Below are 71,931 nucleotides of genomic sequence, written 5' to 3'. Positions count from 1 at the left end.
AAGTGTTATCTTGCAGTCTTGTGCTATCTGGGTTCCCTGGCAGAATGGAAGTAGCTCTAAATACCCTGCCTTTTAGGAAATCTTGACCAAACACTTTATGTATTTCAATAGTTTTAAGAAGTCTAAATGCTTTGTTTTAACCTGAAAATGCACATACTATTTGCAGTACTATTACAGAAGGAAGTGGGGCGGGGGGGGAGGGAAGGAAGGAAGGAAGGAAGGAAGGAAGGAAGGAAGGAAGGAAGGAAGGAAGGAAGGAAGGAAGGAACAATCTTGCTATCCTGTCCATTGCAAATGCTAAATGGAATGGTCCTTCTAAAATTTCTTAATCACCTTCCATCTCTGTAATATTTTTCCCACAAAAAATAAATGAATATAGAAATAGTAACCCTCCATGTTCTCAGTAAATGAGGGAACAGCTCATTAGTTCTATTTAGTCCCCAGAAATGGAAGCCACCTCCCATTTGTAGAGTACCATGATGTTCTCCAGGTGCTTTGCGTTTCTCTCATTCATTCTCACACAAACTTCATGGAGGGGGCAGCATAAGAACAGCTAATGCTTATAGAATGTTGGCTCTGTACTAAACGGTTTCACCAAACATCTAATTCTCATAACCAGACTGTGGATCATTATCATGTAAGGAACTGAGGCTGAGACATGAGGTCATTTGCTTGAAGACGCACAATGAATGGCAGCATTGAGATCCAATGCAAATCTGTCTGACCCCAAAGCCTACATACTTCTTCCTCTTCCGGGTTATGTTACCTCCTGATAAACAGGGAAATTGGGAAGCACTTTACTGTGAATACATTCAGCTCCCCAAATGGGGCCATCAATCACTTTGTAGTTCTTGAGATCTACAGGGCGAGTGACCAGGTGTTCCCAAGAGAACCTGTCCCTGTAAAGTGAATGTTTGTTAGTACTGGTCATGCCCCATGGCTCTCAAACTTTGGTGCACACTAGAATCAAAGAAATTGTGGCTGGGTGCGGTGGTTCACGCCTGTAATCCCAGCACTTCAGGAGACCGAGGTGGACACAGGAGTTCGAAATCAGCCTGGTCAATATAGTGAAACCCTGTCTCTACTAAAAATACAAAAACTAGCCAGGTGTGGTGGCAGGCACCTGTAATCTCATCTACTCGGAGGCTGAGGCAGGAGAATCTCTTGGAGGCGAAGGTTGCAGTGAGCTGAGATCGCGCCATTGCACTCCAGCCTGGTCGGCAGAGTGAGACTCTGTCTCAAAAAAAAAACCCAGAAATTGTTTAAGATTTGTGAGCCCTACCTCTAGCTTCCTAACCAATAATAACAGCCAACCAGTACTTCTTTTTCTTTTCAAATGATCCATAAATTTACTGATTTATAATTTCATAGATTCAGACTATGACATTTCCAGTCTTAGTTTATTTTGTGAGTAACCATTGTCATCAGATGTCTTCTATTAAAAACTTGCAATCTGGTGTGATGAATGAGATCTTTATGGATATACAAATGCTGCAGGAAGGCATAGACTTATATTGAGATACAGTAGACGTAGTGTCTAATAGAGCATAGAACATAAGATAAATCATGTAATCTGGAAAATGGGGATGTTACGTAAATACACATTACTGAAGAACAGAGAGTGTTAATTACGAACTAAAGGAATTTCATGGCCTCTCATCTTTTTCTTTCATTTCTTAGCTTCAGATGGCTTCCAATTTACATGCCTCTAATTTACATCCCTCTCCTCTCCTCCCTTCTTCCCGGCCCTGCCCTGCCCTTCCTTCTTTCCTTCCTTCCAGAATAGTATTAGAAACAGCACTTGCCTTTTCAGGTTTTCTAAAAAAGCATTTAGACTTAAAACTATTGAAATACCATAAAGTGTTCCGTCAAGATTTCCTGAGGTTAGGATTATAATCTCAGGTGAAGAGTTTTGAATGAACGGAGCTTATAATATTAACCTCTGTTCACCTGCCTTTATGAGGAAGAGGAGCATATTTTGTTTTCCCAAAGCGATAATGTATTAGTGTCAGAATTCCTTTTTATTGTGTTCATATCAATGTAGTTAGTGTTTCAAATCTACTTGTAAAAAACTTGTCTTTTAACTTTACTTATTTATTTATTTATTTATTTTTGAGACAGAACCTCACTCTGTCTCCCAGGCTGGAGTTCAGCGGCGCGATCTTGGCTCACTGCAACCTCTGCCCCCCAGGTTCAAGCAATTCTCCTGCCTCAGCCTCTAGAGTAGCTGGACTAATTTTTGTACTTTTAGTAGAGACTGGATTTCACCATGTTGTCTAGGCTGGTCGCTAACTCCTGACCTTAGCTGATCTGCCCACCTCGGCCTCCCAAAGTGCTGGGAATACAGCTGTGAGCCACGGCACCTGGCCTTAACTTTTAAGTATATTTTCTTAAACATAGTCATTAAGCCCTTAAAATTGTACATCACATGGCTTGAAATCAGATTTACCATCCTGCAATGACTTCAGCATTAGAAGATTTTTGTCCTCACAGTCCGCAGTCTGTCACCATTTCCAGAGGTTCCCGCGTGCTAGTGCCTCGTTGATACTACACTTCACTGGGAAGGGAGCCGGGAAAAGTAAAAACAACAATAATGATAATATTAGGACAATTTGTCATGTGAGGTCACAGCAAATAATTAGAAGAACTAGGAAATGTTCTTCTACATTTTTATTAATACTTTAGGTCGGGGCATGGTGGGTCATGCCTGTAATTCCAGCACTTTGGGAGGCCGAGGCAAATGGATCACTTGAGGCCAGGAGTTCAAGACGAGCCTGGCTAATTATGGTGAAACCTGATCTCTACTAAAAACACAAAAATTAGCCAGACGTGGTGGCGCATGCCTGTAATCCCAGCTACTCGGGAGGCTGAGGCAGGATAATTGCGTGAACTTGGGAGGGGGAGGTTGCAGTGATCCCAGATCGCGCCACTGCACTTCAGCCTAGGCGATTTTTTTGAGACTCCGTCTCAAAAAAAAAAAAAAAAACTGTATTAATACTTTAATATATAAAATCCACCATAACCCCATATTTAGATGTGCCTACTGATAAACAGGCCCCTGGAAAATAAATAGGTAGCCCCTGACCCCAAATAAGGTAGTACTGCTTTAAAAAAGGTATTGGTTTTGTTTCTGAATAGCGTCTGTTCCAAGATGTATAAAACTATGGCTCCGGCATATGCTGTAGCTGCAGGGAAAAAAACTTGGGGTGGGTTTAATGCTACATCTGTGACCAGTTAGTTATAGCAACCTACAGGTATTTGGTGGTTTCAACAAAAGTTCTAATACACATTCCAGGCATCCAGAACTATATGGAAGACTGTAAAAAGATGCGGACAAATAATTCATACATCCACTAATTTGAGACAACTAAAAAGTGCACGTAGTTCCCTGCTGACTTGAAAGTAGTGCTCAATTCATTCTTTTACAAGGAAGTTGCTGTGGGTACCCACGCAAGAATGGAGCCTCTAGGGATGGCAAGTGCAGATGACACAGGACATCCTGCTGGATCTTATCAGCGCCTACTGGGAAAAATGCATTAAATTAGCAGGGCAGGGCGGGAGGGGGTCGGAGAAAGGAAACATTGCAACAGTTACCAGGGCCTCAGAGACACTGACCAATTGTTCCAGCTAGATAAGACACTGGCTTTGGACTTTCACAGTTATTTTTCAACTGTGGCTGATAAGCTGACTTTCATTTGATTTATTTTCTTTTCTCGGACTTGTATTTCATGTTTACGGGTGGCCTTCCTACAAACCACTAATTATCCTCTGTAGTCGCTCTTATTTGCACAGTTTGATTGATTTGCTTTAGAAGTTTTGATTTTTGTGGGATTAAACAAAACACACAAATAGCATGCCATCTGCTTGATATACATGTCATTCAGGTCCATAAGAGGCTAACCAATGAGTTTTGGGATGGTTAGCTGGGTTTAAGTTAGAACACAGAAAAAGCAGAAATAAAACTCCCAACAGATTTAAAACAAATTGACAAAGAATTCAAGAGAGCCTAGACATTTTCTAACATTTTCTGGCTATTTTCTTTTTCTTCAGACAGGGTCTCACTCTGTTGCCCAGGTTGGAGTGCATTGGTGCAATCACAGCTCACTGCAACCTTGACATCCCAGGCTCAAGCGATCCTCCTTCCTTGGCCTCTTGAGTAGCTGGGACTACAGGTGCATGCCACCATGCCTATAGGCACGTCTAAATATGGGGTTGTGGTGGATTTTATATATTAAATAATTAATACAGTGTTTTTGGGGGGTTTTTCTAGTTGTTGTTTATTTGAGACAGAGTCTCACTCTATCGCCCAGGCTGGAGTGCAGTGGTGTGATCTCAGCTCATGGCAACCTCTGACTCCCGGGTTGAAGCCATTCTCCTGCCTCAGAATTAACAGTGGCTAATTTTTTTTTTTTTTTTTTTTTTGTAAATTTTCTGTAGAGATGGGGGTTTTGCTATGTTGCCCAGACTGGTCTCGAACTCCTGGGTTCAAGCAATCCTCCTGCCTCATCCTCCCAAAGTGTTGGGATTACACGTATGAGCCACTGCGCCTGGCTGTTCTGGTCATTTTGCCTCATTCCTTTGGTCACCCCCAGTTCTCAGCTAATGCTTTGGCCCTCACTCCTATGGTGAAGAGTCCCCACTCAGGATTTCCACAATGTGAGCTGAAGGGACCATTCCACTTCAGAGGTATTCAAAAATTCTATTCAACAGACATGTTTCATCTACCTGTCCAAAGGTATGGTGCTAGGCTGTGGTCAACGGAGAAGTTGATTTGTGCCTGGGTCGTAGTTTATAAAGGTGACTAAGTGACATCTGAGAGGCCAATGCTATTGAAAGCAAAGATTAAAGTTACTCACAGTTGACCTATAAACAAGAGGCATCTCAGGCCATGCAAAGCCTGGGGTAAGCACCAGTGCTGGTCAGGAGGCAGAAAGGAGTCAGAAGTCCTTGGCCACAGCCATTACTGGGATTTTCACAGGAAAGGCAAGGAGAGACAAGGGAAAGAGCCTAGAAATGGCCGGTTGGAATAATTCCAGTGGCTTTGGGACACTGTTATCCCTAGTTGTCTGGGACCTGGCCCTGGGTTGATTCAGGGCTGGGAAAATACTGGCTTGCGTGAAAGAGTCAGATAAGGAGGTGGTTGAGAGAGCAGGCTCTGGATCACAGGGGAGGTGTGAGTAACCTTGGCTGTTAGTTTGGTCCTGTGATTAATGAAGGCCAAATAAACAAACTAAGTCTAAACTAAGAAAACACAGTTAGGGCAGGGATGAACAATGTCTTCCAACAGGTATTTGGAATCCAGTAGCTGAATCAAGAATCATGTAAGCAAATCCAAGATATACCCTGATAAATGCAGTACTGCACCAGCAGCTTCAATGTGTAATGGGAGTTTGAGGGAGGCAGGTGACTAATGAAATGGAAAGTTTTATTTCATGGGAGATTTACATCCTTTTATTTTTGAGACAGAGTTTTGCTCTTTCGCCCAGGCTGGAGTGAAGTGGCACAGTCTCGGCTCACTGCAACCTCCGCTTCCTGGTTTCAAGAGATTCTCCTGCCTCAGTCTCCCAAGTAGCTGGGATTATAGACACCCGCCACCATGCCCGGCTAATGTTTTGTATTTTTAGTAGAGATGGGGTTTTGCCATATTGGCCAGGCTGGTCTCGAACTCCTGACCTCAAGTGATCCACCTGCCTCGGCCTCCCAAAGTGCTAGGATTACAGGCCTGAGCCATCGTGCCCAGCCATACATCCTCTTTTACACTTAACTAGAAGAACCACCATCATGCACTGCATAATACTTCAGCCAACCATGGACCACATCTACGGTGGTGGTCTCATAAGATTAAAATATTGTATTTTTACTGTACCTTTTCTATGTTTACATACACAAATAACACTGTGTTACAATTGCCTGCAGTATTGAGTAGAGTCACTTGCTGCATGGTTTGCAGCCTAGGATCAATAGGCTATAGCATGTAGCCTAGGTATGTAGTAGGCTACACCACCTAGGTTTGTGTAAGTGTACTCTAGGATGTTTGCACAACAATAAAATCACCTACCACCACAATTCTCAGAATGTATTCTCATCATTAAGTGTGCATGACTGTACTTCAAAACCATACAACCCTGCTAATAAGTGCTACCCTTTTGTACATGGAAGGACGTAAGTCAAGGCCTAGCCTAGTGCCTGGTACATAAGAAACATTAAAACAAAGGTAGTTCTCAGCCAGTTGCGGTGGCTCAGGTCTGTAATCCCAGCACTTTGGGAGGCCAAATTGGGAGGATCACCTGAGGTCAGGAGTTTGAGACCAGCCTGGCCAATATGGTGAAGCCCTGTCTTACTAAAAATACAAAAAATTAGCTGGGTGTGGTGGCACACGCCTGTAAACCCAGCTACTAGGGAGGCTGAGGCAGGAGGATTGTGTGATCCTGGGAGGTGGAGGTTGCAGTAAGCCAAGATTGTGTCACTGCACTCCAGCCTGGGCAACAGAGCAAGACCTTGTCTCAAAAAAAAAAAAAAGTAGTTCTCATCTCTCCCTCCCACCTTGATGTCATTTTTGTATTGCTAGACATTACTGACTTAATAAAAGCCTGATACACCATTCTCTCCCCAAATGGAAGCATTCTTTTCACAATTAATGTAGTTCATAGTTATTTGCATAGTTCTTTTTTTTTTTTTTTTTGAGACAGAGTCTTGCTGTTTTGCCCAGGTTGGAGTGCGGTGGGATGATCATGGCTCACTGCAGCCTTGAACTCTTAGGCCTAAGCAATCCTCCCACCTCAGCCTCCTGAGTAACCGGAACTATAGGCATGTACCACTATACCTGGCTATTAATTTTTATTTTTTAGTGTTTTGGAAACGGGGTCTCACTCCATTGCCCAGGCTAGAGTGCAGTGATGCCATCTTGGCTCACTGCAACCTCTGCCCCCTGGGTTCAAGTGATTCTTGTGCCTCAACCTCCCGAGTAGCTGGGACTACAAGCATATATTTTTTAGTAGAGAAGGGATTTCACCATGTTGGCCAGGCTGGTCTCGGACTCCTGACCACAAGTGATCTGCCTGCCTCAGTCTCTCAAAGTGCTGCAATTACAGGTGTGAGCCACGGAGCCCGGCCTATTTCCCATTTTAAAAACAAAAAGTCATATGGGGTTTAAAAATGCTTGGGTTAATTTTGATTCATTCTTGATTAGCAGGTATGGAATGGTGGGAGAGGCAGCCCAGGGGGTGCCCACGTCTGGACCACTCCGGTGCTGGCCACACCCCTGTCTACTTGAAGTCACATTGGCATCCCCCCGGTACCAGTGGGATCCCTGACAGCCACTGCCATTCCTTGGAGGGCACAATGAAATCACCTAACAACACAATTCTCAGAACGTATTCTCATCATTAAGTGATGCATGACTGTGCTTCAAAACCATAAAACCCTGCTAATAAGTGCTACACTTTTGTACATGGACGGACATAAATCAAGGCCCACTTGAGGGGTTTCCTTATGAATTTGACAAAAAATTTTATAAACTGCAGGCAGGGGGAAGGTTGGAATGTCTGTCTACCACTAGTAAATAGCAGCTCTTTGCTATGGTGAGCATGACAGAGAAGTTGTTTTCCATTAATATGTGGCTTTATGTGAGAACAAGCTGACATGAGGAGAGCAATCAATTAGAAATGATTTTTCTCATGCAGTAACTATGCAGATTCAATCTCCTCACAGTGGAGGTATAGGATTGAAAAACTGTCACTCTCTTCTTGGTCCCCGGCGTTGTAGGTTTTGTTTCAGTTAGTGTCAAATCTTCTAAGCCAACAGCAAACATCTAATGCACTTGATTTGTGAAGGACGTTGTTATGTGACTCCCCATCATCATACAATGATGTCGATGGCTGCTGTCTTTGCATTGTATACTATGTGTCAATCAATCCATTCCTCTCTTGACACACATTATTTCTATTTATTGTGCTCCATCCCTGCTTCGCACACCGTACTGTATGTGAGAATCACCTGGGCATTTCCTTAAAGTACACATTCCAGGATCTCAATGGTAGAACTTAGAAATTCTGATTGCATCGGTTTGATGAGGTCCAGGAATTTGGCCTTTAGTCAACTCTCCCTCCCCCAGTTGGTCCTGGTGTAGGTGGTCCATGGAGCAGACTTTGAGAAACAGATTTCTAGTTCTTGGTTACAAATAATTATGCAGGGCTGGGCATGGTAGCTCATGCCTCTAATCCCACTACTTTGGGAGGCCAAGGTGGTAACTTTGCTTAAGCCCAGGAGTTCAAGACCAGACTGGGCAACACAGGGAGAGCCCGTCTCTACAGAAGATACAAAAATTAGCTGGGCATGGTGGTGTGTGTCTATAGTCCCAGTTACTTAGGAGGCTGAGGGAGGAAGATGGCTTGAGCCCAGGAGGTCAAGGCTGCAGTGAGCTGTGATTATACCACTGCCCTCCAGCCTCAATGACAGAGTGAGAGCTCATGTCAAAAAAATATATATATATATATATGCAGTATAGTCTGTGAATTAATATAAAGCATAGCAATAACTACAAACAAGTTTTATTAGCATTTGTTGACATAAAATCCTTTCTAGATTTTTTTCAATGTGACATCTTTTTATTTATTTATTTAATACATATTAGATGTAGATATTTTCAGGATCCATGTCATAATCTGATAAATTCATATAATCAAATCAGGGTAATAGGAACATCCATCACTTTAAATATTTATCTTTTCTTTAAGCTAAGGACATTCAAAGTATTCTCTTCCAGCTATTTTGAAATGAACAATTGCTTAATGTTAACATAGATACCTACTGATGTATCAAATGCCAGGTCTTAATTCTTCTAAGTGTGTATTTGTACCCATTAATCAGTTTCTCTTTATCCAAATCCTTCTCGGCCTCTGGTACCCACCAATCTACTCTCTATCCTCACGAGATCCTTGACAGTTTCCATGTAACCACCATTGCCCGACTTTCTAAAACAAGCCAACAAAAGAGACCTCAAGGTTTTATTGAGAATGTGGGGCTTTGGCTGGGCACGGTGGCTCACGCCTGTGATCTCAGCACCTTGGGAGGATGAGGCGGGTGGATCACGAGGTCAGGAGTTCGAGACCAGCCTGACCAATATGGTGAAACCCCGTCTCTACTAAAAATACAAAAATTATCCAGGCGCGGTGGTGCGTGCCTATAATTCCAGCTATTCAGGAGGCCGAGGCAGGAGAACTGCTTGAACCCGGGAGGTGGAGGTTGCAGTGAGCCGAAATTGTGCCACTGCACTCCAGAAGAGAATGTGGGGTTTTTTTGGTCAATGGGTACAAAGTTTCATTTAGGAGGAATAAGTTCTGGTGTTCTATCACACAGAAGGGTAACTGCAGCTAAGAAGTGTATTGTATATTTCAAAATTGCTAGAAGAGAGGATTTTGAATGTTCTCAACACAAAGAAATGGTAAATGTATAAGGTGATGGTATATTAGTCCTTCCGTTGCTTATAACAGAATACCTGCAGGTGGGTCATTTATAGAGAAAAGAAATTTCTTGCAGTTACAGAAATTTATTTCTTACAGCTGAGAAGTCCAAGGTCAAGGGGCTGCCTCAGGTAAGAGCTTTCTTGCAGTTGGGGGCTCTGCAGAGTCAACCTAACCTATAGGGCATCACATGGTGAGGGGCTGAGCGTGCTCACGTGCTAGCTCATGTCTCTCTTCTTCTTCTTATAAAGCCACCAGTTCCCCGCCATGATAACCCATTAATTCATTAACCCATTAATCTATTAATCCATGAATAGATTAATTAATCTATGAATAGATGAATAGATTAATCCAAGGCAGAACCTTCATGATCCAATGATCTCTTAAAGATTCCATTTCTTGGGCCAGGTGCAGTGGCTCATGCCTGTAATCCCAGCACTTCAGGGAGGCTGAGGCAGGCAGATCACGAGGTCAGGAGTTTGAGACCAGCCTGGCCAACATGGTGAAAACCCATCTCTACTAAAAATGCAAAACGTCTCTGGGCGCGATGGCGCTTGTCTGTAATCCCAGCTGTTCAGGAGGCTGAGGCAGGAGAATTGCTTGAACCCTGGGCACAGAGGTTGCAGTGAGCCGAGACGGCGACACTGCACTCCAGGCTGGGCGACAGAGCAAGACTCTGTCTTGAAAAAAAAAAAAAAAGATCCCATCTCTCGACACTGCCACATTGGGGATTAAGTTTCAACATGAGTTTTGGAGGAAACAAATATTCAAACTATAGCAGATGGATATGCTAAACACCCTGATTTAACTATTACACAATGTATACAAGTATCAAAACATCACAGTGTACCCCATAAATAGGTACAATTATTATATGTCAATGAAGACAACAAATTAATTTTTTTTAAAAAAAGAGCATTAATCTTTTTAAAAATGAGAACTGGTAGTGTCTTTACAGACTAAGAAAAACAAAATCAATATCTAAATCAGTTAAAGGAAACCTTATAGTCTACAGAGAAGGGCCCTAAAGCAGGGAGGGAGGAGGGTTACTCTAGGTCCTTGAACAGGCAGTAAGTTAGAGAAACAAGATCTTGGCTTTTACTTTTTTTCTTTCTTTAAGCAGGCTGTTAAGCATTATTTCTCTGGTTACTGCACATCTGCCCAATGACTCAATAATCCAAGTTCCTTCCTGAGTCTGTGAAATCCCTTCTCCAGGACTCAAGAAAGGCGGGGACATTGGGCATCCGGGGCTGGCTCTTGGCACATTCTCCCAGGACTGTGCCAGACTTCTAACAGTTTCATGTTAAATGCTGTTTTCAATCATAGTTTATATTTTACATCACATAAGCGATAGGTATTTTTTTCCTGTGTTTATATCTCCCAAGATCAAGTAGACGGAAGCAAGAGACCCAAATTGCAGGAAAGTGGGAGTGGGTAGGGATAACGGGCAGGAGGTTACGCTGGTTTCTCTCACGTCTTGCCCACCATCCCTTGTCCATGTACTGGCGAATGGTGTGGAAACTGGTCCAGTGGATTTTCCTCACTACCTTTTATCTTTATTATCTTCCTACATTTATAATTAATCACCTGTTCATACTTATGCATCTTTTCAACCTTACTCTCTGATATGGTTTGGCTCTGTGTCCCCACCCAAATCTCACCTTGGGTTGTAATAGTCCTTATGTGTTGTGGGAGCGACCCAGTGGGAGGTAATTGAATCATGGGGGCAGGTTTTTCCCATGCTGTTCTCGTGATAGTGAATAAGTCTCATGAGATCTGATGGTTTTATAAAGGGGAGTTCTCCTGCACATGCCCTCTTGCCTGCTGCCATGTAAGACGTGTGTTTGCTTCTCCTTTGCCTTCCACCATGACTGTGATGCTCCCACCATGATTGTGATGCCTCCCTAGCCATGTGAAACTGAGAGTCCATTAAACCTCTTTCCTTAATAAATTACCCAGTCTTGGGTATGTATTTATTAGCAGCATGGGAACAGACGAATACACCCTCTTTCCTGTTTGTTAATTCTATTCCCAGATCTTTAGAAAAACTTTCCACCTTTCTGCTTGCCCCTGTCCCCACATCCCCAGCCTCACTACCATCTTCTCTTCCCATCTTTTCATTCTACTTCTTCATTTGAAATGGTTTTAGTCATGCCAGGAAAACATTAGAGCAGGGCTAGGGATACATCAGTACTGAGGAAAGACGGAAGCCAAACATTTTGAAATGAGGATGTTAGGATAAAGAACAGGGTCAAGAAACCACAAGCATCTTGAAATTGTGAAGTCATCTTCTCTAGAATCTCCAGTATTTCAATCCCATTACATTCCCCTAATCGAATCTGCCTTTGCCAGCCTTTCTGCTAAAATACAATTTCTTATTAAACTTGATTTGGTTTGGTTTAGCTTAGCTCCTAGCATTGAATCAGCGTTGTTTTCTGATTTACTGCAACTCTTCTGTTTTTTTTGCAACTCTGCAGCACTTAGGTACATTATAAAACTTCCATGGGGTTGACCCAGAAACCTAACAATATGACATTGTTCTATGGGAAAACACATCCTAATATCAATTCACTGGCTGATAAATGTTCTAGCAGGAATACTTGGCTCCCTAGGTGTCTGCACCATGCTGGGCACATAGAGGTGCTCCACCCCAGCACAAAGTTATTTCATTGAGTTGGCAAATTGAGGAGAAACAGGAATTCTATAAGTCACAGAAGCAATCCATCATTGAATGATGCTTTTTTGACAAGAATATCACTGCTGTTAATAACTGTGACTTCCCAGAAAAAAAAAAGAAAAAAAAAAACTTCTGCATTTCCTTTTTTATCTTTTAAATTTTGTTGAATCCTATTTCCCCAGCCTTTGTGTCTCCCCCTAGCCACAGCCCACTTGTCCTTCAAAGTCTTCCCTGGTGGCTCCAACCCAAATAGCAATAGCAGTGCAAGTGCTAATGGTAGTAGCTACCATTTTCTCTCTTTCTTTCTTTCTTTCTCTTTCTTTCTTTCTCTTTCTTTCTCTCTCTCTCTCTCTCTCTCTCTCTCTCTCTCTCTCTCTCTCTCTCTCTCTCTCTCTCTCTCTCTCTCTCTCTCTCTCTCTCTCTTTCCTTTTTTTTTCTTGAGACAATCTCACTCTATTGCCCAGGCTGGAGTGCAGTGGCACAATCCTGGCTCACTGCAACCTCCACCTCCCGGGTTCATGTGATTCTCCTGCCTCAGCATCCCTAGTAGCTGGGATTACAGGCACCTGCCACCACTCCCGACTAATTCTGTATTTTTGGTAGAGATGGGGTTTCACCATCTTACCCAGGCTGGTCTCGAACTCCTGACCTCAGGTGATCTGCCTGCCTTGGCCTCCCAAAGTGCTGGGATTACAGGCGTGAGCCACCATGCCTGGCCACCATTTTCTTCACTGTTACATGTACCTGAACTAAGTGATAAGAAGGCATCATCTCATTGAATTATCATGACTCTCCTATGAGATGCAAACCATCATTACCCCACTTTGTTAGAGAGGAAAGTGAGGCTAACAGAAGTAAAGTATCACATCTAGAAAGTAGTAGAGAAGCCAAGCCCAGGACCCGAGCTACCTGGCTCTCGAGTCCCTGATCACGCTGCCTGCTCCCATCACCGCCATCTGGTTTCCTCCCATGCACTCCTGATAATGCACAATACAACACTCAATTACATTGTTCGTTATTTTCCAGCAATAGTGTGTTTAGCTTTTATGCTCTGTTAGATTATATGTTGCTACTAACCATGAGGAACATACAATTCAAGAGAACAAAGAAACGACCTTGCTCTGGTGGTTCAGAGCAAGGGTCTTGGGCTAGATTCTGCAGCTTGCCATCTGTGCCCTTCCCTGAGCCTGTTCCTCATCTGTAAAGTGGTGCCCACATCATCAAACTGTGATGAGGATTAAAAGAAATAATGCATAGGAAGGGCTGAGACATGGTGATAGAGCAAAAAACGTTAGTTATTGGTGTTTTGACAGCAAATACGGTCCTAAAATCATGATGTGGCTAAGTAGTTTTCTGAAAACTCATTTGGCAAGGTCACCAGTCCGCTGTGCCATCCATGTTTTGTCTAGGTGGACTTAACTAATATTCCCTGTCTCTCCCCAATGCATCAGCAATATTTCACATTTTTGTCTTCTGTCTGCCTTCCAAAATTATGAAAACGTTTGCCCTGAGCACACCCAGGCAGCAGTCTAATCTTTCTGCCCCTTCCCGCTGTAACAGAAACATGGAGTGGGTTTGGTGTCAGGAAACGTTCATTCTGGTCTGAACTCTCCCACTGCCCTCCTATCTCCCCTCCTACCCCTGCCCTGTAGGCAAATCCTACTCCTGGCATCGGTTTCCTCCTCTGCCACAGGAGAGGATGGGCCAGCTGATCTGAAGGTGGCTTCCAGCGCATTAGTTGACTCGAAGACTTTTTTTTTTTAAGAAGTATATCTCAAGCTGTTGTCACCATCACTGTTTCCTTCTCTTCATAATATCAATGTGTTATGTGGGTGCGTTTGTGTGTGTGTGTGTATAGCTGTACTGTGTTCCTGCGTATGTATGTATATGTGCCAGTGTGTTTGGCTGCATCTGTGTGTGACTGTGTATGGGTGTTTTTGTGTGCACCTGCGTCTGACTGTATATGAGTGTGTGTGCACTTGTCTGTGACTGTGTGTTTGTGTGCATCTGTGTGTCCTGTATCTGTGTGTGTGCCTGTTTCCTGTGAGTGTGTTTGTGTGCATCTGTGTGTGGGTGTATATGAGTGTGTTTGTATACATCTTTGTGTGTTTGTGTGTAACTGTGAGTGTATATGAATATGTTTGCTTTGTGTGTATCTGTGAGAGTGTGTGTGTCTTTGGACATTTCCACAGGGTTGACGTGGCCCAAACCCAAGTGACAAGAAAAGAGGGAAGGGTGGTCAGCCTACTTGTGCCTTCCGCGGGACCCACGCGGGCAGACCCCCGAAAGCCTAGGAAGATCCTGGCCTGGATACCGCCCTCAGCGCAAAGGAGGCAGCCCCGGGCGGTGGGCGGGGCGGACCCGGACGGTGGGCGGGGCGGGCTCGGGCGGTGGGCGGGGCGGACGGCGGTGCTCCGGGCATGCTCGGCCTCGGCGGCTGCAGGCGGGGCGGGTCGCGCTGGTCCCCGGCCGGCCGGAGCGGCGGCGGCGGCGCGAGGCGGCATGAGGGAGCCGCTCGGTAAGTCCCAGCGTCTAACCCTCCTGGCTCCCACCGTCCATTAGGGCCGCTCCCACGGCGCTTCGCTGGCCTCACCCACAGCCTCCCGCACTCCCCCCAACTTCTCAAGCTGGGACGTCGCTCCGGTCCCAGCCACCCCGGCGGTGGGGGGTGTCCGCACACCCAGTCGCAGCCCCGCCTGGGCCCCCTGCACGGTGCCTGGCCCCGCAGCCTCGGGGTGGAGGGCGCCTGCCAGCCCGGGAGGGGTGTCCCCTCCCCTCAGGTGCCCTGCTCTGGGCGCGGGGGTCCCGGGGCGGGCACTGCGGGCCGCGGCTGGCGTTAGCGCTCGCGTCGCCCCTCGGCGCGCGGAAGGCCTGGGGGGCCGGGGTCACTCACTTCCCTCTCGAAGTCGCCCTCCCCAGCCTGTGTCCAACCCCTCCCGCGCCCTCGCGCCCTCGCGCCCCGACCTCGCGGACCTCACCCCGGAGCTGACAGCCGCTGCGCTGGGTCCCCGAGGTCCCAGTTCCCACGCTGCCCGGGCAGTCTGGACTGCCCCGGACGGTGGGGGCTCCTGCGGCGGCCCCGCTCCCGCTCCTGCTCCCGCTCCGGTCTCTGCGCGGTCTGCGCTGGGGATTAGGGCGCTAATCGCGGCTGCCTCCCAGCGAGTGCGGCTCCAGGCTGCGCGTGGGGTGGGAGAAGGGCAGGAGCCCTGCCTAGGAGTGCTGTAAATCCCCTTAATCAGCTCATTTATGGGATCTGGAGCCCGCCCACCCAGGGTCTCTGCGCTCAGATCTCCGCGGGCACCCTCTGCTTCCCCCATCTCCAGTCGGGGTCCGTTCACCCCCAAAACGCCAGGGTTTACCTCGATGCCCTGGCCACAGTGGGGCCCAGCACTAGCAGCTAAACGGGCCCCTCTCGCTTCCTATCAAGAAGCGGAGCGCCTGGGATTCTTCTGGGCGTTTGTAAAGAAGCTGTGATTTCACTACTGAAGAAAAAAATAAAAATGAGAACTTCAGGCCAGCACTACCTGGGCATGCCCTGGTGTTTGGTCATCCACGCGCTTCAGGAGTAGAGGCCTTGGTGGAATTAGCTTGGGCACATCACCTCCCCACACCCACACCCACTGTACCACCCCCGCACCCACTCCACCCGCCTCACGTGTCCTCATTCCCTCCCCAAATCCAGTAGCTTGGTCTTAGTCTTGGGGAGAGGGGTGGGGCAGTGCAGACCACAACTCCCAGGGTTTCCTGTCCTGACAGTTTAATGTGATGTTTCTCCCACAACTTGTTTTCCTTCTCCAGCCTTTTGTCTTTTCAGATTTACAAGGAATAGACATCCCAGAGATTGAGGGCTAGGGTTGCAAAATACAGAGATTTGGGGGAAGGGGCCTGACGGGTAGGATTCAGGCAGCCAGAAATGCTCTGGCAAAAAAAGGCAGTCTGCATGGTGTAAACTGAGGGTCATGGGCTGTACAGGTAAAACTTTGGGAATGTCAGTTCATTTTAGAATTTTAAGACCACCCAGCAAAGCAAGAATGCCTACAGGCTTTTTTGGAAATCATATGCAGATTCTATTTCATGGGACTTGTGTTGGTTTTCGTGTGAAATTGGGAGTTTGGTAAAGTCGTTTGGTTTTCCATAAGGTTCTGTGGATTGGGACTTAATTATTTACCTTGACATTAGGCGTCTGATTCTTAGTCACCAGCTTAACAAGCTTCCTAAAGTCTCTAAGTGTCACTCTGGGCATGCAGCATGTAGCAAACTGTTAGTCCGCCTGGAGTGGGCGAGCAAATATTTGTTGAACAGAGGCCTTTAATCTGCTGGGCCTTCCTCCTGTAAAACTGCACCCTTTGCTGCAGAGACTGGAAGGCCAGGCCCTTGGCAGGCCCAGGAGAATTAGGGGATTTGGGTGGGTGGAGAAAGCCTGTTTCAGGAAAAAAGAAGTTTGGCCTGAGTGTCCACATGCTCTGGACGACTTGACAAAGTCATCAGGGTTATCTAATAACTCATCTGAGTGGTCACAGATTCCAGGAGCCTGTGGTCTATTGTTCGGCAGCTATAAAATGTAACAGGGTTGGAGGTATACAAGGAAAATAAATAAGGACCAGTTTTTTCACTTAAAAAAAGTAAATATGAAAAGATTCTTGTAGTCTAATTTTTAACATGCAATTTAAAAATAAATCCTAGAAATGTTATCAGTACAGAAAGCCCAGAAGTCTGTGGCTCCCCCAGGTTCTCACTGGCCAGTTTGGGAGGACAGTAAACACCAGTCATCCTTAGGAGTCCGGAGTTTTTCTTTTAATGAGCTTGGCGAAACTCCATGCTAATTAATCTGGAGAGAGTTTAGAACACAGAGCGTTGGAGTGAAACAATTGTTCTATTGTGGTTTTTATTTTGATAAGCAAAGACTGTCTCTGAAGTCCTCTGGGCCTATGGCTGAACCCATTACTGCAGTTTACTTGGGTTTTTAACAGATGTTGTTTTTACCCCTTTGGATGAGAAGGGTTATCTCTCTCATTAAAACCTTGCTCTTGTGCTTTGTTTCAAGGGCCTGCTGATTGAAGGAATGTTGAGGTCCACTGACTTACAAATGCCAGCAGCCCAGGGAGGGGAGAGGTTGGGCTTTGATATATTCTTTAAACACTAAATGGTGTTTAGAAAAATACAGGAACCCCTCCCCCAGATACTAAAACCTCAATTATCTTGATTTGAATTGAAGGTGTCTTGTTAAAAATTTGGATTATCTGGAACTAAGTATCTTTCCCAACAACTTTCTATACATACGCTTGGGAATAGCCTGGCTAAATAGCCTGGCAGATTTATTATCAGATCGTGAAGTATCCTTAGAGTTTTGTGCTTGTTGGTTATCTTTATAGTTGACCTGTAAAGCTTGTTTTTTCTGTATGTAAATGAAAGAATTTAGATACTGTTAGGAAGAAGCACCAAGATATATTCCAAAGAAGGAAAGGAAAAAAAAAAAAAAAAAAAAAAAAAGCAAGCAACTTGTCTGTGTAGGAAGAATAGTTGGAGAAACAGAAACCAGATTGTTGCTACTGGTTATCTCTTGGCACAGTGGGATTACTAGGAACTTTTGCTTTTTACTTAAGCACTGAATTTTGCAGTGTTTACTTTTGAAATCACTTTACATGGCTTTTGTACATAGAAAATAAATAAAAATGTAAAGATTATATGAAATAATTTAAGTCGAACATTTTGATAAAGACTTGCCTTTTTTTTTTTATTCTGAAGATATTTAAAAACAAAACCAAAAGTAGGGTAAGTTTAATGGAATATTTAAGGTATCTTTACATATGGAGCTTGACATCTATTATGATAAGGGAATAAAATTCTATCCTATGATAATGTTTTACAGCTATTTTTGCAAACAGCCAAAAATTCCAAAAGATTTAAAAATCTTATCCAGTTTGAGTCCTTTCTTAATGACTTCTAATCTTTCAGAAATATTCATGAGGTACTTAGGGTCTCATAAAAGATATTGCTAGCCAAATCAATAATTGTGTGACACAGAATTTAGAGATGAAAGAGAAGACAGGAGAAAGAGTGTATGTGTGTAAGTGCATGTGTGTGTGTATTCACATTAGTTGTGGAAAGAAAAGAGGAGTCAGAAGAGATAATAGGAAAAAAATTCAGTGCATAATGTTGGGGACTTTTTTCTTTTTCTTTCTCTTTTTCTGAACAAATGCCTTAATACCAATCCACCCCAGCGAGATTAACGTTCTGAGATCCTTTTGATCTTAAACCCAAGTTTTCCAACTCATTTGTTTTTTTGTCACCTTAAAGAAAGCTAAGGTTGTCCTCCTAAAATGATTACTTCACAGATTAAATATGACTTTTTACATCTTGTGAGATTTTGACAACTTGAGTGCCTTGGCAGAGTTGGTCATCACACGTGTGGCATGGTAACAGCAGTCTGTGAGAACTTGGTGTCCCAGGACTTCAACTGGAACTGTTGCGTTATTTAATAATTAAGACTGGAAAGGGAAATAGCAATTCTATTGTTCATAGGAAAATACACAATTCTACCCTTAGGAAAAAATCTGTGGAAAGCATTAAAAACCTACGTGTCAGTTAGCAACATACTCCATTCTGGTTTGTTTTATGTCTTGGTGATTTACCTCTTGTTTAAAGAAAGTACTTTGTTATATATTAATCATAGCATTAGACCTAAATGTTGTCAGTTGAAAAGATATTTACACTGAACTGCCAACAATTTGAAGGACCAATTACATCTTAAGCATGGAATGTCAGTGAATACAACTGAAAAGCTTTAGGTCTTTTAGAGGAGTAACAGTGTCTAATTAAGACCTTTTTACAATGCTGGTTGTAACCTTGTATTAGATTTCTTCAGCAGCACATGTGATTTTGGCTCCCTGAAAACAGGTTAAGAGTCTCTCTGGCAGATAAGGCACATGTACCATATACTAGAGCCTTATGTAATTTACTATTCATTTATTCTTTTCTTTTCTTCAATGTTTCTTTTATTGTCATTGAGTCTTCCAATTACATATTTTTAAAGATGCATTTTCCTAATCTAACCTAAGCAGCATTTCATTTATGAAAGTGTTTTTCTGATGATGAAATAGTTATATATAACTTAATTAAGTTATGTAATATGTTGGTAATATATTAAGTTATGAATAATGATGATTGGTGATGAAACAATATTGTTATATTAACATTATATAATAATGTGTATATTATGTATGTTGTTATATATACTTAAGCTAACATTAAGTATATGAAGTTAATATTAAGTATAGTAAGTATATGAAATTGTCAATATTTGACTATTTTTGACATGCAAAATGACAGTTTCATATGATTGGACCTAATACATTTCATGACAGAATATCATAAGATTCAGTAAAGTATAAATCAAGAAATTTTTTAAAAACTCAGAGTCCAGCCGAGCGTGGTGGCTCACGCCTGTAATCCCAGCACTTTGGGAGGCCGAGGTGGGCAGGTCACGAGGTCAGGAGATTGAGACCATCCTGGCTAACACGGTAAAACCCTGTCTCTAATAAAAATACAAAAAAATTAGCTGGGCATGGTGGCGGGCACCTGTAGTCCCAGCTACTAGGGAGGCTGAGGTAGGAGAATGGCATGAACCCAGGAGGTGGAGCTTGCAGTGAGCTGAGATCGCGTCACTGCACTCCAGCCTGGGCGACAAAGCAAGACTCCATCTCAAAACAAACAAACAAACAAATAAACTCAGAGTCCAATACCTCTGCTGATATTTTGGTATGTTTCCTTTCAGTGTTTTTTCCCCTTTCAAGTACATATGTATATAAACAAATTTGGTATGACATTGAATATAGGGTTCTGTATCCTGTCTTTATTATTTAGTATGATATCATAAGCATTTCCCTGTGCTGTTGTATACCTGAAAACAGAATTTTATGCGTGTGTATACATATTATAGTCCACCATGTGGATGCACCAGAATTTTTTTTTTTTTTTTTTTCCTGAGATGGAGTCTGATTGTCGCCCAGGGTGAGGTGCAATGGCACGATCTCTGCTCACTGCAAGCTCCGCCTCCCAAGTTCAAGCAATTCTCCCACCTCAGCCTCCCGAGTAGCTTGGACTACAGGTGCATGCCACCACACCTGACTAAGTTTTCTTGTCTTTCTGGTAGAGACGGAGTTTAACTGCATTGACCAGGCTGGTCTCGAACTCCTGACCTTGGGTGATCTGCCCACCTCAGCCTCCCAAAGTGGTGGGATTACAAGTATGAGCCACTGCACCTGGCCCAGAAGTTTTTTTTTCTTTTCTTTTCTTTTTTTTTTTTTTTACTAAATTAGACATTTAGTCTAATTTTGTTATTATAATTAAAACTTGGATAAACATCCTTATATAAAACTATGTGTATCTCTGATTATTTCATTGGGATGAATCATAAGAAGTGAGATTATTTCATAGGGTTTCAGATGTTTAAAGATTTTGTTACATATTAATAATTTTTTTTCTTTTTTTGAGACAGAGTATCTGCTCTGTCACCCAGGCTGGAGTGTGGTGGCACAATCTCCGCTCACTGCAATTTCTGCCTCGGGTTCAAAGGATCCTGCCTCCTCAGCCTGCTAGGTACCTAGGACCACAGGGGAGCGCCACCATGCATGGCTAATTTTTTGTATTTTTAGTAGAGATGGGGTTTCACCATGTTGGCCAGGCTGGTCTCGAACTCCTGACCTCAAGTGATACGCCTGCCTCGGCCTCCCAAAGTGCTGAGATCAAAGGTGTGAGCCAGCAAATCTAGCTAATCACTTTTAAGAAGGGAAATACTCATTTTCATTTACATATAGCCTGCACCCCCCACCCCCCCCATTTATACACACACAAACAGGAGAACCCTTGTAGCTCCTCATGCCCTTACCAACAACAAGCATTGCTTTTTAAAAGCTTTAATCTCATAAGTGAATAATGGCATTTTGGTTTAATTTGCATTTCTTTGATTACAGGTGAGGATGACCATGCTTTTCATCTTTTTAATAGTATGTTTGTCTCTCTTTTTAAAGTTAATTTTTAGTTTGTGTTCTAGGCCAATTTTAAAAAGGAAAAAAAGCTCTGGTTGATTTAATGAGTTCCTTAATGTTTTGTTTCCTTTCACTGTCTTGAGCGTTGTAACTGTAAATATGAGAATTAAAATGTTTATTTTTATAAATGGAAAGGGAGAAGATGGTACCTGTTAAATGGCATTCATTCGCCAGTCTCAACCTTTAGTGATGAGAGAATCCATAATTGAAATAATACCATGTAGACCATAGCATTGCAAGGGAGGGTGCTGATGGGGTCTTATTTGTCTTTATATTCTTCAGCCCAGTGCCTGGCACTTCCAATGTAAAACAAGTGCCCTGATGAATTTACATTGGCGTAAGTGTGAAGCACCTGCACTCTGGGATGGAGAATTGCTGGATGTTTCGCTTCTGGCCTGCCTACCCCAACCCACTCCTTTCCTCAGTGGGTGGCCATTTATCTCTGCTCTTTTGGGTGGCCTCTGCATAGGTGCTAATAAGGCCAAGGTCAGAGGTTCTGTCTTCAGATGACCTATTTAGCCCTGCCTGTGTCATGGCCACAAGCTGTACTCTTTTTTCCTGGGGCAGCTGACTTCGATGCCTGCTGCTCCTCACAGGCGAGAATAGGCTAGAGAAAGGGGGCTGCTCCCTAGAGCTAGAAGGACTCTAAAGAACCTCTAGTTCAGCCTTCTCATTTTACTCTTTCAGGAGAAGACTGAGACCCAAAGGGTTCTCTCCTTTCCTCCTGTGCAGTGACTCAGGCTTGATTCAGCTCACAGATAAATACCTTGCACCATTGAGAAACAGACACTCATCCCAACAGCAAAGCGGGAGGTAACCCAGCCCTATGCTCAATGTCAGTGGATGGTTAACAGCAACTTCCTAATTTTATAATCCCTTCCATTTGAATAGACACCATAGAGCTAATATTTAAAGAACTTTGAAAAGGTGCCATGCAATAAGATCGCTGCACAAGTGGTCTTATTCAGGTTCTTTGGAAGGACACATAATTAATCTTTGATGAAAATCCATTTGATGATGATTTGGGGAAAAGAGAATTTTGTGAGACTAGGTTGGTTAAATCAAAATCAAATGAGCTGTCATCTTCTCAAACCAACAATTATTTCCAGTTTCTATATTTCTATTAATGGAATGATCATTATCCTCGTCACTGAGGCTAAAATCCATTGTACTTCTTCTCCTGAAAATTACTCTTATTATTCCTTTTTTTTCTTATCCCCTTTGCCAGCCCCCTGTGCATGTTACAATAGAAAGGACTTGTAACTACAGGTCCCCCATCTGTTCTCGCTCTATCCACTTTAGTCCTCTGCTTTCCTGCCAGATTTCCCTTGCCCAAACCCATTTGTGGTTTGCTGTTGTCTACTCAAATTAAGTCCAAATTCTATTAATGTTGCAGATAAGAATGGCTATTTCTATATAGGACTTTTTTTTCTTTAAGAATTTATTTTTTTAAAGTTACTCATCTCCCACTTATTATATATGCATTTCAGTTTCATACAGCATGCTTTATGATAGCCCCATGTTATTTATGAAAAGCTCAAAACCCCAAATGATGAAAGAGGTCTGTTAAGGTCACAAGGCAATTGCATGGTGTATTCGAGAACGAATCACATTACTGAGCATTTAAACATTAACACCAGCATTGCCATCAAGACGTTATAGTCAAGTGAGGCATCAATTCGTGTGTGTGTGTGCGTGCGCGCGTGTATGTGCATGCGTGTGTGGTGTGTGAGAAGAGTCATCTAGAAGAGTCATCCTGCTCCTAGAGAATAAAGGAGAATTTTTTTCCTTTTAAATACATGGTTTTTAATTTTAATGCCACTATGCCTTGTATCTTTCCTTATTTATGTTCATGGATTATTTGGTAAATTAGGAAACTTTTTTGATGTTAAGGAAGAAAATATAGATGGGTGAACCTAAATTAGTAGCCTGAACTTTGAAGCTAGACAGATCTAGTTCAAACCTTGGATCTAACACAAGCTGTGTAACCTTGGACTGTCAGCCTCAGTTTTCTTGTGAAAATGGAGAAGTTTCTGTCTACATCGAGAAGTTTGCTGGAAGCATAGAATGAATGAAAGTGTGCCAGTACAGAATCTAGCACATTACAGATGGTCATTAATAGTTGATGTTATTAGATTTCATGTGTGCTGCAATCCTGGGTTAATAGTTCAGGTTTTTCCTTGGAGTTTGTAGAGGAAGAGTTTATTGGGCTGCGGGGGAGGGAAGAATCCATTAACTACGATTGAAAGATATTCTTACTAAATATAATTACCATGCAAACACATAGCCATATTGGACCAACCTATCCAGCCCCAGGAAGAAAATGCCCCACATCTGTGTTTTGTGAGGGTTATGTCTTCTCTGCCATTCTGACAAATGGACTGTAGCACAACCAGCTGTGTGCTGCACATGCCTGCTCCTCAGTGTGTTTGGTGGCCACTTGGAGTACAGTGCAATTTGCTTTTATTTTAAAGAGCCCAGCATAGTAAGAGAGAGAAACTGAGTGTCGTGAGACCTAATGCTAACTTTAACTGTGATGCTGACCCTGTGTGTGATGTTGAACCAGTGAGCCTGGGGACTTTGTTCTAGGCTGCCAGGATTCTGTTACTAAGCCATTTCTTTTCCTTCCTTCCTTCCTTCCTTCCTTCCTTCCTTCCTTCCTTCCTTCCTTCCTTCCTTCCTTTCTTTTTTCTTTCTCTCTCTCTCTCTTTCTTCTTTTCTTTCTTTCTTTCTGACAGCATCTTGCTTCGTCACTCAAGCTGGAGTACAGTGGCATGATCTCGGCTCATGGCCACCTCTGCCTTCTGGGTTCAAGCGATTGTCCTCCTTCAGGCTCTTGAGTAGCTGGGATTAACGGTGTTTGCCATCATGCCTGGCTAATTTTTGTATTTTTAGTAGAGACAGGGTCTCACCATGTTGTCCAGGCTTGTCTCAAACTCCTGGCCTCAAGTGATTCACCCACCTAGCCTCCTAAAGTGCTGGGATTACAGGCGTGAACCACTGTGCCCAGCCTCATTTCTTTACCCTTGGGATAATTCTACTCATAATCTATTTTAAATGCCAGTTCCCCTTCTCATACACATACACATGCTCTTTGCCTAATGAACTCCTAACCATTCTTCAAAACCTAGCTCAAACAGTTCTGTCTCTCATTTGTGCATTTTCTCAGCAAGTATTTATTGAGTGCATACTGTGTGCAAGTTGCTGGGGATAAAGTGTCAAACAAACCAAAGACCCTGCCCTAAAGCCTGACTCTGTGTTCCTGAAGCCCTTTGCTTGTGATGGGATCTCATTCCTCTATAATCCCTCACATGGTGGAACTTCCTCTGTTGAGTCGAAGAACAAACTCTTGCTTCTCTGGACCTTCCTTGTCTGTTGAAGCAAATGACCCAAGTTGTACAACTCCCCGAAAGACATGCAGTAGGAGTGTCAGGAGTGGCAGAGTTGCTATGGAGATTTTTCTACTAGTACAGTAGCTGCCAGAGCTTGTCAGCTTCCATAAAATATAGGGACATAATGGAAAATTATCAACTTCCAAAGTTTGGTACTCTCCATGCTGACAGGCGAGACTTTCCCTACTGTAATCTAGCAGGTGATGAAGAGTGAGGACAGGCACAGCAGAATTGTGCAACGGACCCAAGTAAGAGCTCCCAGTGACAGGAAGCACATGCTGCAGGCATCTTCCTTTCACCTGCGCATGGACCAGCAGGCATTTCCTGGCCATTGTTCGCCATGGCTGCAGCAACTCTATTTCCGTCCACCAGCAAAGTGGGGCTGGAGCTGGCTGAGCTTTTCTGGTGGGGCTGGCTTTTGTGGCTTTTGTGTGCCTCTCACCCAGGCCAGCATTACCATCAGCCCTCGTGGAAGCAGTGGTGGGTGGATCCGGCTGACCAATCTGTCTTACGCCTTATCATCAAAGGGAAGACTTAGGAAGAAGGATGTCCTCATGTAGGAATAAACAGGGCGGCTCTGCCTCTTTTGCTTTCAGGTAGGTTTCTGCCCATTTTCATTCTTTGTGGGCACTCTCGTTTTGTGCAGCTTACACTGGAGGAAGTTGCTGCTGTTGATTCAGGTACTATAGCAGGATTTGGGTGTGGACATCCTTGGCTGAGAGATGCAAAAACTTTTCCCCAAGATCTACTAGAAAGAAATTTGATTCATAAAAGTTTAATAAGGAGGCCGGGTGTGGTGGCTCATGCCTGTAATCCCAGCACTTTGGAAGGCAGAGGTGGGTGGATTACCTAAGTTCAGGAGTTCGAGACCAGCCTGGCCAACAGGGTGAAACCCTGTCTCTATGAAAAATACAAAAAATTAGCCAGGCGTGGTGGCGCATGCCTGTATTCCCAGCTACTCGAGAGGCTGAGGCAGGAGAATCGCCTGAACCCAGGAGACGGAAGTTGCAGGGTCGAGATCATGCCACTGCACTCCAGCCTGGGCAACAAGAGTGAAACTCTATCTCAAAAAAAAAAAAAAAAAAAAAAAAAAACTTTCATAAGGAAAAGAGAACTTTGGTATTGTATAGTGAGTTGGGTGTGTATGATTGATCAGTGTGTTGTTTGTTTTCTCATCATGAACCCAAAGAATTAAAATCTATTTTTGGTTGCTAGTTAACTGCCATGGAGGGGCTGCCCTGGCAGTTGCTGCTTCAGTCGCTTCCGCTGAAGCGTATCATGACTGTGTTGATTAAAGATCTCACTCTCTCGTAGAGCAAAGGTATGTCTACAGGATGAAAGCAGGGGCATGTCCTGAGATTAAGCTGGATATTGGTAGTTTCTCTTTTTAGAAACATGAAGGAGTCATTGCAGCTCCCAGATCTGTATTTTTTTTGTCCACACTCCTTCCGCCTGCTCTTTGTGAGTGGGACAAGGGGAAGGTGGACAGTGTTGATGTCACTGCTTAAGCGCCGTGCCACATGCTCTTCTACCAGAGGCAGCCATCGAAGGGTGAGGTCCTCAGGGTTCCACGACGTCCTCTAGAGCCAGAGCCACACCCACTTTCTACATGAATAGAATGGAGAGCAGTTTCAGGCAGAGCCATCCCTGTGTCTCCTCTTTCTGTGCAGGTTCTGTGTTGTGTCCATCACCGTGGTCTGGTTTGGTGGGGGGACCACGGGACGAGGAGGTGTAAGACTGACCCCCAGGGAGACCTGGTCACAAATAGAGCTCTCTGTTGTTCCGCAGTGCTGGGTCCTGCCACCACCATGGTTCCAGCGGTTGAGCTCTGCTGAAGCCTGGGCATCATGTACAGTGTAGAAGACCTCCTGATCTCTCATGGATACAAACCGTCGAGAGACCTCCCGGCACCGCGCGAGGATAACCCCAAGGGGCGCCAGGCAGCGAGGACTGGGACACGAGCAGGCCAGGGCCTGCAGAATGGGCATGAGGATGGCCCTGCGGCCCTCACACATCGTAAGATGTCCGCGGGGAAAGGACACGTGAGTGACTCCGAAAGCCGCCGCAGCACACCGAGAGGCCCTGGGGAGGCCCAGAGCACTTCTGCTTCCAGAACCTCAGAGGCGGGGTAAGTTTCCCTGTGAACCCACCATTCTCTTTTGACTCAGGAGTTAGCAGTGGGTGATGTGCAGGCAAACTCTTTCAACTCTGTGTTTGGCCGGGGCCAATGAGGGATAAATGGTATTAGACACAAGAACACTTTTTTTTTGTTTTTTGTTTTGTTTTGTTTTGTTTTTGAGACGGAGTCTTGCTCTGTTGCCCAGGTTGGAGTGCAGTGGCACAATCTCAGCTCACTGCAACCACCTCCAGGGTTCGAGTGATTCTCCTGCCTCAGCCTTCTGAGTAGCTGGGATTATAGGCATGCGCCACAACGCCTGGCTAATTTTTCTATTTTTAGTAGAGACAGGGTTTCACCATGTTAGTCAGGCTGGTCTCGAACTCCTGACCTCATGATCTGCCCGCCTCGGCCTCCCAAAGTGCTGGGATTAGTAAGCCACCGTGCCTGGCCACTTTTTGTTTTTTTTAGAGACAAGGTCTCACTGTGTTGCCCAGGCTGGCCTCCTGGGCTCAAGTGATTCTCCCACCTCAGCCTCTCGAATAGCTGGGCCAGGTGCACACAACCACACCTGGCTAATTTTTATTTTTTGTAGAGACAGAGTCTCACTGTGTTGCCCAGGCTGATCTCTAACTCCTGGCCTCATGCAATCCTCCCACCTCAGTCTCCCAGAGCACTGGGATTAGAGGCATGAGCCACCACGCCCAGCCCAAGATCACTTGTTTCCACTGAGATATTCAGGGTGTTCCAGCAGTACTTAGCACAGGGCTTTGCCATAATGGGCCTTCAATAAATAGCAGTGAGTAAACACGTTCTATCATGCTAAATGCCATGTGTTAGGACTCTGCTGCTTGGATCCCTTGTAATCTCTTCATCTTGCCTCAGTTAGGAGTCATTTTAGAACTTCATAAAAGCTAGTTCACAACCACGCACCCATTCACAGTGTATTTGGCTTTCTTATTGACATAATTCAACATTTTGCAGGTTACAGAGAGTTGAAAAGGGGTCTGTATTCCCCTCAGTTTGTAAGACAAAACCTTTCTTCTGGTATATTCATATCATTCCATTGGCTTCTGACCTATCTTTTCCTTGCACACACTCTGGCCCTAATGTGGGATCCCATCTGAATACAGCTGCATCTGTGGGTGTTTCCTTACAACAAAAAGAGAGGGCGGGTTGGCTAGGGGAACAGGATGGTAAAAAAAAAAAAAAAAAAAAAGAATTTCGGCAGCTTGCCACAGAGCCAGGCTGGGACAGGAGCCCTGAAGCCCTCTCCCAGGCAGTTTCCACCTGGAGGAAACCTTTGTCATCCCTTCCTGACATTGCATTTGCCTTTAGTGCTGCACTGGGACCAGGCACAGATTGGGGAGGAAGAGCTGTGAGTCTACAGAGTGTGTTATGTAACTGCATGTCAGCAGTTAGATATGGACGAAGGACATAGACAGAATCAAGGACCTTTCTTTAAGAGAAACAAACACACCAAATGGGCAAGTCTGATGGGAATGAACTCGCCTCCCATGGTTAAAGGTCACCCTTGCAGAGAAAGGACCTTCCTTGTCGGTTGACAGTTTTCAGGCAAAAATCGGAAGGATTTTGTTTTTAGAGTCAGAGCACTTAACACATTATTGGAGAAAAGCAAAGGTGAGAGCCCTCATTTTTGCCCAGCGTAGTGAAAGCAGGTTTAAGTTGCCAAGTCAGATTGCTTCTCCAGCGAGGGGCCAGAGGAGTTAGCACTGATGGAGCCAGGCTCAGGGGGAAAAGTCACAATGAAGAAGGAGCTGGAAGCTGTTTCTGTTTCGCCTTGCGCTTTAGAACTCACACTTCAGTTGACTACTGTCAAGGCCTTCACTTTCTTGACCACCATTTTCCAGCATGGAGCTGGAAGAGGGAGCTTATGGGTGAGTTGGCTGAGGGTTCAGATAACCTTAATGACTACCACACAAACTGGTGCTTGTTTTTTTTTTGTTTGTTTGTTTTTCATTTAGTTTTGTGCTGAGTATATCCGTATCTTCCAACCTGGATTTCAAGGTACTGAGATTGTACCTTGTCTCCTATCTCTTTTGTTTCTTGTACAGAGTCTTACAGTACTGGGCATATATGGTTATTTAATACATGCTCATGAGTTCAATTTATTCTTTCCCCCATTGTAGCAACTGTTGAAAAGCAGAACGGTCGGTTTCTAATGAAGTAAAGACAGGGCTGTGGAATCCCCGCAGATGGACCATGTAGGTTATGTGGGGTCTCCCTCAAATTTGAGGGGCTGGATCAGAGTTGAGTCCCACGGTGGGAGGCAGGAGAACCCCTTTAGAATTCTGTGTGGGCAGTGTGGCTGCCAACCTCATCCACAACTCGCTTAGGACTTTCTAGCCCCTCGTGTGGTAACAGGTTCCTGAGGACTGTGGCATAATCAGATCTGCAAGCTGCCTTTCTTTCCGTCCTGAGTGAAGGGCTCAGATAAGTGGCTTTGTGTAGCCCTGGGATGTTTTCATACAGATGACAGAGTTCTTGACAGATCTGGCCTCTTGTCCATGTTGCTGAGACTGGCCGATTCACTTAGGTGATGTAGAGTAGCTTTTGGATTGAAGGTTGGTCCTAGGGTGGAAACAGCAAATGCATACATGTTTGCAAACATCCCTCCCAGTGCCCCAAGCCTCAGAGACTGGCTGCGAGGTTCCCTGGGTTGAAATGAAAGACTTTATTTTTTAGGTGCCCAATAGAGAACTGAAAATTGGAGGGAAACAGAAAGGTAGGCATGAAGGAGAATTGTTTTTCCCCATCAGAAACAAAGTGCTTTGGGAAGAAGTAAATAGGTGTCAATAGTAAACAGCTTAAATTAAAAAAATAATAATAATAAGAGAAGCCGATACTACTATGGCTTATGTGAATTCTAAATCTGATGGATAAATGGTGCTGTCAGATCCCAGTCTTTGGTTACTCAAAAGCACAGCTGTGGTCTTGCTGCCTCCTCCATCCCACACAGTGACCTCTGCTGGGCTGGCCTCCCGGTCTAGGGGGTGCCTAGAGCCCAGGATAGCCCTGTCCAACTTGAAACCATCAGTGTGGTTGAGAAGGGTCACGAGGGTTCCTCTTCTGCAGTTTCTTGGTTGAGGGCTGCCTTAAAGTGTGTCCCCACACTTTGGGCCAGTCCTCAGCACCCCACTGATGTCCTGGGAAAGATGGAGGTCAAGGTCGTTTGGAAGGCCACAGGGGCTGATTGAAAATTTGTTTTATTCTGACAGGATAGTGGCGACCTAGGCATTTTGGCAAGGTTATTGTCTTATAACTGAAGAACATTGCGTTCATCCAATGTGTGCTGCTGTTAACAGGCCAGGTAATTTATGACGAATGGAAATTTATCAGTTCACTGTTCTAGAGGCTGGGAAGTCCAAGGTCAAGGTGCTGGTATCTCATGAGGACCTTCTTGCTGTGTCATCTCATGGTGGAAGGTGAGAGAGTGAGAGTGAGATCAAACAAGAGAGGGCTGAACTCATCCTTTTATAAGGGCACCAGTCCCATCCAGGAGGGTGGAACTCTCATGACCTCATCTCCTCTTAAAGGCCCCGCCTCTTAATACTGTTACAATGGCAATTAAATTTCAACAGGAGTTTTAGATGGAATAAACATTTAAACCATAGCAAACACAAAGTCCAGAGGATGTCACTGGCCATCAATGGCCACTCAGTGCAGCAGTGGAGGGAGCCCAGCTTGGGCCATGACTCCCCCACCCACCCCGGGCTGCCAGAAGCCTTGGGGCTGCCTCCCTGCAGCAGCGCTGGGCCTGGCTGAGCTCTCCCCAGGTAAGGCCTGTTTTTGTTTGAAAGGAGCACTTGATTCTGTGAGCTCCTGGGGTTACCATCACTGGATGGTCTTTTCTCAGTCCCTTGTCCTCCACCCTCTCCCTGGCATGCATGGACGTGTGACAGCTCCCAGAGCCCAGCTGTGTCCCTTTCCTGTCTGGAGAGGCCTATAAAGACTGCATCCTGACCTGTCTACACGAGATAATGCACATAACACTGCTTTTCTGTGGACGTTGTAAAGGGAGCATACATGGAAGGCAGGATTATCCATCATCTGGGGCTTAGCTGGAATATCAGCATTGTCTGGTGAGAATGGTCAGGACTGTTCCTTACCCTCTAATGATTAGTATTAGTTTAGAACAGAGTTTCTGATTTAAGGACCAGCTCTATCTAGTAAAACTTTTTTTTGTCTTTTTCCCTTTCTACTCGAGGGACATCTAGTAAAACTTAAAAAAAAAAAAAAAGAAAAAGAAAAAAAAACACAAATATGAAGCTTTGATGAGATTTTCGAGCATTCAGGATACTTGTTTCCTAATGTGCTGAGGTGGCTGTTGCTTTGAGCTTTCACTATTAGCAGATCAAGTAGTAGTGAGCATCTAGGACAGGAGAAGAATGACAATTCTGTTGTGAAGGAAGGCAAAGGAGCGTGTGAACTTGCTAAAAATCTCTTAGGTGTAAGTAGTGGAGAAGGACCAAGAGTTGGTTCTCCTTGTACATAGTTTATCTAAATTGATGAGTAGACAGTAATTGTTTTTGGAAGCTACATGTTAATGTGTTGGGCCATTGTTCGTATGACTGGTAACTTTACCAGCGTTTAAAGCACAGCAGATGGACTGTGAAGCCTGACTGTGGGACTCCTGGCTCAGGGGCCTTCCTTGCCCCTGGGCTGAAGACTTCCTAGCAGTAGAGTTTCCCTCCTTGGTAGATCCTTTGGAAGGTAGGAAGTGGAACCTACCTGAAAGGAAAGGGAGGGGTCGTTGTAAGGATTCATGGAGAGATTCAGGACCATTCATAGGAAATGGAGAAAGACTGGCTGGCGTCCCCCTGGACTGTGGGTTGTTCCCCTGGGGACTCATTCATCTCTGTCCCCCATTGCCACCCATCTCTGCGTCTCCAGGTACTTGTTTATGCTCCTCTTCCCTTCCCTGACAGCTTCTGCTTCCCCCTACCTCTGGCTGGCGGAGACTTAGACTCCACCCTTGCTCCTCTTGACGGCTTAGCTTCAGAACCCACTGGTGACAACTGCCCACATCTCTTAGTTGAAACTTTTGAAAAAATTGAGTTTTAGACAGCCAGTGGATGCTTGAGTCTGGGTCAGGGTGTCTGCCCCCTCCGATCAGAGGGGAGGGGCTGGACAAGGGAGTGGGAGGTTGGATGGGGAGGAGGGAATGACCAGGCATGGATGCCTGAGCTTTCCCCACTGCAGGGGCTGCGGGTGAGGACAGTTTGCAGGCCACAGGGACTGCCTGTGAACCCCAAAACATGTTCTCTTCACAGACCATTTGACAAGTAACACTAAAGACTTGGCATTTTCCCCTTTTTAAGTCATTGACTCCGCAGAGAGCTCATCTAGATGCTAGCCCACTCCTAAATGGTCTCAGTTAACAGAGTGTAGTGATGAAACTGGCTGCAGGCTTTGCATGAAAGTCACTTACGTGGTCCAGGAAAAGACCCACAGGCCATGTCCAAAACTTGCCTGCTGACACACACACACACACACACACACACACACACACACACAGATTAAGAGGAAGTGGGCAAAGAGGAAAAACTGTGTTATCTGCACATGGAGGAAACTGCATGCTTAAAATACAAGTAGCCAAAACTAAATAATACTTAACGATCATTAAAATATGTAAAAGGCTGTTATCAGGCACTCAGGGTTTCCTTAATGTGTTTCCTTTGAAATATTATAATCAGAGGAAGCTGTAAAATACTCTTAACATAGCAGAGGTTTGAAGCTGAAAGTTATACCATAATTGGCTCTTCTCTGCATAGCCCCAGGAATTCGGGTAAGATTTTTTTGTTAGTTACCCATGAGAATAACTTGTAATTATCTCCTGTCATCAGCGGCAGTCGTAACTAATGAGAGACTTAGCAACCTAGGGAGAGTCTCTGATGTGGTGGTCTGGGGCCCTCATCTTGGGAGGTTTCTATTTGATCAGTAAACATCCATTCTAGATAGTGCTACTGGATATGGTAAACAGTTCATTTTCAGGGTCTTTTAAAGCTTCTCTTAAATCATATCCTGCTTATAAGGATTTTCCAAAAACAGAGAATGCTTCAAGTTTAACATCTGTTTATGTTCCTCTTTCTTTTACAAACTTATAAATCCACAAACACGATTTGCCTTTTCACCACTTGTTTCCCATCCTAAGCATTAGCTGTTGGTATTTTGACCTTGTTATGGGGTTTGCCTGTCTCTCTTGAGGGCTGGCATGCTCATGAACACCAGGAAGAGGCCGCCTCTTCCCCCACTGTCTTCTGTATGCCCTTCTCCTTGGTCTCGTTCGTAAGTGTGGAAACTTCCAGAAGGGCCTGGAAACTGGTCCTCTCTCCCGCGTGCGCCCCATGTGGCTTTTACCAGCACCAGTTTCCCCACTAAAAGGCAGGTTGTGGCCCTTGAACACGAGGCTTCTGGAAGTGCAGTGGTGCGGAGGCACAAGCTTCTGGAATGACAAGGAAGATCCAGCGGCAGCACCGCCGAGGGCCTCATGTGTCTTGGTGGTTATGCCATCCCCAAGAGGAGAGTTGTTCATGTGGAATTCTGCTTTCAGCTAGAGAACTGGATGAGTCCGAGAGCTAGGAAATGCCCCACGGAGAGACACTGAGGGTGGGAATGTGAGACGGGGTCCAAAAGAGACCCGAGTGGGTCTTCCAGTCCAGCCCCTTTGCCTCAAAGATGACTGTGCCTCTGCGTTCTCGATAAAGGACAGGGTGTGGACTGGGGGTGTCACTGGCGGGCTGCTGTGCACCAGCTGTGGGGCCTGGGGGCCTTTAGGCAGCCTCCCTAGGGTGTCATCACCAGAGACCCAGCTGCAGGGTCCTTCAGGCTCTCAGGAACCCACGCATAGTGACCGCCTTTTCTGCCTCTCATAGCCCTCATCTTGGCTTCTGAAGAACCGTGGGTCAGAGGCACCGCAAATACTCCATAAATATTTGTTGAATAAACGAATAAATAAATGAAAGCGAGAGTGGTGCTAGAAAAAGGCAAATGAGAAGCGAGGCTGGTCTTTCTCTGTGTCAGTGATGGCACTGTGGGGTTCACACTGGTGTACGTGTTAAAAATCTGACATGCCCTTATTAAAGAGAAAATATGAAAATACTGAAATAATCTGCCTTACCTATTAGATACGCATGAGAGAGAATGGATTAGAGCTTCTCTTCCTGCCTTGTTTTAATAAATGAAATACTGGTTTGTTCTACATCCATATTGTGGAAATGGGTGTAGCTTCTTCGTCAGAGACCAGCCATCCCGAGGGGGAACAGCGTCTCGTGATGACAGTCGGCTCTGTCACTCTTTCCTGGCATTGTGAAGGCCCGTTGATTACAACTTAGACAAAGACAATGCCGATCCGAAATAATCATCACCTTCAGACAGACACTTGGTCCTTCACCCTTTGCTGTGTGCCACCCGCACCCCCTTCCCCAGGAGATCAAGCAAACAGAGCTTCAAGATAAGCTGCTCCATTGAGAATGTATTTTAATTGAGTTAATACTAAATGAAACAAGGGCTTCTTACGTGTCAGGCACGGTGCTGACCACTCTGAATGTATCATCTCATTTAATTCCTCCCAGAATACAAAAAGGAAGGCTTAGTCCGTCCCTGCAGTACAGATGAGGCATCAGAAGCCGAGGCCAGTCCGGCTACCCAGCCATCAGGTGGGAAGGGCCTCACGTTGTGGGAGGGAACAGTGTCTGCGCTGCGTGCAGTCACCGGGACTTCTCCTGGTCACTCGGGTGGGGAACCATATCTCTAGTGCTTCCTGTCCCTGCCTGTGAAGACACCCTCAGGGGTGGCTTCCAGTAGGCCCTGGGATGCTCCCGGGGTGATCATTGCTGTGGAGGGACAGGGTCCTCTATCAGTGGGACCCTAGCATGGGAGGAGCGTCAGCGTATGGCCCTGTAGGGAGTCTGCCGCTGACTAAGGGCCGCCCAGTGTGGCTTCTTGCCTTTACATTGATTAGAAGGCGTCAGTGTGTCCTTGCCATGTTAATCAGTAAAAGGAGTGGGCTCATTTGAATAGCTGGCGTGAGTCAGAGGTTAGGGGTTTGCGACCCAGCTTTTTTCCCTCAGAAGTGCAGTTGCAGGAAGGATGTTGTTCAGAGATGCCCTGACTTACAGTGAGAGGTTCTAGCACCTTCGTCAGGGACATGTTACTGCACACAGCTGGCGGCTGCCCCAGGAACCCTCACCAGCTCCACCTACCTTTTCTCCAGGGTATTGTTTTCCTTCTTCCACGTGGACCTGTGCCCTTCTTCCTTCATTTGTATATTTGTATCCCTTTGCTCCATCCTGCTTCTCTCTTCTCTCTTTTCTTCTCTCTTTCTCTTTTCTTTTTTTTCTTTTTTTTCTTTTCTTTTTTTTTTTTTTGAGACAGGGTCTCTCTCTGTCACCCAGGCTGGAGTGCAGTGGTGCCATCTCAGCTTACTGTAGCCTTGACCTCCCAGGCTCAAGCAATGCTCCCACCTCATCTTGAGTAGCTAGGACTACAGGCACTCACCATCACATCTAGCTAATTTTTCTTTTTAAATTTTTTTGTAGAAACGGGATCTCCTTATGTTTCCCAGGCTGGTCTCTTAACTCCTGGGCTCAAGCGATCCTCCTACCTCAGCCCCTCAAAGTGCTGGGATTACAGGCGTGAACCTCCATGCCGGGTCTCTCTTTGTCTCCTCTACCTGTAGGTGGGTCAGTGGTCCACATCAACGAGGTGTCCCCTTCCATGAGCGATCTCCCAGCCCCTGATTTTGTTACGTGCATTAAAAAGATATACTACTAGAATTACCACAGTTTCCAAGCTGGCTCCATCCTTCACATCAGCACCAGCTGTGAATTTACTAATTTATGCAAAGGAAGCAACCACCCAAACCCCAGTCCCAGGGGCGGGGCCCGTGGACCGTGGTCTCCGACTTACCTTGCGTGTATAAAAGTTCTTGACTAGACCTTGCAAAATCAAAAGTCTGCTGAAGCCCTAACCCAAAGATGATTCAGAAACCTGCTGGCAACCACAGAAGAGCAATTTGTGTCCATTTCTAGCCATCAGAGTTTAAAAAATATTATGGTCTCGTGGCTGGCCAGGTTGGCACTGTAGTGGCGATGGCTTCCAACTTCTTTTTTTTTTTTTTAATTTTTCCATTCTGAGCTCATCTTTGTGGAAGCCAGACCCAAGCACAGGAGTTCAAAGCCCGTGCTGTGGAGGAACTGTGACTTCAAGGGCTTCCATCCAGGTCGCTATCAGTGGGTGCCTTTCCAAAATGCCTCCTACTTAATTTCCTCTGTGCACGTTGATAACTCAAGTGCCTTTGAATTGCTTTCCTGTGCCCCTTCTTCAAATGTCCAAATTTAGCATCACTTCTAAGTCCTCAAATTTATCATGCTTCCCTCTTCCAGACCCATTATTTGTGTATTTTTTTTTTTTTTTTTAAATAACAAAACTGTAACCTCCGGAAATAGTCTGCCAGGTACTTTATGTTTTAACTGAATCTGCACTGTCTGTCATCTGGAGTCATTCATTGTGACATCATAAAAAGCAGGCCTGACAATGCATTCGCAGTCCGACTGGGCATTTGTGGATTTTCTAGTTACAATTCTGCCAGTGCAACCTACAATTCTTGTTCAAATTGAACTTTGCTGAAGACTGATATTTATCCATTATATTTTCAGAGCAGTTTTCTCTTTTCTGACTGACCTTTAATTTTATGCTAACCTCTATACTTCAGTCTTCATCTTCTCTGGACCCCAGATTTCCCCTTTCCAAAATTAGCCCATTCGTTACCCTGTGTCAGAGGGACGTTTGCGCAGGGTGGTACTGAATAGACCAAGGCATGCCGAAAAATGAAATTGCAGGCTTCCAGACCCAGAGAGCTTTCAGAGCAAATTCTGGAATGGAACATGGCTGAGGGCCCTCACAGAAGCATGTTAGGCACCTGACACTGGGGTTGGTGAATATGAGCCACTCTAAAGAGATGCCCAAAGCCCCTTCTGCCAACCAGAAGAGAACGCTGCTCCTGGCTCTTTCAGTGAGACCTACAGCCTTGGTGCTCAGTTTCTGCATCTAGATACCAATGGCTAGATACAGATGCCTGTGGAAGGGGAGTGGGTTTTGAAGGAACAGGCTAGGCCAACATGCCATGACCATCCACTGGTCCAGAACATGACACTAGGGTTGGAAAGCAATAGAAAGCAGTAGGCATCTGCTAGACTGCAGATTTGGGGACCAGGAAGGGATCGCTGGATAAAGGCATGGCTTTAGTGGGGCCTCCCCAGCCCCACCCCAATGACCACAGCAAAGCACGGCTGACTGGACTTTGAGGGCCCCCACGGGAGGACAAGGCTCAGGATTTTGTTCATGCAGGGGGGAAGGGTAACTGTCTGTCTCACTTCCCACAGAACCCCCAGTTCATCAGGCGGGCAGCAAGCCTCTAGCTGATTTTTTAAGTTAATCCACACATCTATCCCGTGCTGCTGGGTATCAGGCCCAGTGCCAGGCTGTAGCTGCCCCAGTGATAACAAGTCAGTGCGGCTCATGAGGACCTTGGAGGCCACTGAGAAGATGGAGAATGTAAGCCAATGGTTACAGGCATTCCAAATGTTGCTATTTTTTTCTTTTCTTTTTTTTGGTTTGAGACGGAGTCTTGCTCTCTACTGCCCAGGCTGGAGTGCAGTGGCACGATCTCAGCTCACTGCAACCTCTACCTCCTGGGTTCAAGCCATTCGTCTGCCTCAGTCTCCCAAGTAGCTGGGATTAGAGGCGCCTGCTACCGCGCCTGACTAATTTTTTGTATTTTTAGTAGAGACAGGGTTTCATTCACCATGTTGGTCAGGCTGCTCTCGAACTGCTGACCTCAGGTGATCCGCCCGCCTCAGCCTCCCAGAGTGCTGGGATTACAGGTGTGAGCCACTGTGCCTGGCGCAAATGTTGCTATTCTAAGGAGACTTTCACTTTTTAAAAGAAGGGTATCATTTTCCATTGTGGTTGAGAAGGAGTCGTGTGAACGAACAGAACTGTCTCCTGATTTTTCTCATAATTAGCTGCTGCATATGCAGTGAGTAGATTTGCTCATTTTCCGTTAAACATGTTGTTTTCCGCATGCTCATATTTCAGATATTTCCCAAGCAGTTGCTAGCGGTTGTTTCGTTGGCCTCGTCTCTCCTGAGATGAGAGATGGGGCTGTTGGCAAGCATAACTTCTGTTTCACCTCCGTCCTGTTCGCCCGGGAATTCTGTGTAAAGACCCTACTTGTCCCATTGAACTCGTGGACACAATTTGTCTGGGCGATCACATTCCACTTTGCTTTCCTTATCTTTTTCCCACCCTGTGTTAATGTGTTCAGCATGTTTTCTTAAAAGTGCCATTGTTAATGTCTTTTAAAATGTAAGATAATTTCATTTTTCTAAAAAGAAAAATTTGATCTCATTTCCTTCAACGTATCAGAAAATATATTTTTGGCTTTGAAACCATATGCAGCAGTGTACATTTTAACTGGTAATGGGCGTCCTATAGCGAAGCTACTAGACGAGCCATTCTTGCTAACTTGTCTGAAGGAGAAATCTACCAGAGCAATTCCCATGGCGAGTGCGCTTGCACCTGTCAGAGCCTGGCCCTTGCTAGGTACAAAATAGATGTTTATTAATTAAATGGTTTATAGTTTTCTATGATATGTGTACTGTGTTGTAAAGTGGATAATTTAAAATTTCCCAGATGACCTGGGTTTTTATTAAATTGGAATTTTGGCACCTTGTGCAAACAGAAGGAAGTTTAACCCAAAATTCTTAGTTATTTTGGTTTGTTATATATGGCAGTTTTGACAAAAGTTAAAGTGATAATGTAACATTTTTGGGTGGAGAAGAAAACCAACCACGCTCCCTCTGTAGGAAGTGACGGGCTGTTTGTATTCTTGTCCTATTTCTGTCATTTTTTATCTGTCTTCTGATTATGCTCGTGGCGTGTACTTGCACAAGTAGCACCTCAGGATTTTAGCCCCTTCTCTAAGCACACTGTGAAACCCGAATATCAATTGAGAAAATGCATCAAAGCCACATGGTATCATTTCCTCCCTAAAGTCAGGCAATCCAGGAAAGCGCTCACAGGACTGTCAGGAATGAGAACGGTGCTTAATAAAAGCCCACTCACCATCAGCCTAAGAGCAGAGGTAAGAGGGTAGATTGTTTCTGGTGCAAAGCACCAACCACATACTTCCTAATGATTTCTTTTAGCCTTTCGAAGTGGGGTGTAACAATTGTAATGCCTTCTTACATTGTAGTTTTCAAGTCTTGACCTTGGATTTTCTATAGAGTCTGAGAGCCTAGAGACAGTAGGTGCTGAAGACTTTTCAGTGGTTCATGTTCTACAGCATTTCTCAGGCTACTGATAGGCGGTCACACGGGAGTCCCCAAGGGCGGACTCTGCGGCTTCTGGAGCTGCAAGCCTGGCTCAGCTAAAGTGGGGAGACAGGGAGGAAAGGGATGTGGAGGGGGGCCAGTGGCGATGGCTTTCAAAATGAATAATCTGCATAGAACCTGACCAGGAAGCCCCCTTCTCAGCACTCAAAACTCAAATGCTCAAAACATAATTTCGATGACAACAAAAGAAAATGACCTCCTACTACTGTGCCCGGTGTTAAGATAGCTTATACCAAGTACAGGTTGTTAACACAGAAGCATTGAGGCTGTTCAGTGGCAAATGCCTTACCTCAGATTGATTTTGGATATTTTCTGGTTTTCCAGCCCATAATTAAGCTTTGCTGTAAGTGGCTGCCTAACAAGTTATCAGGGGGTAGAAGCAGATACAGAATTATTATTATTGTTATTATTATTATTTTTGAGGTACAGTCTTGCTCTGTCGCCTAGGCTGGAGTGCAGTGGCATGGTCTCAGCTCACTGCAACCTCCGCCTCCTAGGTTCAAGCGATTCTCCCACCTCGGCCTCCTGGGTAGCTGGTAGCTAGGATTACAGGCGCCCACCACCACACCCGGCTGATTTTTATATTTTTAGTAGAGACGGGGTTTCACTGTGTTGGCCAGGCTGGTCTCGAACTTCTGACCTCAGGTGATCCACCCACCTCAGCCTCCCAGAGTGCTGGGATTACAGGCATGAGCCACTGCACCCGGCGTTGGATAGAGTTTGAGGGTCTATCTTTACCTTTTAAGGCAAAGAGGTAATTCCAAAATAAGAATAGTAGCAATAAAAATAGAAGTTTTTACCAGGGCTCCTGCCCACAGCCTTCTGCTTCTGTGATTGGAAGGGCTCTCCTGCAGCCCAGTCCCCAGCAGGGACTCTTCCCCGGCTTCATGCACTGTTGCTGCATAGAACTGGTGGCCTTGCACCTCCCGGTTTCATGTTGTGTTCACTCGCTGTGCCACCAGCTGAAAAGCAGACTGTGTCGCCGGAATCATTTGAAACCACAAAATGTATAACAACACCTAAGCACATGGGGAGAAAGAAATTGACCTCACTAGTAATCAAAGAAATGCAAATTAAAGTAGTGAGAAGTTATGGGGAAAAATAGTTGTAATAACTGGGGATGAAAAGGTTCAAGAAGACCGGCTGTCCTCTGCACGACAGGAGGGCCTATAAATTGGATAGTTTATCTAAGGTCATTTTGACAATATGTGTCACACAACACCCCATGATCTACTCACTTCTTTTCTAAGGACTTACTCTAAATGATCTGAGATCTGCATCCTGTGTTTGTGAACAATGGTGTGTCTCAAAGTGTTTTAGAATAGAATCCATATCAATGTCCAACATTGGTGAAGGGTTAAGTAAATCCCGTGTGTGTGAGGGAATACAACTCATCCACGAACATTAAGCATCTGAGGGGGTTTACATGACACTGGAAGAAGTAAAACGTGGGGTTAATTGAGCGCTTTAGGTTCCCATTTCTTGGCTTAGAACTCTTTCCCAAATCCTTGCAAGCTGTGCAACTTGGGGAAATCATTTAACCTACCTATGCCTCAGTTTTCTTATCTGTAAAAGTGGGAAATAGTGGTAATTATAACGTTGAAATGAAATAATTTACTTGGCATGCTTAGCACCATGCATTGAGTGCCCAGTAAATGTTAGGACTAAGCAAGTTACTGAACACTTGTGCCTCAGTTTCCTCCTCTGTAAAATGGTAATGACCGTAGCTCCTACCTCAGAAGGATGTTGGTGAAGCTTAAATGAGTAGGCAGAAAGCATGTGGCATGGACCTAGCACACAGCAACTGCTGTGTAAGTGGCTGCTGTTGTTTGTGCTACAAGTGTCAGGAAATGTTGAAATGTTCACATAATACCAGATACCTAGTAGAATACTCAGGCTGTTCAAAAATTCACATCCTCACACACACAGGCGAGAAGATACGTATCAAAGTAACCATCTCTGAGTAGAAAGAGTATAAGCAATTTTTGCTTTTTGTACTTTTTTATATTCTTCCAACATTCATTTTCAACAATGAATCCATTACTGTAATCATTTAAAAAGCAAACAGCTATCTTAGACTTGAAACATTTTTCAGTGTCAGCCCAGCCCATGGTTAATCAAAACTATTGAGTCCCCTGAACTTCCCTCCAGTTAATGGTTTTTCCCTATTATATGGCCCTAGTCTCTGATCATTCATGGGTAGTAGCTTAATATTTCTGCACATGATGTTCTTCAGATACTTTCCTTTGGTTGCCTTAGAACTGTGATTCTGAACTCTCCAGGCATGCTAGAGTCAGTTGGGAGATTTTGAAATATACTGGCTTCTCATTAGACCAATTAAATCCAAATATTTGGAGATGGGCCCTGAGCACTGGTATTTTTTAAAGGCTCACAAGGAAATCCTAATGTGTGGCCCGGTAGTGAACAACACCCTGCATTTGATACTACCATTTCCTGCCTTGCAGAGAGTTTCAACCCATGAACAGGGCTCCCCTCTTCCTCTAGTCAATCTCAATGTGAGCCCTAGCAGTGTTTCCCAAAATTTAGGATAAGAATCCTCTGAAGTGCTTGTTAAAAATACAGATGGGGCCGGGCGCAGTGGCTCACTCCTGTAATCCCAGCACCTTGGGAGGCCGAGGTGGGCAGAAGACTTGAGGTCAGGAGTTGGAGACCAGCCTGGCCAACATGGTGAAACCTCGTCTCTACTAAAAATACAAAAATTAGCCGGGTGTGGTGGCAGGCGCCTGTAATCCCAGCTACTCGGGAGGCTGAGGCACAAGAATTGCTTGCACCCAGGAGGTGGAGGTTGCAGTGAGCTGAGATTGTGCCACTGCACTCTAGCCTGGGCGAAAGAGCGAGACTCAGTCTCAAAAAAACAAAACAAACAAAACAAAAAACAAACAAACAGATGGACCAGGCATGGTGCTTCATGTCTGTAATCCCAACGCATGAGGAGGCTGAGGTGGGAGGATTTCTTGAGGCCAGGAGATCAAGGCCAGACTGGACAGCACAGCAAAACCCCATGTCTACAAAAACATCTTAAAAATTAGCAAGGCATGGTGAAGTACCTGTAGTCAGTCCCAGCTACTTGGGAGGCTGAAGTGGAAGGATTGCTTGAGCCCAGGAGTTTGAGGCTGCAGTGAGCCATGATTACACCACTGCACCCAGCCTGGGTGATAGAGTAAGACCCTGTCTCAAAAATAAATATATAAATAAAAATATAAATACAAATGCCTGGGCCCTAACCCAGACCTACCAAGTCTGAACTTTCAGAGGGAGAGACTTGGTAATGTGTATATTTTACAAGCCCACTGGGTGATGCTTACCATCAGAGAGATGAGGGGACTCTGCTAGAGACATATTTCTTAGTCTTAGCTGCACACTGGGAATCCGTGGGGACACTTGGAGAATCTCGGATGCCTGGTTGCCTCCCCCTGCATTTACCACCCACACGTCTTCAGATTGTAATGTAATGTGTCTAGGATACAGCCTGGCATCTGGATTTTTGAAGTCCTCCTGGATTCTAATGTGCAGTCAGAGTGAACAACCACCAGCAATGATGGTTCTCAAAGTAAGGCCCTGGGACCAGCAGCATCAGCATCACCTGGGAACTTGTAGATTATAGAGCCCCTCTCCAGCCCCTCTCCAGATGAGAAGCTGGGGATGGGACCCAGCAATCCGTGTGTTAGCAATTCCAGGACTCAGTGATTCTGATTCTCACTAAAGTTTCAGAACCCCTGCTAAAAAGCAGTGTTTTTAAAAGCAGGTTCCCAGATTCCCTCCCAGAGATTGCACAGAATGTCTGGACTGAGCCAGGAATATGCTGCAAGTGGTCCAAGACCACACCTTGAAAAATGCTGCTGTATGGTTAACCCTCATTCCCTTGGGCATTTTTTCGGTCTTCTTATGAGGCAGGGTCTCACTGTTGCCCAGGCTGGAGTGCAGTGATGCCATCACAGCTCACTACAGTCTCCAACTCCTGGGCTCAAGCAATTCTTCTACCTCATCCTCTGGAGTTGCTGAGATAGGTGGGCACTACCATACCTGGCTGATTTTTAAATTTTGTGTAGAGACAGGGTCTTACTATGTTGCACAGGCTGGTCTCGAACTCCTGGCCTCAAGAGATTCTCCCACCTTGGCCTCCCAAAATGTTGGGATTACAGGCATGCACCATGGTGCCCAGCCTCCCACTGAACATTTTAATGTTTATAAGGACCTTGACATCTCTGGAGTATGCCCAACATCCCTGTATTCTTGTGGGCTGCCCACTGCTGCCCCTTCTTGGCCCTTGATGCCAAAACATGTGGCTGTCTTCCAACCATAATTAATGGGATATGTTTTCTTTCAAGCTGGCAAGTACTGTGGCTGGGAACCAAGTTTTCCAAGTTGCTGACCTGAGTTTGACTTCGAATGCCAGTCACAGAAGCAGATGAAGACATGTTTCTTCTGTGCCTAACGTCTGTGACTCTTTGTTTTGTAGGTTTTATAATCAACCCACCTCAGCACGGTCCTCTCATCCCCTGACTGGTAATGACCAAGCCTACCGGAGAAGAGGACGGCAAGAAGCCAGGAGCCAGAAGCCGAGGGAGCATGAAAACCTAGAGGCCAGAGGAATGGCCCAAGCCCACAGCCTGCCTGTCCACATGAGGGAGGGTCCATGGGAAGTTGGAGGAAGGTCAGAGCATGTGATGAAGAAGCCAGTTTGGGAAGAAGAATTGAGAATGTCGGGTCCTGCCAAGTGGCAGAATGTCAGCCTGGAAAGCTGGAACCAACCAAGGAAATTAGGGAGGCAGATGTCTGATGGGGATGGGGAGAGACTGTTTAAAGACCTGTACCCATTCATTCAAGGAGAACATGTGTTGAATTCTCAAAACAAAGGGAAATCCCGCTCACTGCCTAGAGTTCTTTCCCCCGAGAGTCTGAGTTGCACCGAAATTCCCATTCCATTCAATGAAAGACATTCACCTAAAATGCCACCGTATCCTCCCACTTGCACACCGAATTTGGACTCCACGAGGAATTCTGAGAAGGGTGGCTGCTCAGCCCCATTTCCCCGGCCTAAGTTTGGGAGGCCCCTCAAGCCCCCATCTTACAGCTCGCACCAGCAGTCTAGGGGAGGAGCGGACAGCAGTGACTCTCAGGACAGCCAGCAGATGGACGCCTATGTCCCCAGGCATGAGCTCTGCCTGTCCGACCCTGGATTGGAACCTCCAGTGTATGTGCCTCCGCCCTCATACAGATCCCCCCCACAGAACATCCCAAACCCCTACCTGGAAGACACAGCGCCCATAAATGTGTGTGGCGATCACAGTCAACAGCAGTCTCCGACCGAGAAGGCTGGGGCCAGCGGTCAGCCTCCTTCGGGCCCCCCTGGAACTGGGAGTGAGTATGGTGCGAGCGTCCGCTCGCCTCAGGGGCTCCCTGCACACCCCCGACCCGTCACTGCCTACGACGGCTTCGTTCAGTACATTCCCTTTGATGATCCACGGTTACGACATTTTAAACTAGCTCAGCCCCAGGGTTTCTGTGAAGACATAAAGCTTGACGATAAATCATATAACTCCAGTCCTGTCACTGCCCAAGAGCCGGCTCATGGAGGAATGCAGCCTGATGGTGCCATTTGGAATCCACAGAGCTTAATAACCCTGTCGGGGGATCAGAGAGGCCCGGTCTTGGCCAGTCCCAGCCCCCGGTGGCTGTGGGGCCAGCTCCCCGGGGATGGGGAAAACAGCGGCCTCCCTGACCAGAGAGGCCGCTGTGTGGCAAGGGGACAGTGGCCTGATGTGAGAGGCAGCCAGCACGGGCACACTGGGAGACAAGTTTCCTCCCCGTACTCACAGGGCGAGAGCACCTGCGAAACTCAAACCAAGCTCAAAAAGTTCCAAACTGGGACTCGGACCAAGAAAAGTTCAAAGACAAAAATGAATGAGACTATATTTTGTTTGGTTTCTATCCCAGTGAAATCAGAATCACATCTGCCAGATAGAGATATGGACAACAATGACTTAAAGCCCAGTGCTGATCAAAAGAATGGGTCTGATAAGAGCCCGGCTCTGCAAGAACAGAGTCTGCTGAGCATGTCTTCCACCGACCTGGAGTTGCAGGCCCTCACAGGAAGCATGGGTGGGAGAACGGAGTTCCAAAAACAAGATCTAGGGGAACCAGAAGAAGACAGACAAACAAATGACCTCAGTTTCATCCACCTTACAAAGCACAGAGAACTCAAGCATTCTGGCTCTTGGCCAGGGCACCGGTACAGAGATCAGCAAACACAAACCAGTTTCTCCGAGGAACCCCAAAGTTCACAGCTGCTCCCTGGTGCAAAGCCAGGAGGGCCGAGTTGTGCAGCTTTGAGTCCAAAACGTTCAGACCCTGCTGCCTCCGAAGCTCAGGCGCACACAGCATTCCCTTCTGGCGATCACAAACAGAGGCCAAGTGCCCGTAACCTGAAGGGCCACAGGTCCCTCAGCCCATCCAGCAACAGTGCTTTCTCAAGGACTTCCTTGTCCGTAGATCAGGCACCGATGCCAAAAGCAGGCCGAAGTCAGCCCTGCGTGGATGTCCACGGGCTTGGAGCCCACCCTGGGCCTAAGCGGGAGGTGGTGAAGGGGGAGCCCACAGGCCCGTGCAACAGTAAACAACTCTTTGGGCAGTTTCTCCTGAAACCGGTCAGCCGTCGTCCCTGGGATTTGATCAGTCAGTTAGAAAGTTTTAACAAGGAGCTCCAGGAAGAGGAAGAAAGCAGCAGTAGCAGCAGCAGTAGCAGCAGTGAGGAAAGTGAGGCAGAGCCGCAGCAGGAGAACCGCGCTCACTGCACACAGGAAGATGTGGGCTTCCGCAGAAACAGCCTGGAAATGAGGGCTGAGCCACAGCCAAGGGTGTGGGTGCCGGAGAGCCCTGTGTGCAGGTCGGGAAGAGGTAAGAGTAAGTCTGAGAGCTGGAGTGAGGAGCTGCAGCCTGGCCACCCACGTGCCTGGCCTCCATCCCCAGGCCGCTTCTGCATGGAAGACAGTGGCGGTGCACCTTTGTGGTCAGCAGATGGAAGCATGAGTGCAGAGAAGAGACACCTGGAGGTTAGCAATGGAATGGACGAGCTGGCAGGTCGCCCATTTCCTGTGATGAGAATGTCAAGATCAAGTGATGCAAAACCACTGCCCCCATCCTATCCAGCTGAACCTCGGGAGCCCCAGGAAAGTCAGAAAATCACCAGTGCTTTCAGCTCTGTGAAACCAAGTGAAGCGGTCCCTTGGAAGGGTGACAGTGGTGGAGAGAGGAGCACAGGGCTCCCGCTGTCCCTGTCTAACAAGAACCGAGGGCTCTCAGCTCCAGACTTACGGTCTGTGGGGCTCACCCCTGGGCAAGAGCAGGGTGCCAGCGAGCTAGTGGGGTCTTTGGGTGAAGCGAGCACGATAGAAATCCCCCCAGGTGAGTCCTTGCAAGCCAGGGCTGCAAGGATCCTGGGCATTGAGGTGGCAGTGGAGTCCCTCCTGCCGGGCACCCAGAGAGTGGCACAGAACCAGCCTGCTGAGCCCGATGCAAGTGCCTACACCCCAGAGTCCCCCCAGGAAGAGTTGCCATCTCGCCCAGCACCGGCAGATGTCCCCAGGGTGTCCACTGATGCCTTTTATGGCAGGAGGAAGTGTGGCTGGACCAAGAGCCCTCTCTTTGTAGGGGACAGGGACAGTGCCAGGCGGGCTCCTCAGGCTTTCGAGCACTCAGATGTGGACGGGGTTGTCACCAGCACAGACCCCGTCCCTGAGCCTGAGCCCAGCCCCTTGGAGTCCAAGGTCTTCGAACAAAAGGATGTGGAGACAAAACCACCCTTCAGGTCCACGTTGTTCCATTTTGTAGAAAGAACCCCAAGTGTGGCAGGCTCAGAAAAGAGACTCAGAAGCCCTTCCAAAGTGATTGAAAGTTTACAAGAGAAACTGGCCTCCCCGCCTAGGAGAGCAGACCCTGACCGCCTGATGAGAATGAAAGAGGTGAGCTCAGTGTCACGGATGAGATTCCTGAGCTTCAGGAATGCCAACTCCCAGGAGGAGGCCGAGGAATTGAAGGCCACCACGAGGGGCCAGGCTGGGCTCCCGGGAGGCCTTGTGTCTCCGGGCAGTGGGGACCAGGCTCAGAGAGTGGGCCACTCACTCTCCATCTCCAAGGGCAGCATCTCCAGGGAAGAGAAGGAGCATCCGGCAGCACAAAAGGAGAAGAGCGTGGATCAAGACTTCTGGTGCCCAGGTGAGGAATCAGGCAGGCAGGTGCTCGGTATGCATTTGGAGTTTTTAGTCAGTGCAGAATACCAGGTTGGTGGATAATGTAGATCTGCATATTCAGAAAAGATCAAGTTGACCCTGGGAATTGTTCTATCAAAAGATTCCTCATTTTTGAAGAATTATCCAGAAGCCATCTTTAAACTTCAAGATCTTGCAGCATATTTATTTTTTTGAGATAGCATCTCACTTTGTCGCCTGGCTGGAGTGCAGTTGTGCAATCTCTGCTCACTGCAACCTCCGCTGCTTCCCGGGCTCATGCGATCCTCCCACCTCAGTCTCCCGAGTAGCTGGGGCCACAGGCGTGCGCCACCATTTCCAGCTAATTTTTTAACTTTTTTGTAGAGACGAGATCCCACTATGTTACTCAGGCTAGTCTCAAACTCTTGAGCTCAGGTGATCAGAAGAAGAGTTGAGATAAATGTCAAAAGATCCACATCATAAGCCATGGACTGGATGGGACCTTCTGTCATTTAGTCCAAGCCTGCTCCCCCTCCCCTCCCCTTCCCTCCCCTTCTCCTCCCCTTCCCCTCCCCACCTCTCCTTTCCCCTTCCCTCCCTTTCCCTCCCCTCCCCCTTCCCCACTTCTCCCCCCCCCCGTCTCCTCCCCTCCTCTCCTCCTCCCCTCCCCCCTCCGCCTCCCCTACCCTTCCCCTTCCCCTTCCCTTCCCCTTCCCTTCCCCTCCCCTCTCCTCCCCTTGTCTGCCCTTCCCTTTTTTTTCTTTTTGAGACAGAGTCTCACTCTGTTGCCCAGGCTGGAATGCAGTGGCACGATCTTGGCTCACTGCAACCTCAGCCTCCTGGGTGCAAGCGATTCTCCTACCTCAGCCTCCGGAGTAGCTGGGACTACAGGCGTGTGTCACCATGCCCAGTTTATTTTTGTATTTTTAGTAGAGACAGGGTTTCGCCATATTGGCCAAGCTGGTCTTGAACTCCTCACCTCAGGTAATCTGCCCTCCTTGGCCTCCCAAAGTGCCAGGATTATGGCGTAAGCCACTGAGCCTGGCCCAGTCCAAGCCTTTTTACAGTAAGGGAAAAAGAAAACTTGGCCCACCCCCCAACGAGTTGAGTTAGAGGAATGCTCTCTCCTGAGCCGGGCCCTTCCCTCTTCCTACCCAGTCTTCAACAGGTGATTCCGCTCCTCCTACCCCTTTCTATTTTCTGTTTTGAAACCCAAGAATATTGAAGCAGATAGAAAAGAGCCATTGTTTCAGTTGGAAGTAGTCAGAGATTTCTGTTGAACAAAAAAATGTACATGGGCACTCTCAAGTTTCCCCCAAATACGGTGGGATTCTTAGGGGTGCTAGCCAGTGTTGCTCCTCTGCTCCCTATGCAAAATACATGATTGAAATAATCCTTCATTGGGGCTCCTTGGATCCTCTCGTTGGACAAGTTGGGGCTTTGCAGTGGTAGAGAATACTGAGAATGTGAAGGCTTTGCCATTATGGTGGAAAAGAGTTACCTGCCCTTTTTTTTGAGCTGTCGGGATTTATTGTAGCCTTCAATGTAATTCCTCTGCAGTCCCCCTTCCTCCTCAAAACATCTGCCCACTAGACTTTAAGGCTAGTTAAAACTTGTCATAGACTTCTAAAGCAAATTTCTTCATCTATAAAATCAGGATGATTTTCTCAGTCCTACATCTTCCTGAAAATTGTAAGGAGTTTAAAATAAGACAAATAAATCCTGTTATAATAAAATACCAGTTGGTAAATATTTCTGTGTCTCAGTTCATGGACACCTATTTCAGGGAGGTTTTTGATTGTTTTGAGATAGAGTCTCAATTTGTTGCCCACGCTGGAGTGCAGTGGCATGATCGTAGCTCGCTGTAGCCTTGAACTCCTAGGCTCAAGCGATTGTCCTGCCTCAGCCTCCTAAGTAGCTGTGACTACAGGCATGCACCATCACACTCAGCTATTTTTTTAGTTATTTGTAGAGATGAGATCTTGCTACATTGCTCAGGCTGGTCTTGAATTCTTGGCCTCAGGCAATCCTCCTGCCTCAGTTATGGTGCCCAGTCCAGGGAGTATTTGATAACACAAAATTGCCAGTGCAGAAAAGCACTCCCTCATTTTTAGCTTGACTGTTTAGCATGAGAAGGTCCAGTAGGTATCTAAAAACACCCAGGTAATGCAGACTTTCATTTTAGCCAGTTATTAACAACACCTCCCTCATGACCTTTTTGGGTTTTTTTTAACCATCGCTACTAACAAGCAGAACATTTAATTTTTTTTCTCTTCTCCATCTGATGCATTTGCTAATACACAATAAAATGGCCAAAAATCTGCAGCTAGAGAGCTACTCGTGTTGACAGCTTCCTCGGGCATTTTCAAATACAGTCGTGTGTCGCTTAATGGGGCTGCACTCTGAGAAACGCATCATTAGTAGTTTCGTTATTGTGTGAACGCCATAGAGAGTGCACTTCCACAAACCTAAATGGTAGAATCTACTAAACACCTAGTCTTCGTGGTAGAGCCTAGTGGTCCCATGCTGCAAACCTGTACAGCCTGTTACTGTGTAAAATACTGCAGGCAGTTTTAACGCAATGGTAAGCATTTGTGTATCTAAACGTATCTAAAGAAAAGGTACAGGCCGAGCGTGGTGGCTTATGCCTGTAATCCCAGCATTTTGGGAGGCCGAGGCGGGTGGATCACTTGAGGTCAGGAGTTCGAGACTGGCGTGGCCAATGTGGTGAAAACCCGTCTCTAACTAAAAACACAAAAGTTAGCCAGGTGTAGTGGCAGTCACCTGTACTCCCAATTACTTGGGAGGCTGAGGCAGGAGAATTGCTTAAACCCGCGAGGCAGAGGTTACAGTGAGCTGAGATTGCACCATTGCACTCCAGCCTCAGCAACAAGAGTGAAACTCCATCTAAAAAAAAAAATGCACAGTAAAAATATGGTATAAAATATTAAAAAAAGAAAGGACCACTTTTATAGGGCACTCACCATGCATGGAGCTTGCAGAACTGGAAGTTGCTCTGGGCAAGTCAGTGAGTGAGTGGTAACCGAATGTGAAGGCCCAGAGAGTTCCTCTACTCTGCTGTAGACTTTATAAACTTTATAAACTTAGGCTATACCACATTCGTTTAGAAATTGATTGCACTATGATATGACATCATTAGATGATAGGAATGTTTCGGCTTCATTATTGTCTCATAGGACCACTGTCATCTATGTGGCCTGTCATTGACCAAAACGTTCTGTGGTGCATGACCATAATTGGAGGAGAGCACCATTAGGGACGATTTCTCACATTTGTTTTGCTCAGGTGGCCCTCTATCGGCCTTTCATATGATGGTCACCACTATGATATGACATCATTAGATGATAGGAATGTTTCGGCTTCATTATTGTCTCATGGGACCACTGTCATCTATGTGGCCTGTCATTGACCAAAACGTTGTTCTGTGGTGCATGGCCATAATTGGAGGAGAGCACCATTAGGGACGATTTCTCACATTTGTTTTGCTCAGGTGGCCCTCTATCGGCCTTTCATGTGATGGTCACCAGGCCTCAATATTCAAAACCACTCGTTTTGAGAACAGCTGAGGTCATATGATGGAGGTAGTAATACTTTTGACATATGTCCACTTTTCCACTCACTGTTGCTTCACAAGTTACAGTAAAGCCTTGTTGTTATGTCACTGATAAGCACTTGGACTTTGCTTTCCTTTTGATGTATTTCATCGTTTTAAACATAAGAATCCTCATCTTTTCCCCACCCCACTGCTGCCCCCATGACCCCAGCATACTAGAACTGCTTCATTGCTCCTAAATTTGTAGCCCACTTAAATTCAAGCATCTGTTCTGGAACTGTAACACAAGGCCGTGCCATGTCTATTCGCACCACCCCACCCTACACACACACCCTTGTGTCGTGCCTGTCATATCATCAAGTGTCTTTATTTTAGGTTAAAGTTGATTGTTTCAGCTCACATGTCTTTAGTGGTCTTTCATGCCTCTGGCTAAGAAATCAGCAGCCCAAAACCAATTCGGGTCACAGACTCCCATCTTTGCTGGATGACTGATGCTCCAATTCGGAAGTGTCATCCCAGGCATTGATCGTACACAGAACCTCCTGGTTCCGTCATCCTCTGTTGCAAGCCCTGTTAATATGAGTCCAGGGGAACAATGAGAAGAGATATCTGTGTGAGGCCCGAAATGAGAGAAATCGGGGAAGGCTTCATGATGCCAGATCACGCCATGAGAAGGCTGGACATTAGCACCTCTCCGAGGGCATTAATATGTGAAATGCCCACCAGGGCAGTCCTCAGTGAGTTGTCCTCAGCTGAAATGGAACCCACAGGAAACAGGATTCTAAATTCTCCAGGTAACCACCCTACCCTCTAGACCTGTGCTGTCCAATATCGTCGCCCCTCGTCACATACAGCTACTGGGCACTTGAAATATGGCTCATGCAAATTGAGATGTGCTGTAAGTGTAAGATACACGCCAGATTCCAAAGATTTAGTGCAAAAAAAGAATCTAAAATGTCTCAATCATTTTTATATTGGTTACATATTGAAACGATATTTTGAATATATTTGGTGAAATATAGTATTTAAATTAATTTTACCTGTTTATTTTTATTTGTTTTAACGTAGCTACTAGAAAATTTAAAATAATGATGGTTGGGTGTGGTGGTTCGTGATTGTAATCCCAGTACTTTGGGAGGCAGAGGTGGGAGGATCATTTGAGCCCAAAACCAGCCTGGGCAACCTAGCGAGATCCCCATCTCTACACAACATGAAAAACAAAATTAGGCATGGTAGTGCATGTCTGTAGTCCCAACTACTAGGGAGGCTGAGGCAGGAGGATCGCTTGAGTCCAGGAGTTTGAGGCTGCAGTGAGCTGTGATCGTGCCCCAGCACTCTAACCCGGGTGACAGAGTGAGACCCTGTCTCTAAAAAATAATGTTTTGTGGCCCACATTATGATTTTATTGGACCTGGACGGTCCATGAGCTGAAGAAAGAGCCCAGGGGACTGTGGGCAGCAGGCGTGTCCTGTGGAGGTGTCTCTAGGGTGCCTGGCACAGAAGACCACGAAAAAGATGTGAGCTGAAATGACCATCTGTAATCTAAAGACGCTTGATGGTGGGTACAACACAGCACAGATAATAAGGGTCTTGAAGGGTGTGTGTGTTGGGTGGGGTGGTACAGACAGACATGGCATGGCCTGTTCAGTGCCTAGTGTTATGTAATGTGAGGCTTAGCCGGGAAGAAACTAAGCATCTTAATAACAGATGCTCCCACTAGCCGGAAGTGTGACTTCCACACATTCTCATAATTTTGTGACCGCACACCTTATTCTCAATGAAGAAAAAGACACCTTTGCTCACAGGCAGACCCTCTCAGAATGTGAGCACTCTGAGGCTGATTGAGCCCAGAAATGAAGCACCCAGCTATTAATGTCTTATATTGTCTCACGGATGTTGTTAAGCATCAACAGTCAGGAAGAACTTATGTGAACTCCCCTTCCTTTTAGCCAGATTACCCCTGCGTGCAGCTGATGATGTTTGAGCAGGCGCAAACTTCTTTTCCTAAATGCAGAGACTGTCCCATCTGGTTAGTAATGTAGGGCTGAAAGTACTCTGAACGCTGTCTCAGTCATCACAGTCATGAGACCTGTCGTATCGCACGTCTGTCTCAGCCAGGTTGTATCAGTCATCACAGTCGTGATACCTGTCGTATGGCACGTCTGTCTCAGCCCGGTTGTATCAGTCATCACAGTCATGAGACCTGTCGTATCACACGTCTGTCTCAGCCAGGTTGTAAAGGAGTGAGAAGGATGTGTAAGACGCTTTGCTGCTGGAGAAATTGGAATGTCTATGGCCTTTTTAATGCACGGTTGTCCAGATGGATTTCAGAAAAGATTGTTTTTCGTTTTTCTTTTTTTTTTTTTTGAGACTGAGTCTCACTCTGTTGCCCAAGCTGGAGTGCAGTGGTGTGATCTCAGCTCACTGCCACCTCCACCTCCCAGGTTCAAGTGATTCTCGTGCCTCAGCCTCCCGAATAGCTGGAACTACAGGCATGTACCACCACACCTGGCTAATTTTTGTATATTTAGTATTTTAATAGAGATGGGGTTTCACCATGTCAGCCAGGCTGGTCTCCAACACGACCTCAGGTGATTCACCTGTTGCAGCCTCCCAAGGTGTTGGGATTACAGGCGTGAGCCACCTCGTTTGGCCAAAAGATTGTTTTTCTAACTTTTCAGATACTTCCAGATTTCCTTTTTTTTTTTTTTTTTTTTTAAGTGAAACACCTTTTTTGACCATGCTGAGCCTTGCTGGTTTTTTTTCCTTTTTCTTTTTTCCCAGCTTTATTGAGGCATGATTGACAAAAATTGCATATATTTAAGGTATAGAACACGGTGTCTTGATTCATCTATAGATTGTGAAATGAGTACCCCAGTCAAGGCAGCTAACATAGTCATCTCCTCTCATAGTTACCAGTTTTTCAAGTGTGTTGAGAACATTGGAGATGTACTCTGTTAGCAAATTCCAAGTGTACATGATGGCATTAGTAACTAAAGTCACCACCCTATGCACTCAGTCTCCAGTACTTACTCATCTTATCGCTTAGGGTTTGTAGCCTTTGGCCAGTATTTCCCCTTTTCCTTTACCCCAGCCCCTGGGCAACCACCCTTCTAATCTCTGTTACTGTGATTTCAGCTTTTTTTTTTTTTTTTTTAAAAAAAAAAAGATTCCACATATAGGTGAGATCATTCAGTATTTGTCTTTCTGTGTCTGGCTTTTTTGACTTACCATAATGGCCTTAAGTTTCATCCATGTTGTTGTAAAATGGCAGGATTTGCCTATCTTTTAGGGCTGAATAATATCCCATTGTGTGTGTATATACAATTTCTTTTTCTTTTCTTCTTCTTTTTTTTTTTTTTTTTTTTTGAGAGGGAGTTTCGCTCTTGTTGCCCAGGCTGGAGTGCAATGGCACGATCTCGGCTCACAGCAACCTCCGCCTCCTGGATTCAAGCAATTCTCTTGCCTCAGCCTCCCGAGTAGCTGGGATTACAGGCATGCGCCACCATGCCCGGCTAATTTTTTGTATTTTTAGTAGAGATGGGGTTTCTGCATGTTGGTCAGGCTGGTCTCGAACTCCCAACCTCAGGTTATCTGCCTGTCTCAGCCTCCCAAAGTGCTGGGATTACAGGCGTGAGCCACCGTACCCAGCTATACAATTTCTTTATCCGTACATCCAGTGATGACAACCTCGACGATTAGGTAGTTTCCTATCTTGCCCATTGTAAATAATGCTGCAGTGAACTTGGCTATTGTAAATAATGCTGTAGTGCAGGTATCTCTTCCATACTGATATCCTTTCCTTTGGATACATACCCAGTCATGGGATTGCTGGATCATACGGTAGTTCTATTTTTAAATTTTTTTGAGGAACTTCCATAATGTTTCCATAATGGCTGTACTCCTTCCAGATTGCTTAAACATTTTTTCTTTAAAAATTAAGAAGCCTTTGAGCTGCTATGGCAGGAAAATCTTACCACAGGAGGCGCACGCATGAGCCTTAGGTTTGTCTGGATTCCAGACAGACATCTGTGAATTGGAGGTTGTGGGACTTGGCAGCGCCCAGCAGCAGCAATAGTGGCAGTTTAGGATGATTGCTCTTTTGTATGGTGTCCCGTTTTAGAAATCCAGGTCATCTGGGCACAGATTGGGATTTTTCCATTGCCGGCAGGAGAATGGATCAGTGTGAGGGCCCAGACTCGTACACACCTGTGTTAGAAGGCTCTGGAAGCCTTCCACTGACAGGTGAGCATCCAGCCCTGGGGCTGCCTGCTGGTCAGTGGTGATGAGAGACAGAAAGCCTCTCTTTGCCAGCCAGGCATTCAGGATTTGAGGATCCTCACGCCTTCAAGCGACAGCGTTTGATCACAAAGATGCATATTCTAAAGCAAGCTTTCTTTTGAGCTGTAATTTACCAAAAAAAAAAAAAAAAAAAAAAAGAAGAAGAAGAAAGAAAGATAAGACTTCTACCTTAGTATCGGCCAGATAAGATGTCTACCTTAATATCAGCCAAACACATCACTGCCAGTTTGGAAACATTGCGTTTAAAGTGACGTATGTTCCACGGTGAACAGGAAGGAGCCGCCGAAGTATTAAGCAGTCCATATTTTCCCATCTGTGTTTGGGTAATGACTATGCACATTCCTTGAAAACAGGCCTTTTTGACAAATATTTTTTTACTCCTTAGTGAAAACATTATTGTTAAAATGTCCAAAAATTAACCTTTATACATTTGTAGCTTTTGTTCCCTAGACAAATTTGTGGTCTAAGGATTAAACAGAAAATAGAGCAGTTGAATATACCGCTGATTTTCTTTTCTTTTCTTTTTTTACAGATTCCTATGACCCTAGCAGAGTGGAGAGGGTGTGAGGAAATGCTGGCGGAGCTTGCATTCCGTTGCTAATTGAGTATTCTCAAGGAGCTGAGAGATTTAGTCTGTCAGCCCACTTCCCCATGTAGAAGCTGGAAGCTGCTGGGTTTTTAGCATCCTGATAACATTCTTTACCACTGCCACTAGGAAACTTGCCATCCTCTCAGAATTGCTTTGTGGCGATAAAGCGATCGTCCGTTGAAACCATCTGTTTTTATAGCATGAAGATTTAATGCCTATAATTAGGAAGGAGTTTTCACAGAAACCCTCCCTCATGACAGATTTGACCAAGCTGGTAAATAGTTGGTGTTGCTCTCGTTCTGGGTGAAGATTTCAACGTGGAAGATCCAGCAAATGCTTTGGAAAGGCCTGTGAATGGTGTGCTCCCCTCTGTGTCTCCATGGCCTGCAGTACGTGCTCTTGTGAAGGAGTTTGGGACACAGGCTGTTGCCTGGTGTTTCAGCACTTCCAGTTTAGGGGAAATGTGAATCAATAGGTATGATCCATTTCTAATCAATTTGACCTTCTGCTGCTGGAAGTAACTTTACTTATAAGTAACTTGCCAACAGAGAATAAAAGCAATATCTTCTAAGTTCCTGAAAAATTAAAACTTGTACTGTAATATACTAAGAGTATTATTTATCTGGCAGTGAAATATTTTGATCAGTTGCAAACATGCCATTGTCTGCTTTGCACTCAGTATTATCTATTTTTATTTTCTGTATGGGTATTTAGAAATTCTTTATATGAAAAATAATTGCTGGTTTAAAATAGACCATTTTAACAAAGTGACTATTTCTTTTTACGAAAATGCTATTTTTCTATGATGTAAACAATTGTTAGGCGGCAGATTTTTAAGGAAGTATTATTTTATTTAAGAGTCTGTATCCCTTTGTGTGAGAGGAACCCAAAGAGGGTTCACTTTTGCTTTAAAGCTCTGTCCCTTACCCATTGACAGCTCTGCTACTTTTATTTTATCTTAGAAAATGTCAATATAGACATATCACAGGGTTAATAAAATAAACTTTTCACAAAGATTTTTGTACAAATGTAGCTATCAGGTTATATTTGAAAATAACCCTCTCAAAACCAGCCAACATTGTTATGACAATTTTTGCTGCCATATCAACTAGAATTACCAAAAAACATAGTTTTATCTTTGTATGTGTGTGGGGATCTGCCCTGAAACCATACTTTTCTCCCCACCCCGCCATGCCACCCCTTTAAAGAAATATGTATTTTTATCTAGAATGATCTTGAATTAGTCTCTGCGTATTTTTAGAAAGTGCTTGGGGACGTTATATATATGACATTACAAAAGTATTATGAGGCCTATGTATTCTACTGTGTTTAATACTGCATTAACCTGCACAAAGTTTATGCATTTTTTCCTTCTTTCTAAGTAAGGTATTCTTGATAGCTAACATTCCCTAAATCACTGCCTTTCCCTCCCTCCCTCCCTCCCTCCCTGCCTACCTTCCTTCCTTCCTTCCTTCCTTCTTTCCTTCCTTCCTCCCTCCCTCCCTCCCTCCCTTACTACCTCTTACCCTCCTTCCTTACCCCTGTCCTCCTTTTCCCTTTTATTTTTTTCCCCTTCTCTTTCATTTTATTTTCTTTTAGAGAAACCACCTTATCTATTTTTAGACATTTCAAATTCCTAAAATGTGAACCGTTGGGTGATCTGTCCTTTGGCCCTAAAACGGCTGGCCTGGCTCTCCCGGCCTGTTCTCATCTGCACCGTATGATTTTATTTCATAACAACTTTATGTATTTGGACTGTAACAAACAAAACAGAACCTAAGTCGCCCCGAAAAATCTTTCCAAATCTTTTCAAAACACTTATCTGCAGTCCAGAATTCAGCTCTTACGAAAAGTTAGAGTGCACTCCAGCTTTCACAGCAGCAGTATGCAGAGGAAACGAAAAGTTCCTCTTCCCAGGAAAAATTGAGTGGGGAAGAGTTCAGACACTGTTGTCGCTGGTGAATCATTCAAGTCACCTGGTAGTACCAAATGAGGGCTGAGGTGCCTGGAGGTCTTTGTGGGGTCTTACTTCCCTCTTTAAATGCAAACATAAGAAGGTATATGTGTATATACATTTATGTACGTGCACATGTATACATGTACGTGTACGCATACATACCCATACATGTATATGAACTCCGTTCTGACTTCCTCGGAAGTTTTGTTGATACCATCTAAATACCTCTTTGAATCAAAATAACTGAATTTTAGTTCATTCCTCAAGAGAAAGAGAAGGATCCCGGAGGAAGAAAAACTGTTGTACCTTCTGTGATTCCCAAACCAAAATGCAATGCCCTTGTGTTTTGTTATCTTAAATTGTTACGTCTTTCTGAAACCATTCTGAATTAAGTTGAAATTATCAACATTTATACTTTAACTCTTCTAAACTTAAGCCTACATGTAAATCTTTTTTGGGGGGAAGGTAACTTTAAACGTTTACCTTGAAAATTTGACCTTTAAACTTTCATATTCTAAGGTAAATAATAGCCTATAACCAACAACAGCTTTCCCAGAGGTCTTGAATTTAACACTAATTATTCAGTTGTTTCTATTTCTCATACATACATAACTTTGTTATTTTTTTGTGGCTGGAAGAAAAAGTTTCTATATTTTGTATTTGTCTTTGTTGTTCTCATGCACACAGTTAACTGTTGGTGTTTAATAATTTGGAGCTCATAAAATTAAAAGTTGTAATTTTGACCATTTGGACTAAACATTATATGAGGGATTACATGTGCAATGGATTAGTATTTCTTGATTTGCAAAAGAAGGGATAAATGATGGTAATTTAGCTCAAATTGCCTTTCTTTGAAGAAAATTTCTGAATGACTGAAAACCAAATATCTATATTATCACTTTCAACCTCATGTTTCTGCAAACTACAGAAAAACTCCTCGCTGACAATGCACCCAGCCCCGATTGGGTTTTCAGGATTATGTCCATGTGCATAACTGCTTGGATTTCTTCTTTTAAAGTCCCTAAAACATGAATCTGTTCTTCGAGATCCTGGTTTCCTTAGCAGAGTTCCTTGCTGGTTTCATTCATGTGGAAATTCTAAGTAGAACTTTTGCTGCCCCATTTTACTGTTGGTGAGGGGCCATTGTTAATGGAAGTTTATGTTTTAAAACTCAAATGACTCTGAAACCAGACCCTGATAAATTTTTTTGCAGTAGCAAAATGACTTAACTCTGACAGCATCTCGGTTTGGGGCTTCTGAAGAAAAAGGATGAAGCTGATCAGTTGAAACAACTACTTTCCCAACTCAGAGGCAGAAGGGGCTGATGGAAGATAACATTCACCTACCGTTTCATCCTGTGACTCCCAAAGATCATGTTTGTGTGTTCTGGCTGAGTTTTTTATTATCATTTGTTTTAAATGATTAAATAATACACAGTTAAATGTCAGGATAGCATCTCTTGCAAAGGGACCAGTGCAGCAGAATTGTCTCTCTATCTGTATTTGAGCTTAGAGAAACATTTCCCATGTCGTAAGTTCTTAGAAGCAATTAGTTTAGCGTTTGGGAGCATTGTTCTACCAGACCCATTTGTGCAGGGGAGATGAAGCTTAAAAGATGGGATGTGGGGTGGGAGTGTGTTTCTTAAGCCAAAGCTGTTGCAGGCCTGGGGGATTTTTGCATTTTTGTTTTGTTTTGTTTTTGACTGCAGATTCTGTACATCTGTCTGTGGGAGGAGAGTTGCTACTCAGGACAGGATTTAAGAGACACATTCCAGTGACCTTTAAGAATCTGCATGGCGGGAGGTCCTTCTCCAGGAGTGTGGGTTGGTCCACTCTGGGACCCACCACACTAAGAAGGGGGAGATGATAAAATAACATTAAAGGAAGAATGGCCTCCAGCCTGCAGGTTTTGTTGGAAAGAAATAAAAAGGGAGTCATTAAGACCATAAATTCAGATTGAGGCCTCTTGAAAAGGTTGATGTGGGCTAGCATCCTGCCCGTCGAAACAGTCCTTGGTTCATCAGCCGTGTGAGGAGGCAGCCAAGGCTCCTGCAGATTCCTGACTTTGACCTTGGAAAGGCTCTGTGATACTTGTGTGTACAAATACAGCAGAGGACCGGGAGGTCCTTGTTCTGTGGTCTCTGCTTAGTGACTGAAACTTATACCCAAAGGCAAGTCCAGATTGTCTGGCCGTTCATCCCCATGCCTTGAAGCAAGTGAGGAGGAACCTTTCCGTATGAAAGGCAGGCCCTGCTAGGGCTTACAACCAAGCCAAAGGACCATCTCTTCTTTCTTCCACCTCCCTTCACCCCTGCCCTGCAGCAGAGCCGAGATGTGAGACATTCATTGTCATGGAGCAAGGAGACAAAGGCAAGTTCAAGTTGAGAAGCATATGGCAGCAAACAGAAATGAAAACAATATGTCCCAGCCAGGGGGAAAAGCAGTCATTTCCAGATTATAAAAATCAATGAAGTACTCTCCACCTGGGTCAGCTGAAATTCGAGCCCTCACAGGCCTGTAAGAGAAGTTAAGCAGAAACATCTCGGGGGGACTTCTAAAATTTGGTGAAAACAAGGCCTTGCAACCCCAAAGAAACTTTTTTTTCCCCCCCCCTTGAAACAGGGTCTTGCTCTGTTGCCCAGCCTGGAGTGCAGTGATGCGGTCATGGCTCACTGCAGCCTCAAGCTCCTGGGCTCAAGCACTATCCCCACCTCAACCTCCTTAGTAGCTGGGACTACAGGTGTGCACCACCGTGCCCAGCTAACCACAGAAACTTTCATCTGTTTATTCTTTCTTTGGGCACCATTAATACCTAAGACAGGTAGAAAGGGTCCCAGAAAGACACAATTGGTAATGGCCGATTGCTGGCTGCAGTCCCCGCCCCCAGATCAGGCTGGTACAGGATGCCTTAAGGTGATGAGAGGTGAGGGTGCATGAAGAATAATGAGCACAGGGAAGAGAGAAACAGGACAAAGCAACAGATAAAATGCCGGCAAAGCACAGATGAATGTCTTCAAGAAGCTCTTGTATTTCTCTGCACAATGTAAATATCCTTGCTATTTCAGGATGGCGGCTGGCCTGCTCAGTAACATACATGTTCCAAATAAAGATTTTGCATGAAAGTACCTATGTCTGTTGTCTTTTACTGTGGGTGCAAGAGCTGCCCTAGAGGCTGCTTCCTAAAGGGCAGCAGCTCAGATGGTGTGGGTAATGCAGGGACAGGTAGCCCACAGGGTTCCAGCACCTTTGGTCTCCACTGGGATTTCCTGGGAGTTAAAGCTCCTGTTTACATCTCCCCCAAGGCTTACTGACATTGTGGAACGAGGCCAAGAGTTAATTTGGGGACTGGGTGTGAATATTGACTCTCAGTAACCATGTGGCCTTGTACATATCACATCCCTGGCTTCTGTGTCCTCCCCAGCCTCTCCTACCAAAAGAACATCAGAATCCAATATACAGAGAACCTCCAGCACATTGTGGGTGTCGAGTGCATGGAAAATGAAGCTAGAACAGTGCCTTCTGGGGAAAATACTTGCCTGGCAGTGTTGTAGGTTTTACCCTCCAGGCTTCTGTCTTCTTGTAGGGCAGTTCTGGAAGGGAGGGAGACTCGGTGCAACATCATACTCTCCAATCGTTTCCATCGTCAGACCAATAAACCTCTAAGCTGTTGTTTCTGAGTTTTTAAAAACATGGTCCTTCTTTCCAGTGTAGGCTTCCTCTCTCTCCCATAAGCTTTTGTAAGCTGTTTTCCTCATTTCTTCCTTGGCTCCACATGTGCAGAGCCCCAAAGCTTGAGGATCCCAGGGCCCTCTAGGTAGTCTGAAATTTCAGATCACATTGAGATGTGGGTTTTAAAGTAAGGACTGTCCCCTAGTTGGTTGATAATTGAATCCACATATTAAAATATAACTGAAAAAAATCCCTAGACCACATTAATGCTAGAAGATGAAACACACAACCCAGGAATTGGGGGACTCATCCTGGGCCTGGCTCTGCCATTAACTAGCTGTGACATTGACACCCTTTCCCTGGAACACTTCATCCTGTAAGTGGAGAGGGGGATTGAGCTAAATTAGCTGGTTTCTTCCAACTCTAAGCTTATATAACTATTTTCTGGCAAACCTGAAAGTCCATAGGGTCTTTTGTCCTGCCAGAAGGGTTCAAGAGTAAAACAATTGGAAAACTACGTCTGTACGTGACTGCGGACTGGGTCATGGCCACGGTGGGAGTCCTGCCATTTCTCTCACCAGGGTGGTCCACTTCCCCCATTCCAGTAACTTATCATGTGTCTCCCCATCACCGTCGCTATGGCCCAGCCAAGGGACTGACAATATTGAATTCTCCCGACATTTTTCTTACGTTAGGGCAGGGCACTGGGGTGTTTATAAACTGGGCAGTCAGCCCAAGGCATTAATCTGCAGTCACCCACATAGACTGCTTTTCTCACTATTTGGCTGCTGGGGTCCTTTTAAATGTACTTAGTTTTGGAGATATTTGTGTCTCACCAGCTAAATCGCCTTTCTGCTTCTACCCCACACACCAGTGTTTCCCCAAGTGGTCAGCTTGCAATTGACTGGCTGGAAAAGCTGCCAGTCCTACATTGCTCAGGGTTTTGGGGACCAAAACTCCATGGGAAACTGAGTGCTAACCCATATGAGCTCCAGGGAGCCTCTGGTTTGGTTTCTGCTGGAAAGCCCAGCTTTTCTTGGAGTTAGAGGAGATTTATTCTGGAGACCCTGGTCACTGTTTCTTCTCTTGACTTCCCCACTCTGTCCTGTACATTAACCGTGGTTGGTTGGTTGTTTTATTTTTTATTTTTTTATTTTTTTATTTTTTGAGACGGAGTCATGCTCTGTCGCCCAGGCTGGAGTGCAGTGGCCGGATCTCAGCTCACTGCAAGCTCCGCCTCCCGGGTTTGCGCCATTCTCCTGCCTCAGCCTCCCAAGTAGCTGGGACTACAGGCGCCCGCCACTTCGCCCGGCTAGTTTTTTGTATTATTAGTAGAGACGGGGTTTCACCATGTTAGCCAGGATGGTCTCGATCTCCTGACCTCGTGATCCGCCCATCTCGGCCTCCCAAAGTGCTGGGATTACAGGCTTGAGCCACTGCGCCCGTCCTGTTTTAATTTTTTTTAATTTTAGACATGGAGTTTTGCCATCTTTTCCAGGCTATTCTCAAACTCCTGGGCTCAGGGGATCTGCCTGCCTCAGCCGCCCGAAGTGCTGAAATTGCAGGTGCAAGCCACCACACCAGGGCCAACCATGGAACCATGGGTATTTCTACCTAATCTAACTCCACTGGTGTGTGTGTGTGTGTGTGTATATATATATATATATATATATATATATATATATATATATATATATTTTTTTTTTTTTTTTTCTTTTGAGACAAACCTTTGCTCTGTCACAAAGGCTGTAGTGCCGTGGTGCAATCTCAGCTCACTGCAACCTCCACCTCCTGGGTTCAAGTGATTCTCCTGCCTCAGCCTCCCAAGTAGCTGGGATTACAGGCATGCGCCACCACACCCAGCTGATTTTGTATTTTTAGTAGAAACAGGGTTTCACCATGTTGGTCAGGCTAGTCTCAAACTCCTGACCTCAAGTGGTCCATCTGCCTCAGCCTCCCAAAGTGCTGGGATTAGAGGCATGACCACCACACCCAGCCCCACTGGTATATTTCTAAGATTATGATAACAGGGTCAGCTTGTGTGGAAATAAACCCAAATCTGCATTTACGGGTTGAGCACCCCTAATCCAATATGCTCCACAATCCAAAACTTTTTTTTTTTTTTTTTTTTCCGAGACGGAGTCTTGCTCTGTCACCCAGGATGGAGTGCAGTGGTGCCATCTTGGCTCACTGCAAGCTCCACATCCCGGGTTCATGCCATTCTCCTGCCTCAGCCTCCTGAGTAGCTGGGACTACAGGCGCTTGCCACCTCGCCTGGCTAATTTTTTGTATATTTGGTAGAGACGGGGTTTCACCGCATTAGCCAGGATGGTCTCAGTCTCCTGACCTCGTGATCCGCCTGCCTCGGCCTCCCAAAGTACTGGGATTACAGGTGTGAGCCACCGCGCTGGGCCAATCCCAAACTTTTTGAATGCCATGATGCCACAAGCGGAAAATTTCACACCTGACCACATGTGATGAGTACACAAAATTATTTAAGATGTTATATAAAGTTCCCTTTAGGCTACATGCCTAAGGTGTGTATGAAACATAAATGAATTTCGTGTTTTGGCCGGTCGCAGTGGCTCATGCCTGTAATCCCAGCACTTTGGGAGGCCAAGATGGGCAGATCACTTGAGATCAGGAGTTTGATACCAGCCTGTCCAGCATGGTGAAACCCCCATCTCTACTAAAAATACAACAATTAGCTGGGTGTGGTGGTGCACACCTGTAATTCCAGCTACTCAGGAGCCTGAGGCAGGAGAATTGCTCGAACATGGGAGGCGGAGGTTGCAGTGAGCTGAGATTACGCCACTGCACTCCAGCCTGCATGACAGAGTGAGACTCGTCTCAAAAATAAAAAAAAAAAAAAATTGTTCAGACTTACGTTCCATGATATCTCATTATGTATATGCAGATATCCCAAAGTCCAAAAAATTCTAAAATCCAAAACTCTTATCTTCCCAAACATTTTGGATAAGGGATCCTCAATCTATACCTATAATTTTTTAAGTATTTAAAATAAAATGCACAACAAGTTGGTTCCTTACTGTGGGCATCGCATATTATATGCATTAATTAATTTAACGCACACCCTTTTGTGGGAGATAAAACAGGTACAGAGAGGCTGAATTACTGCCTGCAGCACACAGCTAGCAGCCAAGCAGGGATTCAGACCTACTCACATTAACTCCAACATCCATGCTGTTCCTTTTAGCTTGTTGCATCCTAGGAGGATGACAGAATGATCCTCTATTTAGTCATGAAATTCAAAGGTAATATTCTTACAATACGAAATACATTTGTTAGGATTGGGTTAAGCTGCCTATGCCAGAAAATTGAAAATAGCAGCGGTTTAAGTGAAGTGAAAGCTTATTTGTCTCACACTTCAAAGGAGCCCAGAGACAGGCAGTCCAGGGCCAGCACAGAAGCTCCTTGGCAATCAGGGATCTGGGCTCCTTGTATCTTTCTTTTCCAGCATCCTTGCAATGGCTTCCATCCTGAAGGTAAGTAACCTCATGGTCCAAGATGACTGCTATCGTGCCGGCTATCTTGGACACTTTCTAGGCAGCTGACAAGAGGAAGAATTATCCTCCCAGATGAGTTAGCTTCCTTTAAAGAGACTTCAGGAAGTCCTACACTCTTCTGCATATACAGTCAGCCCTCTATATTCACAGGTTCTGCATCCACAAATTCAACCAACTGCAGATCAAAAATATCAAGAAAAAGAAACAAAATAACAATACAACTTAAGAATACAACTGTTACAGTATAATAACTACATAGCATTTACATTGTATTAACTATCATAAGTTATCTAGAGATGACTTAAAGTTTACAGAAGGACATATAAATGTTATATGCAAATACTGCATCATTTTATATAAGGGACTTAAGCATCCATGGATTTTGGTGTCCTTTGGGGACCTGGAACCAATCCCCTGGATACCCCAGAAGGACTGTATTCCATTTGCAAGAATTCAGTCACATGATCAAGCTGCAAGGGAGTCCTGGAAATGTAGTCCACTTAACCGGGCACCACTGTGGTTCTAAATAAAATCAAAGTTCTGTTGCTAATAAAGAGAGTTACAATAGTTATTCACTGGCAACCAGTAGGCCCTGACACAGTTAAACCATCGATGAGCTGAGCGTTAGCCCCAGGGCAGATGAAAGCTCACTAGATGGCAATACCAAGCAGCTAGTGTGCGTCCTGTGTCTCTGTGACTAGCTGATGTGACCAGAACCTCAAAGGCAGCAGGATGATTTTGTCTCACCAAAAAACGAAACATGCTACCACGAAGAAAGGGGTGGTTCATACTTTTAATCCCCCTACTTTGGGATGCCCAGGAAGGAGGATCGCTTGAGGCCAAGAGTTTGAGGCTGCAGTGAGCCAATATCATGCCACTGCACTCCAGCCTAGGCAACAGGGAGACTTTGTCTCAAAAAAAAAAAAGGTTGGGGGCAGGTTAGTAGTGCCTTCAGTTTAATAAGGGAGCAACCACAAGGCCAAGAGGGTTATCTGTAAGTAGTTGCCTGTGTAATTTAGTTCCAGGGTCTGTCAAGTGCAAACTCTCACATTCCTGGGAGAGGCCCCTTCCATAGAGGAAATGACTTTGCCCAGACAGTGGCCCTTGCTGTTTATAACAGGGATGCATCAGAAGAGGTGAATGGCAAACACAGGGGTCTAGATGCTAAGTTTCTGGGTTCTAGGAACAGCAGACCTCATCCATCCTTGTGTGCTCTACAGAGGAGACCCTTCCCATTTTCTGCAGAGGCTGTACATGAGGGTCCTAACATCTTCAGGAGAAAACCATCAGGGCAGCTGGGGCAGGGGCAGCTGGTGGGTGAGACTGGGGCCGGGGGAAGAGGAAAGGTTAGGACTAGATGACACAGAGAGGGATGGAACGACACAGCCCCCTGCATCCTACTAGAAAGTCCCCAGGAAGGGCCTTTGTCGCTGCCTTCCTGCCTGAGATGGAGCCCAGAGCCTTGGAAACCCCAGAACAGACCTCTCTGTTCAGATATTAAGTTTTACTGCTGAATGCTCTGCCTTTCTGTTTCATTCTTTCAGCTGGTCTCAGTTGCAGAGGAAGCGTTCTGAACTCACTTTCCTGGTTATTGAGATTTTTATTTATAGAGTTACCTCTATAAATCCAGAGGATGCACCCAGAACAGATTTCAATTTTTTTTTTTTTTTAAATCAGACTCTGTGACTAAAGGCAAAAATGAAACAGGTGCCAGAAGAAAGTGATGAAAGATATCAGGGGCAAAATTGTGTCCAGGGAGAAAGTTCATGCAATACAAATTAACATGGCAGCAAATATTCCAAAGGGTGTAGACTATCCCCTCAGGTGGGTCTTCTAGATGAGGGAGGAGAGGCTGGGGGACTATGGGAGAAGACAACTGCTGTATTTCAAAACATGCAGAAGATGCGCCATTTTATTTGCTTCATTCCAAAAAAGGAAGAAAAGGCTATTGATGAAATTACTACTTGCCATTGATTATAAGTTCATCCCAATTTCAGAGAAATTAAAATGTGAAAAAAAAAGTGCCCGTGCAGTTGATGAAATACGGTAACTAACCTTCATTCATTTGCTTTTTATGATTCAGCAAATATGCCTGTCCCCCATGCTTCCTGTGGAGTCCCTTGCTGAGCTGGTTCTGGAAGACCCTGTAAGACTTGCACTGCAAGAGCTCCCTGGCCATCACACACAAGCCATGGGGACTCTAGGGCTTTGGCTATCAAACTTCAATGTCTATCCCAGTGCCTGGAATGTGTTAAAAGAGAAGAAGACGCTGATTTAGTGCATCCGGCATGGGGGCCAGAACACTTCAATTTTAACTAGTACATATGTGATTTTAATGCTAGCCGTCCCATAGCCACTTGAGGTGTCTTCAGACACAGTACAATAGACCATCCACCTGCTCTTCTCTGGGTCCTGTATCTTGGCACCCGTGTATGCCACTCATTTGTGCTGGTTGGCCTTCGCCTTCTTTTCTGTCAATTTCCATTCACCCACCATGTCTTTTTGAGCCTCGTGGTCCACAGCATCTCCCCTGACCTGGCCAGGTGAGGTTAGGTGGTTCTGGTTTAGGCTTCCCCTTCATACCATTGTAAAGACTCTATGGAGAGTGCTGAAAGTATCGAATGTCACTGTCCCCTCCTCCTACAGTGTCATGAGGGTTTGGACTGTGTCTGTCTCACAAATCCGCAGGGGCTAACAAAATTCCTGGCACATATCAATAACGTGAGTTATCAATAAATATTTATTTTGAAGCAAAGTTGTGTCTAGATATTAGACAAAACAGGGAGGCAGAGTACACCAGGTCCACTATTTTATTTTGGTAGAGCAGGAAGTCAATACCATAGTACAACAAAAGTTTAGAACAAACCTGGACGTGTTTTCACCAAAATGTTAACAATAATCACTTCTGGAATTGGGGTTATGGGTATGTAGGTATGAATGGATTGCTTATCTGTATTTACTATAAAAAACAAGTACTGCATGAAAAAAATTGGACACATGGGATCACAGCAAGTTAAAAAGCCTCTGCATAACAAAGGAAACAATCAACAAAGTGGAGGCAACCCACAGAATGGGAGAAAATATTTGCAAACTAACCATCTGACAAGGGATTAATAACCAGAATATACAAGGAGCTCAAACAACTCTATAGGAAAAAATCTAATGAGCTGATTTCAAAATGGGCAAAAGATCTGAATAGACATTTCTCAAAAGAAGGTTATTTATAGATTCAATGCCATCCCCATCAAGCTACCAATGAGTTTCTTCACAGAATTGGAAAAAACTGCTTTAAAGTTCATATGGAACCAAAAAAGAGCCCGCATCTCCAAGACAATCCTAAGTCAAAAGAACAAAGCTGGAGGCATCACGCTACCTGACTTCAAACTACACTATAAGGCTACAGTAACCAAAACAGCATGGTACTGGTACCAAAACAGAGATATAGACCAATGGAACAGAACAGAGTCCTCAGAAATAATTCCACACATCTACAGCCATCTGATCTTTGACAAACCTGAGAGAAACAAGAAATGGGGAAAGGATTCCCTATTTAATAAATGGTGCTGGGAAAATTGGCTAGCCATAAGTAGAAAGCTGAAACTGGATCCTTTCCTTACTCCTTATATGAAAATTAATTCAAGATGGATTAGAGACTTAAATGTTAGACCTAATACCATAAAAACCCTAGAGGAAAACCTAGGTAGTACCATTCAGGCCATAGGCATGGGCAAAGACTTCATGTCTAAAACACCAAAAGTAACGGCAGCAAAAGCCAAAATTGACAAATGGGATCTCATTAAACTAAAGAGCTTCTGCACAGCAAAAGAAACTACCATCAGAGTGAACAGGCAACCTACAGAATGGGAGAAAATTTTTGCAATCTACTCATCTGACAAAGGGCTAATATCCAGAACCTACAAAGAACTCAAACAAATTTACAAGAAAAAAATAAACAACCCCATCAAAAAGTGGGCAAAGGACATGAACAGACATTTCTCAAAAGAAGACATTCATACAGCCAACAGACACATGAAAAAATGCTCATCATCACTGGCCATCAGAGAAATGCAAATCAAAACCACAATGAGATACCATCTCACACCAGTTAGAATGGCGATCATTAAAAAGTCAGGAAACAACAAGTGCTGGAGAGGATGTGGAGAAATAGGAACACTTTTACACTGTTGGTGGGATTGTAAACTAGTTCAACCATTATGGAAAACAGTATGGCGATTCCTCAAGGATCTAGAACTAGATGTACCATATGACCCAGCCATCCCATTACTGGGTATATACCCAAAGGATTATAAATCATGCTGCTATAAAGACACATGCACACGTATGTTTATTGCGGCACTATTCACAATAGCAAAGACTTGGAATCAACCCAAATGTCCATCAGTGACAGACTGGATTAAGAAAATGTGGCACATATACACCATGGAATACTCTGCAGCTATAAAAAAGGATGAGTTTGTGTCCTTTGTAGGGACATGGATGCAGCTGGAAACCATCGTTCTTAGCAAACTATCACAAGAACAGAAAACCAAACACCGCATGTTCTCACTCATAGATGGGAACTGAACAATGAGATCACTTGGACTTGGGAAGGGGAACATCACACACCGGGGCCTATCATGGGGAGGGGGGAGGGGGGAGGGATTGCATTGGGAGTTATACCTGATGTAAATGATGAGTTGATGGGTGCTGACGAGTTGATGGGTGCAGCACAGCAACATGGCACAAGTATACATATGTAACAAACCTGCATGTTATGCACATGTACCCTAAAACTTAAAGTATAATAATAATAAAAAATAAATTAAAAAAGAAAGAAGGCATAGAAATGTCAAACAAGTATATGAAAAGGTGCTCAGTGTCACTGACCATTAGAGATATGCAAATCAAAACTACAGTGAGATATCATCTCATCTCAGTTAAAATAGCTTTTATCCAAAAGACAGGCAGTACCAAATGCTGGCAAGGATGTGCAGAAACAGAATCCACATACACTGTTGGTGGGAATATAAATTAGTACAACCATTATGGAGAACAGTTTGGGGGTTCCTCAAAAAACTAAAAATAAAGCTACCACTTGATCCAGCAATCCCACTACTGGGTATATAGCTGAAAGAAAGGAAATCAGTGTATCAAAGAGATATGTGCACTCCCATGTTTATTGCAGTACTATTCACACTAGCCAAGATCTGGAAACAATCCAAGTATTCATCAGTGGACAAATGGATAAAGAAAACATGGTACATGTACACAATGGAATACTATTCAGCCATAAAAAATAATGAGATCTTTTCATTTGCAATAACATGGATGGAACTGGAGGTCATTATGTTAAGTGAAATAAGTCAGGCACAGGAAGAGAAACTTGGCATGTTCTCATGTATTTCTGAGAGCTAAAAATAAAAATTGAATTCATGGAGATGGAGAGTAGAAGGACAGTTAAAGGCTGGGGAGGACAGAAGGGAGCAGGAAGTAAGGATGGCTAATGGTTACAAAAAATAGGAAGTATGAATAAGAGCTACTATTTGATGGCAGAACCAGGTGACTATAGTCAACAATAATTTAATTGTGCAATTAAAAATAACTAAAAGAGTATAACTGGATCATTTTTGTAACACAAAGGATAAAAGCGGGCCAGGCAAGGTGGCTCATATCTGTAATCCAAGCACTTTGGGAGGCCACAGTGGGTGGTTCACTTGAGGTCAGGAGTTCGAGACCAGCCTGGCCAACACGGTGAAATGCCATTTCTACTAAAAATACAACAACAACAAAATAGCCAGGCATGGTGGCTCATGCCTATAGTCCCAGCTACTTGGGAGGCTGAGGTGGGAGGATGGTTTGAGCCCAGGAGGCAGAGGTTGCAGTGAGCTGAGATGGTGCCACTGTACTCCAGCCTAGGTGACAGAGCCAGGCTCTGTCTCAAAAAAAAAAAAGAAAAGAAAAGAAAAAGAAAAAGAAAAACCCAAAAGAAAACCTGCTGAGTGTAGAAGCAATTGTTTTGCAGAAATAGAAAACTTATTAGGAGGTTTGACCTTGAACCTGAGAAGGTCAGAAAACAAAAGAAAAACTTGTAATTGCTGTAGAGAAAAGAAGAAGTACGAAATGTGGGCCTTGGAGCATTGATTTTGATGGCCTCATAATGTTGCCATAGAACCTGTCTTCTTTGTCTTCAATTATGGAAGTACAAAAAGAAGCCATTGGAAGAGTTATTTCTGCCTACGGGAAATGCCACATGCATGAACTTAGACGGCACGCTATGCTTGAGTTATGCCAACCTTGTGCTACACGATTTATATGAAATTTTTTAAATGGCTGTCTTTATTATAAAGATAAGATCTGTTACTCTGAGGAGATTTCCTGCAGAGTTATAACTGTACCCATATTATATCTGGTTCAAATCCACCCCACATATATAAGGCTGTACCATGAAGAAAAATAAGCTAAACTCAGCAGAAAATGTATTGCATTCACAATAGATCATCTTTATTAAGTTTGAGTGCTTCCAATGAATGATGCCTACAAACAGTTTCATTTTTCTCTTGATCCAGAGAAGTTTCAAGTTACAGAACCATTGCATAGACCCTGGAATCACATATTATACAATGGAGAGAAGATGCCTTCTGGTGAAAATAAAACGTGGTTGTCAAAGGGCAGGTTGCTTTGATATGCCTTGCTCAAGGCAGCTCTAGGAATCTCGGGGCGATGGAGGCACCGACTTCACAGACTGAGCTCTGCAATCAGGTGAATCTCTTTTGATGTAGTTTTGATTTCTAAAGGAATACTGACATGGGAGAGAATAGAAAATATATGTGAGGTTTGTGAAATCCAAGTTGAAAATCCTGTCAAGTATCAATACTTATCACTAGCCATTGAAATAAATGGCTTCAGAGATGACAGATCATAATAAATGGTGTACAGAAGTCACTTTCAGAGGAAAAAGCTGCTTGTAGAGTGAA

At 44.9% G+C, this 71,931-nt stretch overlaps 1 protein-coding gene across 1 annotated transcript; it reads left to right on the top strand.

Annotated features, from left to right (window-relative positions):
• Positions 1-14,554: 14,554 nt before the first annotated feature.
• On the top strand, positions 14,555-60,886 carry JCAD (junctional cadherin 5 associated). The gene is made up of 4 exons (XM_001082542.5): positions 14,555-14,656; positions 26,366-26,705; positions 43,593-47,347; positions 55,749-60,886. Exons 2-4 carry the CDS (start codon positions 26,425-26,427, stop codon positions 55,781-55,783), a joined length of 4,071 nt encoding a protein of 1,356 aa, XP_001082542.2. The 5' UTR covers positions 14,555-14,656; positions 26,366-26,424; the 3' UTR covers positions 55,784-60,886.
• Positions 60,887-71,931: the final 11,045 nt, after the last annotated feature.

This window comes from Macaca mulatta, chromosome 9 (genome assembly GCF_049350105.2).
Source record: "Macaca mulatta isolate MMU2019108-1 chromosome 9, T2T-MMU8v2.0, whole genome shotgun sequence".
Classification (NCBI taxonomy): domain Eukaryota; kingdom Metazoa; phylum Chordata; class Mammalia; order Primates; family Cercopithecidae; genus Macaca; species Macaca mulatta.
The sequence above is the reverse complement of the archived record's forward strand: the minus strand, read 5'-3'. Positions and strand labels throughout refer to the sequence as shown.

Coding starts and splice junctions, on each gene's coding strand:
- JCAD (XM_001082542.5), top strand. CDS start 26,425: ATGTACAGTGTAGAAGACCTCCTGATCTCTCATGGATACAAACCGTCG. Junction 26,706..43,592: donor TCCAGAACCTCAGAGGCGGG/GTAAGTTTCCCT, acceptor TTTGTTTTGTAG/GTTTTATAATCAACCCACCT. Junction 47,348..55,748: donor TCAAGACTTCTGGTGCCCAG/GTGAGGAATCAG, acceptor CTTTTTTTACAG/ATTCCTATGACCCTAGCAGA.